Raw genomic sequence first — 72,089 nt, 5'->3', positions numbered from 1 at the left:
AAATCTGGTGTTGATTGGCTTTCAGTTCACTTTTGGAGCCTGAGCTTTGAAAAGTTCCTTCTTTATTGCAACTTCCAGATTTCTCCAAAGGTTCAAGGGGAAATTCAAAAATGGAGTTCTGGGAATTCACCCCTTCTCCATTTGTCCAATATTTGTGTTGGATCCAGACCCTCTACTGGAGGAAGACATAAATTATGCATGGAGGCGTCTTATGCATGGAAAATACAGTATACTATTTATCCCAGTGCAGAATGCCTAATGCGTTTTGCCCTGTATGCCTTCTTCAAGGGCTATATAACATTTTTAAAAAATTACAATTGCACCATTATAACTTACTGGGCACACACCATATAAATAAATTCAATTGTTCATAATTCTACAGCACATCCATAATTTTTTTACGGTATTCTATTTTTAATGTATTCTTATTCTTAGACCAGAGCACAGAGTGCTGTCCTCTGAAGAGGCTGGCCACAGAGACGGGCGAAACGTTAGGAAGAACAACCTTCAGAACACGGCCAAAGAGCCCGAAAAACCCACAACAACCATTAGATCCCAGCCGTGAAAGACTTCATGAATATATTCTTATCTTAATTAATAATATTCTTGTCTAGAGTATTGCATCAATACATTAACATTAGGCTAGGTGGACATTAAAAGAATATTTCATTAAATCTGTAGTCATCAATATAATTTATACATTTGTTGCTTTCATTTCAGCTTTTTTGCAGACCAGCAGTTAAAATAACAGCATGGCCTCGAATAACAGCTGTGCTTGAAAACATGTATATGCACATCTTTTTTTTCCCTTCGTACTACAATTTATTTAATGAAGCTGGTCACAGACCATATAAACAGAAAAAGAACCAATTAGAGTTCAATAAATACAGTATACCTAGGTAATATTTATAACTACGGATTAAATGAAATATTATTTTAATGTCCACTTATCCTGGCTTTAACGTATTGATGAAATTTAGAGATAAACCATTATTAACTGATGATGATGACAATGTGCTGTCAAGTCAATTCTGAGTTATGGTGACCCTTTTCCAGGCTTTTCCAGGTAGAGAATACTCAGAAGCAGTTTACCATTCCCTTCTTCCAGGGACGTCCTGGGACTGTGCAGCTGGCCCAAGGCCACCCAGGCTGGCTCTTCTTCCAGGAGGCCCAATAGGGAATCGAACTTCCAACCTCTGAGTCCACTGAGCTATCCAGCCAGCATTACTAACTGGCATGTGAAAACACCATCTCTCTTGCAACTAAGGCCACGGTCACACCGGGGAAAATGTTACCCACTTCAAATGAAACTTTCTATACTTTTGTTGTCATGCATCACAGGCACATGGTATGTATACCTGGATGAATGTCCTGATATATTTTAGCATTACTGATACATTTTCTTCCATTTGAATCATTATTTTCTCTCTTGTTTTATGCAAACCCTAAACTTTACTTTTAAAAAATTAAACAATACATTGATATGCCGGGTACTGTTTCCTGATGGGTGGAATTTTCTCTGTTGTGCAAGCACCTCTTAGAAGCAATGCATTGCTCTCAATGGACCCAGCACCTCCACCCAGGGCTGTCTATGTTGCTTGCCAGATACCAGGTGCTGTGATACAATACCTACTAATGCCTTTAGAGCATAAGCTTACTAATGCATTGACACTACGGCTATGGAATTTAATATATATATATAGAAGAGCAGCTGCTGTAATGGTGGCAGCACCCCGGTGAATTTGCTTTGAAAAAGTATTGATTGGATCATACACACATGCTGTACCACTAAGGTATATATCAAAATGCCAGCCAGCCAGCCAGCCAGCCAGCCAGCCAGCCAGCAAACCAACCAACCAACCAACCAACCAACCAACCAACCAACCAACCAACCAACCAACCAACCAACCAACCAACCAACCAGACAGACAGACAGACAGACAGACAGACAGACAGACAGACAGACAGACAGACAGACAGACAGCAGAATCTTCCAGCAAGTGGGAATTGAACCATAGGCACACCGCTGACCAGAAAAAAAAACAACGAATCACTAATGACTGTGGATCATGCAATGGCAAAATTATCTTACAATCTAACTTGGGCATAAGTAGGGAACAATTCCTCCATGTGATCACACCCTCAGTTGCTTCAAACCGCTGTGCATCATCTGGGCACCCTGCCTCAATGCAAGGGTTCCTTTGGGTTCCTTTGCTTCAGATCACTTCAGAAATGAATAAAAGCCCCCTGCAATTCAGTCTGGAATCCAAATAAATTCTGGATCCGAAGTACATGCTATCACATATCATTTAAAGAAAGCATTTTGCTAGCTTTAAATTGGGGTCTCCTGGGGCCTTGTAAAAATTCAATGGCTTGGTATGCTTTCTGAGGGAGTTGCATGTTACCCAGTCCTGATATAAAATCTCTCTCTCTCTCTCTTTCCTTCTCTCCCCCCCCCCCCTTCTCTGTTTCTCTCAATCTCTCTCTGCATCTCTCTGACCAAAATCTGTATTCTAACTGTATCCAAGCCATACAATGTTGGAAAGCTTTTTTAAAAAGAAAAAATAAAATAAATCAGTAGTTGGCCAATCTAATTGTGACTGAGGGCAGGTTTGAGAAAAAATAAACACATAAAAAACAAATACTGCTCTGTACTGACTGTGTTTGCTTTTATAGCTGATTCCCCAAGGATGGGCAAACACTTTAAACATGATTGCTATTTTTATTTCTCCATTTTATGTGGATTTAGGATTGCAAGCTATGACTTAATTCTTCTAAGGCGATAGTCCTTAATTTCAGACCAGCCTTTGAGGAGAATATTCAACCTTCCAGCTTTCTAATCTTTTCTAAAGTTTAGCTTTAATTCCTCCTGCTAAAGACAAGCCAGTTTTGTTCTCATTCTTCAGTCAAGTTAATCCAGTGAGGAAGTAATAAATATCTCCAAGCACACATTTCATAGCCTAACGGAAAGCTGGCAAAAAAAATAAAGCAGAAGAAGAAAGGAGAGGAAGAGATGAAAATGGGGAAATCCACTCTATTGTTCAATGCTTTGCTATTAACCAAGGAGAAGGAAGAAAAAAAGGTATGTTTATTATCTGGAAGAAAAAGTAATTCAATGAATAGAAAGCTTGGGTTGAATTAAGCATCTTCTGAAGGCTGGTGACACCAAGTTCTTGAAAGTAGTGAAAGCACTTGTAGGATAGTGAAGGCACTCAATCCTGAAAACTTGTTAAGCACCTTGGACAGCTTCTACAAAATCCCAACTAAAACTCAGAGGCGATTTCTTGCTACAGAAAATCAGAGTACTGTATTTTTCCATGTATATAACTATACTTTTGGCTAAAATCTTTAGACTAAAAATTGAGGGTCATCTTATACACAGAATAAGGTGAGGAGAGAACAAAAACAAGTGGAGGGGAAAGCAGGGATCAAAGCGATCCTGCAGCGCTTTGAACCCTTTCCCCCTACACTTGCTAAGCCCCACTTAGATTTCTTAAATTTGGATTAGAAAATTGTGGGGTATCTTATACATGGGGACCTCTTATACACAGAAAAATACAGTAATCTGCCTCTGCTGTCTTCATGAATGGCTGGGGTTATATTTCCCTGAGGGCCCATGAAACATGCAGGGGTGTTGTTGAGGAAGGTGGGGGTAACTTTCCAAACCAGAATTCCATTTCCCAAGCATATCTGAGGAATCTGAGGGAGAACCTATACCTATGGCTAAGAAGATGATTCTACACAGCCAATTTTGAAACCAGAGAGGGCTTAGGATATGCAAAACACTCAAGGAATCAATAGGGTCATGCAGGGTTATCTTTTAATAATGGTTTTAGAACTGCAGAGCAAGAAAGGACCCTATGGATCATTTGAGTCCAGCCCTTGTCAAGAAGGCCCAGTGGGGAATCAAACTCTCATCATCTGGCTTTGCAGCCAGATGTCTAAACCATTGAGCTATCCAGCAGTTCTTCTCCCTCACTGCTAAAATAATAGGGCCAAAACCAGTTGAGATTGAGACCTTGTTTTCCCTAATATAGCTCAGATAAATCTATTCATTTATGTCATGGAAAATACCCTTCTCTGTTGTGGCACCAAGAAAATTTTAAAAATTAAAAATAAATTCCCATTGTATCATACAGGGTTTTACTAAGGCATGCTTCCACTGCTGAGACATTATGTCTATTGTTTCTTTTCCCCAGGTATTTTTTGTAACCTTTCCAAACCCTAAACTTGTCAACTATTCCTAGTGATTTCACCTATCTTGATGACGTATATTATTGGAGAATTTGGTTAGTTATTTTTGTAGTTAGGAAAGTATGTGGTATAAAGAACAGCTGCACAAATAAAATGTGAGAGAATAGCTTAATTCTCAGTAGGTCATCCTTTTTCACAGTGACTACCACTTTACGTTAAAAATCTTGAAGCATTTTAAGTGTGTATGGGGATCTCTTTACATACAGTTCCTGTCTATAGTTACAGTCAGGAGAAAAATAGGAAAAGTAGAGTCTCTGCATATGCTTCCTGCATGCTTGGAGGTCAAGAAAGGAGAGGGAGAGGGAGAGAGAGAGAGAGAGAGAGAGAGAGAGAGAGAGAGTAAAAAAAGAGGAAGCAAATCTAACAGGAAGAGGGGATTGGCAAGCCAGAGGCAGGAAAAAGAGGAGGAGAATCCCTTTAGGTCCTAAACCCCAGTGCTTCCATTGATATCCAGTGTTAAAAAACATGCATGAGAATCACAATTTGTCTTACTTTGTTTTATTTTATCATTTGGACTATTGTGCTTCTAAGAAAATACAATATTGCCAATAAAATTGATAAGGTGGTTTTTTTCACTATAGAAATGAATGAATGAATACTAATAAAGAATTTTTGCAAGTCTGCAAATCATGGGGGGGGGGTTGCTGAGCTTGATTAAACACTAGTTTTCATAAGCAACTCCAGCACACACAAAAATACAATGATTGTGTTTCATAACTGTCACCGAAATGTCTTTTTTTTCTGACTCATTCTGGATTTTCAGTAATAGTATGGCTCCTACATTCCTTGTTCTTGTTCCAGTTTCATTAATGGTTGGATCCCATCATTGCTCTTCTGTCTTTGGATTTGGCAGCTCTAAACAAGGGTTCTTTAGCAGACAAGGTCTTCTTCCTGCACTTTTTTACCCATTTATTTTTTCCATTAGTTTAGCAATCAGGCATAACGGTCCGTATTGCTCATTTCTTGTTACACAATTAACTGTTCTAGTTTTCTGCATTTTGTATATTTTACAGCTTCTTGGCCTTTATTCCTTATAAACCTTCATTGTTCTCCCTCTGAATTCAAGAAATTCTTAGCACTCTGTAGGAAACCCACTTTTCAAATGCTACTATCATTTCTTATAGCAATGAGTCTTAAAGTCCATGGTTCCGCGATATACGGTAGAACTGAGAATGCATAGCACTGTGCAATGCACAGTCTCAAAGGCAATTTAAAGGTTTTAAATATTTTTTTTTCATCTTAAGGAAGCTGCTCTAATCTATCTCTATAGTGACTTTAATTGTATGGCTACATTCATTCAACCAAATTCTTCCTTCAAATTCTAAGGTGCTTGTAGACTAAACTATTTTGGTTTGTTCGGGGTCAGCATAAGAATATCTTCAGCACCAATGTCTATTCCTTTGTTAGCAAATATTCCTGATAAATAGCTAGTGGCTGAAATCTTGTTACATAGTTACAAAAGTGGAAGGCAAATGGTGTGGCATTTGCTCACTTCCAGCAGACAATTAAAGAGTCACTTCTGCAATTCTTGAAGGGGGGACGCTTAAGAGTCCCCCTGGAGACTCTTTAATTTCCAGCTGTAATGTTAAACCATTTGGCTTCTGGCTGCAAACTAAAGTGAAAGGATTTCAGCCACTGTATGTTTACTTTTATCTTTCTAGGATTATACTTTTGGAATGTGCACGCTGCAGTCCCAAAACTTGTCTATCCTCAAAGGTATTATCTTTTTCTTTTCTTTTCGTAATTTTACTGCACAAGTTCAGGCTACTGAGTTTCAACTGGGGGAAAAAGAAAACCCATACTAGCAATGAAAATCACCAGATATGTCAGGAAATGGAGTGAAAAAGACTGAAAAATCAATGGCAGTTTTGAAATGAGCTCTTAAAAGCAGAACCTTCCTAATCACACAGTTTGTCTCTGACAAAGAAGGAGAGGAGGGCTTGCTCTTGAATCCTTAACCCACAGGACATGGCAGACTTGGTAAACAAAATGTTAGCAAAACCTGATAATATATACGCAAAGTATTAGTGATTGTTAAAATCAATGTGCAATTATTCTGTTGAACAACGGTATTGGTGTGCTCAATAAATGATGAGAGTGCTAACTGTATATCCTCATGTGCTCTTCTTCCTCCTTCCATCCGTGTCAAACTACGACCTTCAAAATCTAGGATGTGACTCATATAAGAAAAGCATGACTACCCGTCCGATTTTTTCAGTAGCTGTGTTTCTCCCACTAAAGAGCTAGGCCTGGCTTAGATACAAGTACAGCTGAGAAAAGCTTTCATGCTTTTCACCTTTCGGCTACAATATAGTGATTTCAGGGTAACTGAGACCCGCAATCTCTTCCCCAAATGTTACTTTTCTTCAGAGAGTTTACGTTTGCTTAGTCATTTATTTTTCTTCTGCTGCTGTTTCCAGCCTATTTTTTTTTTCTGTGTTACTCCATTTCAACTGTTCCCAGCCAGTGGCCTCACTAGACCAGATCGAGAGTCATATATTATTAATCCCTGTGTTAATCAGACACATTTGCCCCATCTTTGATGTCCTTTTTTTTAAAATCACCCGTTGAGAAAACAAACTCCTTAATGGATGGGGCAACATGGCATCAGTAGGTGAAGCCAAAAGTGGCTCAGTAGGATGATTCAAGCCATGAGATTGGTCTGGTGTGAGGCATAGACTACTGAAGCTGTAGAGATCTGTATGGCTTTCTGATGGGTCTGGGGAATAGAGAGTGTGTACTGGGGGGGGGGGCATGCAGGGTCATAAGATTGGCACCAAAGAACACAATCTTAACTAGCCAAGATGGTTGAGAGCTAGCTGAGGAAACTCTTCAGAATTTAGGTCCTGACCCTGGACTAAATGTGGGCCATTTGGATCTGGTGTAACTCATTGTGTGACCCACTCCCTTTCTCCAACAATCTTTTCTTTTTTTGGCTCCTTTGCTGGCTTACCTCAGTCAGTAGAACAGTAGTTCCAGCTGAGTTGGAAGACCTGAGATCAACCTTCACAATGGGATCATGCCAACAAGAGGCTTGTAGCTGAGCTGGCACAAGAGGCCTTTACCCATTCCAAGTGCAATCCCTTTGAAATACTGGTTCAGTCGAAAAGGGGTAGGACTGAAAAAGAGCATAGCTGGGAGTAAGAGATTCGAATCAGAAAGAGCAGGAGAACTGAAGAGCTGTTGTTGCCACTTAAACTGCAAAGGCCCTTGCCAACTTGTCCTAGGTATAATTCCTATATGTTTGTGTTGGAGAGATGAATCCACTTAGTGAGTTCATACATTGCATACAACTGAATCAATATTTTCTTTTAGGATTCCGAAGATTCCACACAAGGAGCTGATACTTCTTTGTATCAGGCACCCAACCCAGTTGAGAAAGAGATCTTGGATTTTTATCTGAATTTGAATTCAAAAAGGATACTAGAACTTTGCATTTTTACAAGCAACTTCTGTATCGGCCCTGTTGTCTAGGTCTTGGGTGCACAGATTGTAGCATTTGTTGTTGTTATAATTACTCATGTTGTCTGTTATATAATTGTGAAAAATAAAAGACTCATTTTATGAAACTGTGTTTCCAAGGTTCATCAACAGATATCTATGTAAGCAAATAGCTGCAGAGAAGCTTGTGACAGCTGGCGTATCTTTGAGTTTGCACTGACTTAAAAATCTCAAAGAGACATGGTGGCACTGCAATTAAACCACAGAAGCCTCTGTCCTGCAAGGTCAGAAGACCAAGCAGTTGTCAGATCAAATCCACACGATGGAGTGAGCTCCTGTTGCTTGTCCCAGCTCCTGCTGACTTAGCAGTTTGAAAGCATGTAAATGCAAGTAGATAAATAGGCACCACCTTGGTGGGAAGGTAACAGCGTTCCGTGTCTAGTCATGCTGGCCATGTCACCACAGAAACTGTCTATGGACATAACTCTTGGTCTATGGCTTGGAAACGGAGATGAGCACCGCATCCTAGAGTTGGACACAACTGGACTAAATGTCAAGGGCAACCTTTACCTTTAATAGAAATCTCAAAGCATCTAATTACACACACACACACACACACACACACACACACACACACACACACACACACACACACACACACACACACACACACACACACACACACACACACACACACACACACACACACACACACACACACACACACAAAACTGGCAAGCCAAAACTGGCAAGTACAGTTTTAGAACTGTACTTCAACATCCAACATATCTCTTCGTTCCTGATGTCAACTTTGCCACTGTCTCCTTCTTATGTGAACTCCATTTTGCCGGGTTGACCCAAAAGGTGGCGAGTGCATTTTTCTGTTGCAAATCAGCCTACGCTTTATCCCCATGGGGATTACTGTTGTGTTTTTCTCATTTCATCAGATTATATTTGACTCCCTACGCCTTGCCTAATACATCAACACGGAAAGGTCACCTAAACTTCTCCTAGACTAAACAATGTTCCACAGATTAAAGAGACATCTGTTCCAGGATTTTTGTACTTTAGTTTCGATCACATTTATGTTTTTTTCTTTTCCATGAAAGCAACCTGCCTTGACAGAGTCTTAAAGAAAGTAACTTAGAATTAATTCTAAACATCAAATATTCAACAGACTTGGGGAGCATAGCAAAGATTGCACTGGGGATTTAATATAGGAGGAACTTGTGACATTGTGTATAATCTAGTGTCTGTAAGTGGATAGGGTACAGGCTCATGTTGCAATCAAACGATTGTAAATATATTCAATACCGATAAGTTAAAAAGTCTCAGTCTTTGCCACCTGTCTCCCAATTTGGGTTCACATTAGATGGTTGCCCATTTTTCTGTTCAACACCTCCAGAGCTGGAGTATTGACCACCTCCCAAGTCATTGGTTTCATTGTTCTACTGTTCCAACAGTTAAGACATTTTCCCTCATTTTCAGCCTAAATCTGGCTTCTTGTAGCTTGAGGCCATTATTACATGTCCTACACTCTGGGCCGTTCTCGATCCTGCTCCTCCTCTGTGTGCCAAATTTTTTGTTTCCACTGAAATAATTTTCCATGTTTGTTTGAAAAGATGAATTGGTATCTGGCATTTGTCTTGAGATGCATCAGGAGCTAGGAATATCTGTTGAGATGAACTTTAGAACAACCCAATAAAGTGAACTGGGGAGTAATGAGAGTCAACGGAGAAGTGGGAGGTGGGGATCAAGGAGTGAACCAGGCATCAGACCTTGATGCAAGTGAATGCCTTATGTTTGATCCTCTTTGGGTTCCCATTTTTCCAGTTCAAGACTCAATCCAGACCACTTTCATATTGTATGGTTTTTTTTTATTCCTTCTATATTTTTGCATATATTTTTTTCCAAATGGTACGTATTTTGTATATTCATTTTTCTGATAAGATGGCTGGATCACTCAGTGGTTTAGGTATCTGGCTGCGGAGCCACAGATGGGGAGTTGGATTCTCCCCTGTGCCTCCTGTAAGTAGAGCCAGCCTGTGTAGCCTTGGGCAAGCTGCATGATCCCAGGGCGTACCCAGAAGATGAAAATAGAAAACCACTTCCAAGTGTAATGTACCTGGAAAACTCTGAAAAGAGTCACCTTATATCAGAATTGACTTGATGGTACACACACACTTTTCAGATGTACACAATTTCAGCTGCATTTTCTCTTGCCCAGGTCCCATTTGGGGGCATTTTTCAAAAAGACATACCTTATTCACGCTTGGAGTCTATATTTGTTGTTATTCACAAAAACACATTGTAAAATCAGAAACATTTGGATTTATGGTTGTTGTTGTGGGTTTTTTTGGGCTCTTCGGCTGTGTTCTGAAGGTTGTTCTTCCTGGTGTTTCACCAGTCTCTGTGGCCGGCATCTTCAGAGGAACAGGAGTAGGAGCTCTGTCCATGTTCTGGATGCTTTGAATGATTTCTTTCTGCAAATTACAGCGCTCTTGGTCAGAAAACATAGCTCCCTTTGTCCTTATTAAGACAGTTCAAAATGATGGGGATGGTGAATTTAACAAGTACAGTAGGACTCTCACACCTTTGGGAACACTATCAGCTGATCTGCTTATCCGCTACCTGAAAATACTAAATAAAATACCTCAAAAAGTCATATTTAAATGTATTTCCAGGGTGTTTTTACCAAAATTGACCAGTAGAGGGAACAAGAGACCATGCAATGTATAACATTTGAAACATATTTTTTTTGCATCCACTGGGGAGGGAGGGCTTGGAACCACATGGATACTGCAGTCCAGTTGTACTCTTTACATTCTTTAGCAAGCATTCTTTACATTATCACAAGGGGCACCAACTGACATGGTTATGTCATCATAAGCTGAATCGGTGTACAGGACATAATTGTATATCGGCATCCTTCAGTCTCAAGAGCCTATGGTAATGTGCTCTGAGCAGGGGTCTTGGAAGAGCAACAGTGGCTGAGAAGGCCAATTCGAGAGTGACCATCCCTTCCACACTGAAGACGAATGCAATCTGTCCCCTGTCCAGCTCCCTGATTTGGCTGCTTTCAGGACTGCCTCTTTTCCTCAGCCTGCTGGACAAGGGCCTCTTCAAGTTGGGAGAGGCCATGATGCACCGCCTGCCTCCAGGCTGAACGCTCAGAGGTCAGGGTTTTCCATCTGTTGAGGTCCATTCCTAAGGCCTTCAGATCCCGCTTGCAGATCTCCTTGTATTGCAGTTGTGGTCTCCCTCTGGGGCGCTTTCTCTGCACTAATTCTCCATACAGGAGATCTTTTGTAATCTGACCGTCAGCCATTCTCATGACATGCCCAAGCCAATGCAGATGTTGGAAATAATTATTTTAAGTTAATTAAAAATTTCCTATTCCCCACCCCCTTTCAGGTTCTCAGGCTTCCTAGGGCTGTCTTCTGCTGTGGGGAAGCAAAAAATTCTGTCACATCACCACTGCCAGGATCTGAACCTGAGACAAGTGTATAGGAAGCTTCCCATTAACTTAGATTAAATCTTTCTGGAGCCTGATCCAGTTGCCCATGGTGTAATGTTACACAACCGGGACTTTGTCTTTCACAAAAGGCCTCAGTCCTGATTGTTGCTGACAGAGAATTACTGAAGTACTAAAGTGCTGAAGAACTACTGTAGAGCCTCATAGCAAGCGGTTAAACTGCAGTACTGCAACTACAACTCTGCTTACAACCAGAGTTTGATTCCAACTGGCTTCAGGTTCACTCAGCCTTCCATCCTTCCAAGGGCAGTAAATTGAATACCAAGCTCACAGGATCGGGGTGGGGGCAATGTGTAGCCAATATAATTAAATTGAAAACTACCCAGAGAGTGCTTTAAGCTCTCTGGCGTGATATATAAACAGCACAATGTCCTTTGCTTTGCTTTTTGAAGTACTAAAGGAGGAGGAGAGGTTAATATGAGACCATGGTGAAGCACTGTAGTTCTGTTTAGATCTTTAGATATTAACTTGCTTGCAAATGTTTGGCTTGCACAAAGTCTATGTACATTCGTATGTAAGTGTATAGTTCAGTATATTCTCTTTTCCACAATTCTGCTTCACATATAAGGGAACCTCCTCACCTGTAAGTGTACTCACATATTTACCTGCCAGTGGAATTCTTGAACAGGTGGAAGTTAGTGGTCTTTATTGCTGTCCTACTATGCCTTTGCATCAAAATGAATGTGTAAACTGGGGTAGTGCCCATTGGGCATATTAACCACGGTTTACAGCTTCCTCAAGCATCACATTAACCTCCCAGTCAGGATTAAGTAGCCCTGGGAGATAATCAGAGGGAGTGTTATAAGTCCTGGGTGATCCTCGCAGGCAAAGAAGGAGAGATTGTAACATTCTTCTCTGAACTCGTAAAGACTGGTAGAGAGTTTAATGCACTCTTTACTTGCTCCTTGGGTCTGTGAGGATGAGGTTTTGTACAAAAAGAAAAAAGGCAACAAACAACTCCAGAAAGAAACAGAGCAATAGAACAGTAAAGCAAAGCAGAGTGGGAAGATTGCTACTTTGTTGGGTGGTTGTTTCCCAATTACTGTACAAGCATCGGATGGTTTTTTTTGTGTCTTCTAAACTATTAACTAATCCTTCTGTGGTTGCCCTCTTCCTCTAAAAGACCTTGACAAAGTTCTTTCTCTCATTCAAACAAAAAGTAAGGAATCTCACAAGGCACACAATGCCCTGCTGGAGTTATCTTGTGGTGCCAAGACAGACAAAATTCATGAAAATGAGGGATTGAGTGACTATTCTGAGAGAGGCATCTCTCATTCTACTGACGATGCTCTACTCTCATTTACATTACACTAGCTGTGCCTATTCTAGGTAAGAAGAATGAACCCACACCAGGAACTGAGATGCAACAGTGAGATTCCCACTGGCGTAACGATGCACATTAGCAAACAGAACAGCTGACAGTTCCACCTGGATCAAAGAGAGGGGAATCTTACCTGTCCCCCAAACAACGATCATCAACAAGGCCCCCTCAAGCTTAATTTCAGTGAAGGTGGTAGGAGAGATGATTGCTTCTCTCTTACACTGCCATAGTGCCTTTAATGAGAGAATGTTCATGGTCTCCCTGCTCTAATTATGGGAACTTCAATTAGCAAAGAATGCTGCAATTAGAGACTTTCAAGCATTTCCAGCGCAGCATTACCCTTACTCCTCAGTTGCTCAAGCAGCTTTGAATCAAGTGAAGATCAAACTTGAGGTTCTATTTCATTCAGCTGAACATGGCAGCCTCACTCTATATTCCTGCCCCCTCCCCCTCCATCAGCACTCACAACCTAAGGATCATGGGAAATATTATTTCCTTTCCAATGTGGAGCTGCAGAACAAACAGCAGGATTTGGTGCAGGATATGAATGAGTTCTTTCTCAACAATTCTACCTATCTCCCTTCTCTATGGTGTAAGTAACTCACTGAGGCAAAATTGTTGTTATTGTGACATGCTATCAAGTCGCCTCTGACTTATGGTGACCCTACAAATGAACAACCTCCAGAATGTGCTCTCATTAACAGCCCTGCTCAGCTCTTCTAAACTCAAGATTCTGGCTTCCTTTATGCCCTTTATACACCTTTCAAAAGAAAAAAAATCTAGTGCTTACTATCTAATTTTGGATAGGTACAGGTAGACGAGTTATATTCCCCAGCAGGGAATGCATTTCCTCGAATTCAGTTAACTTTTCTCCAGCTACAATTTAAATTTACATACCCACCGTTATTTACAGCTATTATTAGTTTAGTGCTCTAAATGTCTTCCAATTTAATTTCTGCCTTTTGTTAGTGCATTTAGCTACACCAAAATACAAATCAAAAAGGCACGGTGGCTTCTATTGTATAAAATAGATGTTCTAATAATTTTACGCCCCTCCAAAAAAATCCTATTAATGTAAAGCTATGCCTTACAATGTTTATGTGAAGAATTTACTGTACTTTCCATATCCCTGCATTAAAGCGTACAGTTATATCTTCCTGACGGGTAATTTGCATATCAGTTCCTTATGTTGGGAGATGTGTCTTGCATAAAAGTTCTGTTCAGGCATCTCTGTATCAGGTAGGTATGGAAGTGGTGGAGCTGGGGCATAGCAGCAGTCTCAGCTAAGCCAGGAGTTGGAAGCGGGTAGGGGGCAGACTCTGGGTGTGGTGGATGTTTGGAAAATCAGTCAAGTTTATGATTTGGACAATTCAGGTTCTATGGGTTGGACAAACCCGAATTGACCTGAATCAATGAACTAGTGATTTTTGGCAAACTTCCTGGTTCATTGTTAGGTTCATGCCCATCTCTAGTTTCAATTTTATGAGAGCTATCCATGGTGCTGAATCTTCCACCCAGCATGGGTTTTGCATCTCTGCAAGCTGCTGTAAAACCATTGTCGTCGTCGTCGTCATCGTCGTCATCATCATCATCATCATCATCATCATCATCATCTTAAAACTGCAGAGCTGGAAGGCACCCTATGGATCATGAAGTCCAGCCCCTGTCAAGGAGGCACAGTGAGGAATTGAACTCCCAACCTCTGGCTCCATAGCCAGATACCTAAACCACTGAAATTTCTCATTAATTCACTGGCCCTATAAAAGCAGACTTGCCAGATTTCACTGTGGCTTTCCACATGGACCAGAAAGCCACTGTGTTTTCTCAGGTTCTGGCTTGCAGGAAAAGTCTACCCAGGTAGACCAGCTTCCCTGCAATCCCAGACTATTGTTTTAATATGCTAAAAATGGCAATGGAAGGGGACAAGGCTAACATAGTTATGAGCCTCGTGGCGCAGTGGTTAAAACGCTGTACTGCAGCTAAAACTGTGCTCACGACCTGGGGTTCAAATCCCAGGTAGCCGGCTCAAGGTTGACTCAGCCTTCCATCCTTCCGAGGTCGGTAAAATGAGTACCCAGCTTGCTGGGGGGGCAATGTGTAGCCTGTATAATTAAAAATTGTAAACCGCCCAGAGAGTGCTTGTAGCGCTATGGGGCGGTATATAAGTCCAATAAATAAATAAATAAATAAATAAATAAATAAATAAATAAATAAATAAATAGTCACCTCAATGCATGTGGACACCACATGCTTACATAATGAATGAATAGGACTCACATTGCTTGAACAAGAAGCACTTGCTACACCTCCCATTTACAAATGGAAGATCTACCCATTCGCCAGGCTGAATGGGCTGGTCCAATTGAGGGCCTGAAGCTACTTTACTAAGAATGTGGCCTCCTGTAGTTCATTGTTTCAGCACATTGAATTAATGCACACAAATGCAGAGTTCCCGATAGTAAGAAATTTGTCAACTCTACTACCAAGGATTATCAGTGTTTGTCTGGTGTCTTCCCCAATGGATTTTGACACACTTTGGATTCAGTCACAAGTAGCAATAGAGTATAAATGGCCCTTCCATTCTGATTGAAAGCATTTACCAAAACCAGAATTTTATTCCTTCTCAGATGTACAGAAGATAATCCATTCCATGTGTTCCCATGGAGGGGAGCTCAAGGCACCACAGAGATATGCAAGCACAGAGCGGCCCCTTCCACGCACGTGAAACTGTAGGACTTTTTCAAAAAGCTGTACCCATTGTGATTTGTACATTTTTAAGAGCTGGCTGTTTTAGTTTGTTTCCATATGTATAATAAAATGCAATTTTGAAGAGACCCTTGTCCTGAAACCAGCAAAGTCAGGGAGCAGGCCAGGGGACAGATTATATTTGTTTTCAGTGTGAAATGGATGGTCACTCTCGAATTGGCCTTCTCAAGCCACACTAGATGTGGTTCCAAATCCTTTATTCAGAGCATGTTACCATAGTCTCTCGAGACTGACGGATGCCTAATCTAAAAATAAAATGAAAGCTAAACTATCCATTAAAGTATAAACTGCTGAATAGTTCAGTGGCTTAGGTAGTTTGGAGTTTGATTCCCCAATGTGCCTCCTTGACAGGGGCTGGATTCAATTTTGCAATTCTAAGATAAGATATCTTGTGGTCCCTTACAGACTAGTATTTTTACATCCATGTGAGCTTACACAGATTACCATCTACTATCTCAGAAACAAAAGGTACAATGTCTGATCCTGCCCACATTAAAAATCTAAAATTTAGTCTGTAAGGTGCCACTGCGCTTTTGTCCTTTTCTTTTTTACTGGTTACTTTTATGTTTTGTTTTGACCTACAAGCCACAATATTTAGCCACAAAATTCAGAGAGAAAGAGGCATTTTTGCATAGATTGCAAATGTTATGCACTAAAAATCCCAGAATCCCCCACTAACATGGCCAGTGGCAATGCCGGGTTGAAGAAGATGGGATTCATCATCCAACAAACAATAACATTTGCCACTTCAGGGGGAGGGGAAGGAATGGTGAATGAATGGGGGTCTCTGCTTATATTTATATGTTCCACATGAAGAGCAATTGAATCTCTATCTTAGAGAATTATTTGTTCCTCCTGAAGCAATAATATGTAAAGGCACTGAAGCAAGCACCAACAATATATAATTTTTCCCCCAAATGAATGTTCTAAATCAACCATACCTGCTCGGAAGTTTAAAGATAAAAGAAACTCCTGTCTGAAATATGACTTCTGTATCTTTGGCAGAAGGAGAGATAGGTATATACTGTCCTTGGTGATAACAGATGATAAGAAAAGACAGATCTGCTCTCTGTATTGTTCATTAGAGCTTTTTCAGAGGCTGTTTTCCTTAACAGGAAAAGTGTGTCGTCCTCACAATGAAACAGTCCCCTAGCTTGCATACAGAGTGATTGGAAAGGGGGAGAAAAATACAAAATACATTGGCATGAAATGCAGCTGCCTCTGACTTCCATTGTTTTAAATGTGTTAGTGCATGGCTCTTATGATCACAGCTTGGGAAAATATCATTTTTACACTGTAACTCCAAGAAAGCCAAGCCAAGCAAAGTGTGCTGCTTAAATACCACCCCATGGTGCTTAAAGGACTCGCTGGACAATTTACAGTTTAGTTTTGCAGGCTACACATTGCCCCCTCCAGCGAGCTGGGTACTCAGTTTATTGGTTGGTTGGTTGGTTGGTTGGTTGGTTGGTTGGTTGGTTGGTTGGTTGGTTGGTTGGTTGGTTGGTTGGTTGGTTGGTTGGTTGGTTGGTTGATTGGTTGGTTGGTTGGTTGGTTGGTTGGTTGGTTGGTTGGTTGGTTGGTTGGTTGGTTGGTTGGTTGGTTGGTTGGATGGATGGATGGATGGATGGATGGATGGATGGATGGATGGATGGATGGATGGATGGATGGATGGATGGATGGATGGATGGATGGATGGATGGATGGATGGATGGATGGATGGATGGATGGATGGATGGATGGATGGATGGATGGTTGGTTGGTTGGTTGGTTGGTTGGTTGGTTGGTTGGTTGGTTGGTTGGTTGGTTAATTTGATTTGATTTGATTTGATTTATACCCCGCACCGTCTAGCAACCAGGCCACTCCAGGTGGCTACTGACCATAGAAGGATGGAAGGTCGAGTCAACTTTGAGCCAGCCTGGAGACCATCAGAATTGAATTCAGGTCATGAGCACAGTCTTGACTGCATGACTGCACATTAACCACCACTCCACGAGGCCCCTGAGGAATCTCCGAGCCAGCATTTTCCTCAAACTCTTGCCTCTTGATATGCATGGAAACCATACTTGTTGGGTAATAACCTGCTCAGTGTTCGGATCCAAGGACAGGTATCGCTCTACATGCAATGCTTTATTTTTGTCCTAGACATCAATGCCAGGCTTCAGGCACACCATAGTGTGAGACTGAAGGTGAGAGGAATACCCCACTCAGAGACAACAAGGATAAGTCAAGACCCCAGCCAGCACTGGCATTCCTCACCACTGGTTATGCTGGTTAGGACTGATGGGAGCTACGGAGAGAGCTCAGCAAGGGATAGAAATAGAATAACTGAGTGAAGAGATACAGGGAGGAGGTTCAGGAGGAAAAGGAAGGAAAGGAGAGGGAAAAGAAGGTGGAGTTTGAGGCAGGAATGGGGGAGGTAAAAAGGAACGAAGCGCAGTTGCCGCCAGGCTGGGAATGGGTGTGGATGGAGGACCCCTATGACAGGATGATGGGAGAGGTTGAGAGTGCCTAAAGTGGTGGTGGATTATAGAAGAAGAAGGGAGATTCGACCCAGACCCTCTTATTGGGGAGAAGCTGAGGCGAGAGAGTGGAGGGGGAGGCTGAGAGAGGAGAAAGAGAGAGTAAAGAGAGAAGGAAAAGAAAGACTAGAATGGAGAATAAGAGAGATGAGGAGGAAGAGATACAGGGAGGTCCCCAGGAGAATCAAGGCCCTGAGAGGTGTTTCATTTTGCTTTGGCTCATCAGGATTTGGTCTATGGTTTGTTTCATGCCCAGTGGTCCCCGCATTATTCACACAGCCCATTTTGCAACCAGTGTACAGAACCCTTGTGAGTTTGCCCTCCACCCTGTTCTTCCTCAATACGTTTGTGGGCCACGTGTGTATGAGAGAGAAATCACACCACTGAATGCTGCAAGAGACACTGTACAAAGTTAATAAAATTACATAAGGTATCTACATTCTTACATCAGTGTGGACTGTCACACACACAATTAGACACTGTATAATTAATAATCCATATACCTGCTGGAAAAGTGAACATTGAGTGCATTTCAGCCTTCTCATTTCTGTTCCCTCCTTCTCTCAAGCTTTTGCATAAAACCACTGGCCACTTCTGTGCTTTATTGGAGCAATTATTTTTACTTGACCCTCACCTCCATTTCCCATCCCTCTGATTTCTCCATATATCTGAAGGTAGAACTTAAACACCCTCAAGCCGGCGGAGTCACAACGCAAACAATGGTTCGGGAATCTGGCAACGTGCCCTTTGAATGGGAGGCCGGGTCAACATTGGCTTTCCCCTCTTTACGTCTTAATCCTTTTACATAATTAGCAGACATGCCACTCAATTAGACTCAATTTTCACATCCCATTTAAAGGTCACTACCTTTTTACAGTCATCCTTAATATGGAATATTAGAAAGAAAAAAACCACACACGCACACTCACACACAGAGAGAGTTCTTTCCTGGCTCTTGCATTTTGAGCAGCATATGCATAGATGAAGTGAAACAAGTTCATCCCTAGAGGTCTAATGAGATGTAGGTCTGTAGAGAGGCTGGGGCTGTAGGGAGCTACATCTTCCCAGAGGGCAAGAGGAGAAAGAAAGGAAGATGTTGCAAGGGGACAGAAGGAGAGCTGTGACCAATATTTTTTGCCAGTTAGGGAAAGTAGCACTATATCTCACCCTGATACACTCTCCTCCCTCCCCCCCCCCGCCAAAAAAAATAAGAAAGGGTCTAATAGATCCTCACAAAAGCAAGGGGAAGTCTTTGCCATTAAAAAAAATCAGAAGTGAACAAGGGTGGAATGTGCTGCTCTTTATTGTCACAATACGCACCAGTAGATTCAAATCTGGATTTTTGGTGACCTCTAAGTTGTAGCAGGGATGTGGCGGCGCTGTGGGTTAAACCGCAGAAGCCTCTGTGCTGCAAGGTCAGAAGACCAGCAGTCGTAAGATCGAATCCACATGATGGAGTGAGCTCCTGTCTCTTGTCCCAGCTCCCACCAACCTAGCAGTTTTAAAGCATGCAAATGCAAGTAGACAAATAGGTACCACCTTGGTGGGAAGGTAAACAGCATTCCGTGCCTAGGTTGCACTGGCCACGTGACCATGGACACTGTCTATGGACAAATGCTGGCTCTACGGCTTGGAAATGGGGATGAGCACCGCACCCTAGAGTCGGACACGACTGGACTAAATGTCAAGAGGAACCTTTAACTTTACCTAAATTGTGGCATTTTGATGCACTGCCTGAATTGCCCCACCCTAGTTATAACCAAGCACAGAAATGAGGTTCAGTCAATTGAGTCAGACTGAAGTCAGCGTATGAACAGGAAGTTTAGTGTAGATCAAGTTACAGCATCAGATTTGAATAAGTAATTTATGACAAAGTTCATCAAACTGAGGTAAACCATAGGTGGTTCTGGAAGCCACTTTACGTGGTGAAGGCAGGGTCTAAGTGAGACTTTGTGAGCTCCAGATAATCCGTAGCAACATATTAGCTCTATTGAGCATCCAGGTCTTCCATAAATGCATGAGGAAGGGGAGATGTGCTCACATACCCTGCATCCTAATTTCTGGTTACTTTCTTTCTTATTTATTTATTTATTTATTTATTTATTTATTTATTTATTTATTTATTTATTTATTTCTATCCTGTCTATCTGGTCGGTTAAGACCACTCTTTCTTAATTAGGACAGCTTGTGTTCTATATATGTGGAAGCTGTCCACAGAATTAGGACTGTAGTAAAACCTATATTCCTGACGTTGTGAAGAGCCTAAATGGTTAACGTCAACTCTCCTATTTAAAAAGACACCCATATTTGACGGGTGACTGGAAATTATGAAGGAGAATGCAGGGCTAACATACTTTGTTATTGATATATTTAAATTTATTTGAACCATTTTTACCTCAGCTTTCACTTTTAAAAACTCAAGTGACACCATTAAAGCACAATCTTTAAAGCTAAAAAACCTCAAAACATGCCTGAAGGGAAAGCTCTTTGCTACCTTGTGAAAAGATAGTAAAGATGGAGCTAGTTTGGCATCCAGTAGAAGGGAGTTCCAAAGACGGGGATCAGTCACAGAGAAGGCCCTCTCCTATGTCCCCACCAAACGCACTTGAGAAGGTGGCGGGACTGAAAGACCTCCCCCGATGTTCTTAACACCCAAGCAAGACTCATAATCGTAGACATGGGCTTTGAGATAGCACGGGCCCAAGCCGTTAGGGCTTTAACCCACATGGAATCTGAATGCCTAGATAAAGAATCAATTTCAGCAGAAGATCGGAGCAGCTTTCCTCAACCTAAGTATCTTGCAACTCCCGTCAGCCCTACCTTAGGAATGTAATCATGGGATTGTTTTACGATATATTTTGATAGTTATAATGATGATTTTATATGATTATATGATTATGATTATATTTTATAATATTTTATAACTGTTTGGAAGCCACCCCAAATAGAGTATGTCTAGAGGGGCAGGGTAGAAGTCAAGTAATAAATAAATAAAATAAAATAAAATAAGGAACTGATGCCTCAAACAGCTGGAAGCCACTATGTTGAAGAAAGCTGGACTGATTCCAGCATCCTGAAAGCTTCTTTTGCCCTCCCATTTTCTGTGATTTCTATCCGTTGAATACAGAAGTAAGTACTCTTTAGGCTTGTGTGTGTGTGTGTGTGTGTGTGTGTGTGTGTGTGTGTGTGTGAGAGAGAGAGAGAGAGAGAGAGAGAGAGAGAATATCAATTTTCTTCCCATTTCAGAGGGAAAGAAGGGAAGGACCTGATTTTGAAACCAGTTAAAGGTAAAGGTTCCCCTTGACAATTTTTGTCCAGTGGTGTTCGACTCTAGGAGGCGGTGCTCATCCCCGTTTCCAAGCCATAGAGCCAGCGTTTTGTCCGAAGACAATATTCCGTGGTCACGTTGCCAGTGCAACTTAGACACGGAACGCTGTTACCTTCCCACCAAGGTGGTCCCTATTTATCTACTCGCATTTGCATGCTTTCGAACCACTAGGTTGGCGGGAGCTGGGACAAGCGACGGGCACTCACTCCGTTGTGTGGATTCGATCTTACGACTGCTGGTCTTCTGATCCTGCAGCACAGGCTTCTGCGGTTTAGCCCGCAGCGCCACCACATCCCTGAAACCAGTTAGGTTCTCTGAAACACAGGTGTAAGCCATGTGCATAATTTTTACTCCAAATCCCAGAATTCTGCATTCTGGGAGTTCCACTAGCCAGCGACACCTCAGTGGTACTCACCTGGAAGGCATTGTGGTCCAGGACAAGCTAAGCTCGAGTCGGGAGGTCCTCAACAACCTCTGGGAGCAGCTTCCTTTTCTAGCCGGAAACTCAAGCGGAGCTCAGCCACCCCTGAGTCATGAGGCCTTCCCGCGCGGCCTTCATCCAGGTGAGCAGAGTTTAGGTATCCATCTTCCAGATGGCACCCCAAGAGGGGAGAATCGTGGGAAATGGACCCCCCAAAAGAAACAAAAGAAAACAAAAAGCACAACACAACAAAACCAGGAATGTAGACAGCAAGGAGCTGCTGGCTCTGATTTTGGAAGAGGTTGTGAAACCACTCTGGATTTTGGTCCAAACTTTACAAAAGCTATCCAAGGTGTTGAACCTTCTCCCAGGAAAGATTCAGCACCTTAGATTAGGGGTTCCCAAACCCCAGTCCACGACCCGCACTGGTCCTTGGCCTAGGCAGGAGCGGGCCGTGGACACAGATCTCCTGCCCCCCCCGTGAGCACCCCACATAAACACGTGCCCCATGAATGCACGGGGGCGCACCATGCTCCCACGTGCATGGACCATGCCCCCCACCAGTCCACGGTTGGGAAAAGGTTGGGGACCACTGCCTTAGAAAACCTCTATAAAAAGCCTACTAAAAGCTGGAGCGGATTCACAGCCCCACTTTCTTCCGAAACTGGAAACACCAATGACCACTGATTCACAGCATCAGTTGAAAGATACATTTACAGGAAAGAAAGCCCTAAACCTGCCTTGCTAATGGGTGCTATATTTCAAATTGCTTGTCTCCTTTCACAGTGTAGGAGGTGATTCAATTCTTGCCGTTTAACTTTTGTCTACACAGAGGAAATCACACTCCTCAAAGGGCTGGCAAGGGTGTCACGGTAGGGAGGCACACACAAGCAACCAGTGCAGAAAGTGGCATTTTAAAACACGAGGCTCTCTGCCACGTACCACTGTGGCGGTAAAGATTGCAAAGATGGTATTTCCTCCCCCTATCATGCTAGCAATTGCCAATTACCGCAAACAGTAAAGTGTTCTTTTAAAACAAATATTGCACTCCGAGAGCCGTAAAACAGGCAAAGTAAGTGATCAATTCCATCAGAAATTGGCTCAGCATTAACTACAAATGAATTATTTCGGATACACATGGCGTTTGCATGTTCCTGAAAAAAAGAGAGAAAGAAATCCAGTTTTGATTTATAGGAAGGAAAAAAATCCCTCTTTTCTCCTTGCAATGAAATTTATTTGTAAGCCATTTCTTTGCTTATTTATTTATTTTATTTATTTATTAGATTTTTATCCTGCCCTTCTAGACATATGTCTACTCAGGGCGGCTCACAATAAAACTATTTATAAAAACAATTAAAACAACAATTTACATTGACAATATTAGTATTAATCGAGATGGAAAATATGAAACAAAAGATTGAGTAGAACGTCAAAGTCAAGTATTGACAGGAGGGAGTATTGAGAAATCCTGCAGGAAAACTTACTGAATTTCCCAAAAAGATAATGGACTTTTTTTGTTTTGTTTTGTTTTGTTCCTCAAGGACAGGTTAAGATGCAGAAGATTATTGTAATTCCGGGGCAGGATGGTATTCCTGCCCAACACAGGATTGACCTGAAAAGGGCAGAAGGTTACAAGGAAAATTGTAGAGAGGTTTCTCAGCATATTGAGACTTAGAAGCCCCAGAGAACAAGAAATTTGGTGAATGATCACCACATGCTTGCTTTACAGTGGACCCTTGACTTACAGACGGCTTGACTTACAGACTTTTTGAGTTACAGACTTCTCTGGCCGCAAAATTTAGGTTTGACTTGCAGCCTGAGAATTGACTTACAGACCAGAAAAAAACCAAAATGGAACAAAAACGGCCTGTTACGGGATTAATCGGTTTTCAATGTACTGTAGGTCAATGGAGACTTGACCTACAGATTTTTTGACTTGAGAACCGCCTTCCAATATGGATTAAGTTCTCAAGTCAAGACCCCACTGTATTTCAATATCTCGAAAAGGTTAGAGAGCATAGCTGCACTCAAGGGCCATTTCTGGGAATGCAGTGGTTTTTAGTCCGAACTAGCCCCTGTAGCCAGTCTCTTCCTCTGTGTTTCTATTCTAATTTCATGTACAAATTTCCAGAGTTTCCCTCGATACTAACCAGTACTACACCACTCCAAAACTGTCAGGACAGCAGTCCTGATCAATAATCATTTTCTCTGTTTAATTAATTAAGTTCTATTGTGCGGGTTTGTTTGTTGTTGCTGATGATATGCATTATTTAATTAGCAATACTTCAAAACTGTCCTTGTAAAACATCCTATGGTACCTGGACAATGTCCAAGCACCATAAACATTGTAAGTCAGACTGTCATACAGGGTGGAGCCATAGGCACAGCCCTTCTAGAATTGCCTCCTGGAAATTCCAGCGTTTGGCTTGAGAGGGGGGGCACTCCTGTATGCATGTGACTGACTTGGCACTGGGAAGAAATTTAAAATGATTTGGAAAGGTAAGATGAGAAGCCGAGGATGCTTCCTGCAAACAATCTATTAAGAGCTGTGTGTTTTTTTCCCAGCAGAGCCCACAAACGAGGTAAAATTAAGGTATTGTAATAAGCAAACATTGTATTATGAATTGGACAGGCACCATGCTGTGCCAAGGGAGAGTAAATGAATGGAATGAAAGGAAATATCAATAAAATGCAGGGGAAGACAAATGAGAAGGGTTGGTTTTTAGCCTGGGAATTTGTGAATTACAGAGCTAACCAAGCTTACAGCAGTAACCCCTCTGCCTGGATGAAGATAAGTGCCACAAATCACTGCTGGCAATAGGAAAACCAACAGACAATGTGCTGAGACCACCACCGACTTTTCCTGCATCACCTGATTGATTTCAGCCTTTCGTTGATATTCCAGTGTCTTTTCCCCAGCTCTATCCATCATCTTCAACATGTCTTTCACCTGCTAGCAAAATCAGTGCAGAACTGAGATTAAACATAGGGTTATAAACTATCACTTGGGGACAAGCTATGCTTCTAGACTGGAGTTCTGGGAAGAGATGCTGTGAACATATTACACCGGCCTTTTCTCACTTCCAGCAGCTTCTTGTACTTTCCAAGTCAGTTTCAGTGATCCTGAAAGCTTGGCATGACTGAGTAAATTCAATTCTTCAAGAAGGCCTCCAGTTTATGAATGTGGGGTATTCTGATTCTGTACTCGTGATCTAAAATGCCAGGAAATGGCCCGATGTCGATTGCACAGTATTGTGCCTGTACTGCCAGCAGAGTAAAGGATGCCAAACTTTACATAGCAAAGGGCAGCCTGAATGCTGATGACACCAATGGCAGCAGTCAAGATGGTTTACAGGATCCCGTTTCGTCCTTTTGTCCTTTCACAAAGTGACACCAAGCAGGGGGAAAGCCCAGAAACAAACACTTTTTTTTCCCATCAACTAACCGGTTCTCACCCAAACACAAAGGCTATTTTTCAAAAATTTCTCTAGGCAGCTATTGCTTCGAGCCACAAAATAATCAAAGTGCCTATAAGAAATGCATCTTTCACATTGTATGCACTTAAGTACATGTCTGTACAACTGGAAGGTATTATTATTAATCCCCAAGGATTTTCCAGGAATCCAGAGTGCTTCTGCCCCATGCAACCCAGTACACGACATATGCAACCAACTGGGGAAGAAGTCTCAGCCATTTTCCTTCAGAGCTGATGCTTTTTTATGCTCAAGAGGGAGGCAGAACTCATCCAGAATTTGAAAGAAGGCTACAGAAAAAGGGGATACAGGTGGCACTGTGGCTTAAGCCACAGAGCCACTGAGCTGTTGATTCAAAGGTCGGCAGTTTGAATACGTGCGACAGGGTGATCTCCCATTGCTTGTCCCAGCTCCTGCCAACCTAGTAGTTCAAAAACATGCAAATGCAAGTAGAGATATAGGTACCACCTTGGTGCGAAGGTAACAGCATTCCATGTCTAGTCATGCTGGCCACATGACCACGGAAAATGTCTATGGACAAATGGCAGCTCTTGGGTTTACAAATGGGGATGAGCACTGGCCCTTAGAGTCAGACACGACTGGACTTAATTGTAAAGGTGAACCATTGCTTTCAAAACAAAAGTGTGGGTACTTGTTGTAAAGCGCCTCATTTTAAATCACTCTCAGGAGTGTGCAGTGTGGGTTTTTCTTTGCAAACTCATGCATATTGCAGATTGACTTGACCCTTTGGAAAGGAAGGGTAATGGCTTAAATTAGTACATCAGATCGGCCGAGTCTTTTGCATTGGAAAAAAAAAAGTTAAATCAAGTTTAGTTGCCCCCACCATTCCATGTTTGCTCTCAAGGTTGGTGATCAAACGTCTTGGAATTCTTCAACAGCAGGCGCCATTTTGGTTCACCTTTGGCAAATGGCAGAGTGAGTTCAGGAAGCAACACAAAGGTCAATAAATTTAAAAAAGGCTGTGAGCCAAGGGAGTTGCATTTAATTAAAATCTCTTACTTTCTTGTATAAGAACCTCCCATGTTCAACCTCCGATGATTCTGCTTAAGCATACAAGTTGGCAGTTTGGTAAAACTGCCCATTCTTTTGTTCACAATACACAAATCTCCTTTATATGATATGTTTCAAAAAGGGAAGTATAATATAGTTAGAAATGCAGCACCTTCAGTCTCCACTGGCAAAAGTTCCATGTCTGTTCTTTCAGGCAAGAGTCTAAAAGTTCTGACATGAGTGCAGGTGAGGGAATGAATATCAAGAAACTTTTCAATTTTTCTCATGCTTGTGTGAGAGGGTGTAGAACTCAATATTCTTCTCTAGACTGGTAAGAATGGCAGGTTTTGTGACACTCTTGGTAAATATCTCACACTAACAACAATGTATTGTACAATACTGCCCACTGGAAAATTCTGTAAATGTCATGCCATTTCATTTCAGAATTTGAAGCAGTAAATGGGTTGTTTGTTTCTTAACAAACACCTGGACATTCTGTGCTCTCCCACTCTGTGTTTGCATGCTTTGTTTCTCAGAGATTGGAGAGCAGAGACCTTGTGGTTGGGCAGAGCTCTGTGTTGTTCTCATCTAGAGGTGAAGAATCTTGTGTAGTTTCAAAATTCCCAGATAAAGTTCCTTGTCATGCTGAAACAACTGAAATCAAGAACAAGGAATTCAGTGAATAGCCTTTTCATCCTAAAATCAGAGACAAAGGAATAAAGAAGAGAATGAGAGATGCTCGGGGGATACAATACCACAAAAGTCACACTTTTCAATTTCTCCGGTGTTGTTTCGGTATCATTCATGCTTTAGAGGGAAAGGAAGAAGTTGTTAAGGGTAATTTATTCATGGGAAAGGAGAGGCATTAGGCACACAGCCGACCCAGTGGGAGACACAGAGGCAGCATCTTTTCAGCATCCTAACGAGGCATTTGGAGAAATGGCAAAGGAACCTAAAATGTTCCATAAGTCTTATTCTGCTTTCCAGATTAAAGCTCAGAGGTCATGGGGAAAGTGGACTGTAACACAACTGACAGCCATATAAAGTGTTTCCTGCACTTTTATTTTTAATACACTGCCTCACTAACTCAGAGGTCTTGTCTGATGTTCGTCTCACAGGTCTCTGAGGAAATATTGCATTCATTCTTTTTTATTTCAGATTAAGGAGAAGGGAGGTGTAAGAATTCAGAAGAATGCTAAGAAGGGAGGAAAGACTTAGAAAGTAAGTTGCAAGAGAAAGAACTGAAGGAGTGGAGTATGTTTAGCCTAGAAACCAGACAACTTTCAGATGAATCATGCATGGTACGTTCGGGATGAAGAGTAATTTCTCAAAGCTCACATGTTGAATTAATTATTTCATGGGGAGGAGAGACTCAGTCCCCCCATTGGTGCCAACCCTGCATTTGTACAGCCCATAAAAGAGTTCAAGAACACCCCTCTGTCCTCAAAGCAAGCATCAACTCACAATAATTCACAATATGGAGTAGGAAATGGATTTTCACTATAGGACTATTGTTTTAATTTCCGATGCAAGCAAAGTGATGCTCAAGGTGTTGCAACAAAGGCTTTTACCTCATTTGGACTGAGAAATGTCTGGTGCTCAAGATGGATTAGGAAAAGGCAGAGGCACTAGAGATCATGCTGCTAATATATTCTGGCTACAGGAGTGCACCAAAGAGTTTCAGAAGAAGATTAGTCTATGTTTTATAGTAAAAGGTAAGGGTCCCCCTTGACAATTATCCAGTTGTGTCTGACTCTAGGGGGCAGTGCTCATCTCCGTTTCCAAGCATAGAGCCAGCGTTTGTCTATAGACAGTTTCTGTGGTCATGTGACTAAACACGGAACACCGTTACCTTCTCACCATGGTGGTACCTATTTATCTACTTGCATTTTTACATGCTTTCGAACTGCTAGGTTGGCAGGAGCTGGGACAAGCAACGGGAGCTCACTCCGTCATGTGGATTCGATCTTACAACAGTTGATCTTCTGACCCTGCAACACAGAGGCTTCTGTGGTTTAATCTGCAGCGCCACCACATCCCTGTTTTATAGAGTACAGCAAAGTCTTTGATTGTGTAGATAATGAGAAACTATGGGTTGTTCTGAAAGAAACTGATGTGCCTCGGCACTTGATTGTCCTTAATAATTGTCCTACTGCATAACTTCTATTGTGGACAAGAAGCTATGGTTAGAACAGAATATGGAGAGATAGAATAGTCTCCTATAGGCAAAGGTGTTGGACATTTTATCCCCTTACGTGTTCAACCTGCATGCAGAATATATCATACAGAAAGCAGGACTAGATTCAGATGAAAGAGGAATGAAAACTGGTGGAAGAAACATCAATAATTTAAGACATACAGATGACGTCGCCTGTAAGCCGTGTTTACTTGAAGTAACTTTTAGTGTAAGTGAAAGAAGAAAGTGCCAAAACAGAACTGCAGATGAACATGAAGAAGACCAAAATCATAATTACAGAAGAACTTTTGTTGTTTAGTCGTTAAGTCGTGTCCGACTCTTTGTGACCCCATGGACCAGAGCACGCCAGGCCCTCCTGTCTTCCACTACCTCCTGGAGTTGGGCCAAATTCATGTTGCTCGCTTCGATGACCCTGTCCGTCCATCTCATCCTCGGTCGTCCCCTTCTCCTCTTGCCTTCACACTTTCCCAACATCAGGGACTTTTCCAGGGATTCTTCTCTTCTCATGAGATGGCCAAAGGATTGGAGCCTCAGCTTCAGGATCGGTCCTTCCAGGGAGCACTCAGGGTTGATTTCCTTCAGAACGGATAAGTTTGTTCTCCTTGCAGTCCAGGGGACTCTCAAGAGTCTCCTCCAGCACCACAAGAAGAACTACACTACTTTAATGTTGGCATTCTATCCTTTCGATAAAAGCTAATAACCCATCTCTAAAGGCAGGCTTTTAACAATTATAACTGAATCCCTGAACTCTATTTCAGCAGAAATGTTAATCTTTTTTTATGTTTTCATGTTTTAATCTTTTAATTGTATTTTAAATCATATATTGTTTAATTTATCTTTTAATATTTAACTCATTGTGTTTTTAAATTGTGTGAATTTTAATGTTGTGAGCTGTTTTGGGTCCCTTGTCAGGAGAAATGCAACATATAAATAAAACTAATAAATAAACGAAGACCTTGAAATGGTTAGAGATTTTATATACCTTGGTTCAACCATCAATCCAAATGGAGAGTGCAGCCAAGAAATCAGAAGAAGACTGAGACTCAGAAAGGCAACTTTGAAGGAATCAGAAAAGATCATCCATATGTAAGGATGTGTCACTGGAGAGCAAGACCAAGATCATCCAGACTCTTGTATTTCCAATCATTGTGTATGGGTGTAAAAGCTGGACATGAAGGAAGATGACAGGAAAAATAATAAGTGATTTGGAATGTGGTGCTGGAGGACAACTCTGAAGATACTATGGACTGTCAGGAAGACAGACAAGTGGGTCCTGAAGTATCTGTGGAGACGGAAATGTTGAAGCTGTCCTATTTTGGGCGCATCAATCCAGAGGGCAGGATTCTCTGGAAAGGATCGTAATGATGGGAGAGGATGAAGGCAGGAGGAAAACAGGAAGACCAAATATGAGGTGGCAGAATTTCTCAACCTAGCAGTCTCTCTCTCTAAAGCTTCATCGTGTCAATTACCTTTTTAATATTACTGATTTCTTACAATGTTCTTCTATTTCAGAGCTGTTTGGAATCAACAATGAAAGGATATCCACCACACAGAACAACCTGACGTTATATGATTGAATAATACGGTTTCCATTCAAAGTAAATGCGATTGTAACAAGTGACTAATGGAGCAAACATTATTTCAGCAAATGAATTTCAAAATGACGCTACTCATCATAGCCCAAGCAAATAGTGTTTAAAACATTTTCTCTCACGTTCATTTTGTAAAATTACGTTCTGGGGTTGGAGAAAGACATCTCACGGAATACACAATGAGGCTACGGAAGAAATTTCGGAACTTCTTGCCTCTTATCTGTTGAAGATAGTAGATGTCAGTGGGGGACTCTTAACTAGCTCTGACTTGGCTTTTAAGGAGCTCTTATCTTGTTGCAGACTTTGGATGGCAAAGGAGGGAGGGGTGAAAGAGCGAGGGTAGGGAAAGAGAGGAGTCTAGGAAAAAGCCACAACTCTCCTGCAATTACCTACCCTGTAGCGCTGAATCTCACTCCTGTTCTGCCCCTCTCTGTGGCTGAGAATGTTCCCCTGTTTTGAACTTAAAATTAAAAAGAACCTACTCACCCCTCTTCTAAAGCATCAGTTACTTCTTTAAATGCAGCTTTTGTGATAGCCGCAGTATAGGGCCTGATCCATGCACTATTTTTTTCAGTAGTGGTCTCAGAAACACAGCGAGAACCCATCTGGAGTCCATTATATATGGAACTGTGTCAAAAGGAATGTGGGGGAATCAAACAAATGCTCTCCATGGTTAATGCCATAAGCACCATGTACAAATGTTCACACCCCACTACCTAGACATAGGCCATATCAGGAAAGACCGTAATCATGGAAAGGGTCTTCAGGATAGGGTTAAATTGAATATGTGAGGCAAAGGGGTAGGCTGGCTTCACAGCCTCCATCATCGCTCTTTTAATATGGAGGTTGATTGACTAGAAAAGTTCTGATGGCTCCTGCAGATTCATCTCCCTGTGTTATGTTGCTGCCATGTGCTGTCAAGTCATAACCAACTCATAGCAACCCTAACAGGGTTTTCTAGGTCAGTGAGATATTTAGGCAGTGGTTTTAGCAGCTCTGCTCCCCCAGGTATTTTCCATGGCTGAACGGAGATTCCAGTCCTGTTGTCCAAAGTCCTAGTCCATCGGCCTCTCCACTACACTGGGGACTGCCATGTGATATAGAGCCCTACAAAATCAGGAGTTTCACTCACATCGCCAGGAGAAGTGTGTGAAAGACACTGTTCTCTAGGTTTTCACTCTCCACTTGAAAGTGGAACTAGCAGGCTTTCCACTATATGGGCTAATCCTTCACCATCACCATTGTCACCATCGTCGTCATCATCATCATGGGCTATCTGGTCAATTCTGACTTACAGTGACCCTTTTCAGACTTTCCCAGGTAGAGAGTACTCAGAAGTGGCTTATTGCACTGTGACGTTTGCCCTTTTGTGGCCCCTGTTTGTCTCCCCAAAACTCAAGAGGGCAACCCCCCCCCCAAAAAAACACACATTTTCACACACTGCCACCAGTTGATTTCTTTATCAATGTGCTTAGGAAAGACAAAGGTCCATTCATCACTGTCTTTTGAATAAAACAGGTTTATTGATTACAGATGTTTCTATAATAATTCATAAGTATCTTCTTCAGGTTCATCAAGCATCAATAACTACACTGCACTCCCAAGCCAACTACACCAGAGCACAGAGTGCTCTCCTCTGAAGATGCCAGCCACAGAGACTGACGTTAGGAAGAACAACCTTCAGAACACGGCCAAAGAGCCCGAAAAGCCCACAACAACCATCAATAACTATCTTCTATATTATCTTACAGGTTACTATTCACTCCTCAGACTAATCACTCCTCACATTCCCAAACTCTCTCTCTCTCTCTCTCTCTCTCCCTTCAAACTCAGATGCAGACTGTAAAACTCTTCCCAGGCTTCACCTTTTTAAAATCTCTAGTGGCTCCACCTCTCAACCACATCAGCATAAAACGTGAATAATGCATGACTTATTTAACATAATAAAGGTGAACGCCACATACACCTTGGGATTTTGCAGCTGGCCCAAGACTATGCACAGACTGGCTCTACTCACCGAAGGCATCGTAGGGAATTGAACTCCCTATCTCTGGCTCCACAGCCAGAGACCTAAACCACTGAGCTAGAATGCCTGAATGGGACTAAGGAGTGCTTTCTAAGGGGTATATGGTGAACCGGTGGATTCGTACCTGTCATTTGAAACAGAAGAATCTAATAACATGTATATCTGGTAGGACCATATCTGTTATATGATTCCGCTTACATGTGTGAGAATTCAAGGCCTTGATAAAAGGTACAAGATTCCCTGCAGGCTACCAGGATGAATGTCGCTCCACAACAGTTTCACATCGAGGGTTCCTAGACATGCAAGCTCCCAGGCACATAAGATCAGAGACAGTCTTGTGTACTGGTTAGAATGTGACACTGGGACTTGAGACAGGCAGGTTCAAATCCCCATATATTCTTGAGATTCTTAGCTGCCTAGAGTGGACCGTTGGTCCAGATAGGCGGGATAAAAATCAAATGAATAAATAAATAAATTCACTGTGTGCCCTTGATCAGGTTCCTGCCAGTCTAACAGGGCTGTCTTGAGGATGGAATAAGTAAAGGTAGCTATCTCTGCTGTTTTGGATTCACTGGAGCAAAAGTGCAATATATATTAAAAGTGTAATATAAATGAGTGTATTACATTCATTTGTTGTTGTTGTTTAGTCGTTAAGTGTCTTTGTGACCCCATGGACCAGAGCACGCCAGGCCCTCCTATCTTCCACTGCCTCCCGGAGTTGGGTCAAATTCATGTTGGTCGCTTCGATGACCCTGTCCAACTCTCTCGTCCTCTGTCGTCTCCTTCTCCTCTTGCCCTCACACTTTCCACTTGCCCTCACAACATCAGGGTCTTTCCAAAGGAGTCTTCTCTTCTCATGAGATGGCCAAAGTATTGGAGCCTAAACAACAACAAAACAGCTCATAAGAACCACATACATTTGGAATCTCAAAATGAAGGTCAAGTGAAGTTGCCACCCTGCATTTTACTCTCACCTTGGTCCTTTCTGAACTCTCTTCAATAGGCAGCTCATTTGGGCCGAGTCTCTCCATCCCTCTCTATTTTACAGTATCTTCTTTATGCATCATTATTCAATAGAGTAGAAAATACAGAAGTGGAGAGAAATGGTCAATATATTGTTAAAAAAAAAGATATACTTTTGTAGAGGTTGCCAGTGGTTCTGCATTAGCTATAGCCATATGGACAAGGCTCAGAGCTTCATCAAAGAAGGATGCAAGGGAAAATAAAAGTAGCCAGAAAGTAAGGGTAAAGATTGGCTTTCAACTGAGAAAATAGATATTTAAAAGCAGATTTTTCCCCCCGATAGCTGCCTTACTGTGTCTGAACAGATCCACCATCCAAAGGCTGCTGAAATTGGCCTGAACCTCAGCCCACTTGGGGGAAGAGGAGCAAAAGTGCTGCTTCGCATCGACATAAAAAAGGCTTTCTTTTGCTGCTCGGAGTGCGCGTGCGTGTGTTTGATGTAGGATTAGGTGTAGTTAATTAAGCTCGTTAAAGCGGATGAATATGAGATGAAGAGGAGAATATAAGAATGCAAATGGAGAACAAGTTGCACACAAGGGGGTTATTTCCGTTCCAGATTATCAATTTTAAGGTAGTTTGGACTTTTATTACTCTGAACAAAGAGCGCTTTTCGATTGCAAATCCTTTTAGAAATGGTTTTGGGGCTGTGATGAGCCTTGTAAGCCCTCTCATTAGTTACTCACATGAAGCTCCTCACTGGCTCCAAGGCACTCTTATGTAGACAGTGTGGATTAGGCGTCTTATTTATTTATTTATTTATTTATTTATTTATTTTCTTTCTTTCTTTCTTTCTTTCTTTCTTTCTTTCTTTCTTTCTTTCTTTCTTGCTTGCTTGCTTGCTTGCTTGCTTGCTTGCTTGCTTGCTTACTTACTTACTTACTTACTTACTTACTTACTTACTTACTTACTTACTTACTTAACGCAGACATCTAGTGACTTACCCCTACCCGGGGCAGTTTCCAACAGAAGGAGAAGCATAAACATCACAAAACAGCCATTGCCGACCCACCTCACGGTGATAGAAAAAGGCAACTCACAGAAAGCACAAGATGGCGGCCAGGGACAACCGCAAATCTAGGAAATAAGTAAATCAGAAAAATTAACAAAGGAGGAATGTCCCGAAATAGTTCTCTGAACCACAAGGTTCTTTGTATTCGCGAAGGCTTTCACGGCCAGGATCTAATGGTTGTTCTGGGTTTTTCAGGCTCTTTGGCCGTCTTCTGAAGGTTGTTCTTCCTGACGTTTTGCCAGTCTCTGTGGCCGGCATCTTTAGAGGCATCTTTGCAACTCTGAAGTGCTGTCCTCTGAAGATGCAGCCACAGAGACTGGTGTAACCTTAGGAAGAACAAGCTTCAGAACACGGCCAAAGAGGCCGAAAAACTCACAAGAACCAACAAGGTTCTTGCTCAATATATGCTTTCTGAATGTCAGGAGGGTAGGGGTCTGGTGCACCTCTGCAGATAAAACATTCCACAGAGAGGTGCCTACCATTGAGATGGCCTTGTTCCTAGTTAAAGGCTTCCTGGCCTCCCTCAGGGAAGCCACCCACAGAACCAAATCCTGGGAAATGAGGGTGGTGTGGGTGGTAAAGGTAGATGAGCACAGATAAGTGGAAGCTTTCCCCTAACTAGATATGAGAGTTCTTAATTGGCTAGCCCTAGTTCCTGATAGGCTAAACATGAGTGGCATTTCAAATTATCCTCTGGACTGTGTTGTGGTTGGCCGTGTCTAAACTGAGAGGAGATGTATTCTTCCGCTCAGGTTTGCTGGACTCAGGTTACTGGGACTGAGTCTGGGAACTTTGAGGGTTGGGGTTTCTAGGCCAACAGAGCCGTGTCTTAATCTTCCAGAATTTCAACTGGCCAGGTTCCCATTCTAGCCCAATCCTCTACATTCAGCTGTTGCAGGTAACCACCATGATGCCAGGCTAAAAAAAAAAAAAAAACCATCCATTTTGCCTGCCTAGATAGCACTGTCTGTGACTTCAATATGGCTTTAATGTACTATAAAGAACACTTTCATTTTTAATGAAGAATCAACTATATTACAAATAACACAGAAAATTAGCCCCTCTACTTAGATGTGATCTGCTCAGCATTTCATGTGTCGTACAGTGGTACCTCGCTAGACGATGACCTCACAAAACAACGAATCTGCATGATGAGGTTTTGCGATCGCTATAGCGATTCGCAAAACAGTGATTCCAATGGGCGATTTTTGCTGGACGATGTTTGGGTCCCTGCTTCGCAAACCGATTTTCACAAGACGATGATTTTGCCACTGATTGGGGCTTCGCAAAATGGGTCTTTTCGGGACTGATGCTTCGCAGGGCAGCCATTTTAACAGCTGATCGGCGCTTCGCAAAAATGGCTTCCCTATGGGTGATCTTCGCAGAACGATGACGATTTTTCCCCACTGGAACACATTAAACAGGTTTCAATGCATTCCAATGGTTAAACGGTTTTCGTAAGACGATGTTTCGCTAAACAGCAATTTCTATGGAATGGATTATCATCGTCATGCGGGGCACCACTGTATTAATAATAAGTGAATTTTCACTTATAGCAACCTTTTTCAGAGTTTTCCAGGTAGAGAATATAAAGAAGTAGTTTACCATTCCTTTCTTCTGGGGGGAGCCCTATTACTGTGCAACTTGTCCAAGGCCACACAGGCTGGCTCTACTCATTGGAGGCCCAGTGGGGAATTGAACTCCCAACCTCTAGCTCCACAGCCAGGTACCTAAACTACTGAGCTATCCAGCCAATTTTCACATGTCATATTCCCCTATAATTCAAAGATGTGGAGAAACTGATTCAAATTTCCCATTTTTCTACTTTTTTTGCAAACAGCAGAAAACATTCCTTCTGGCCAAGAAGTATGCAGTTAAAGCCACACAAAAAAGCAGCATTATTTTCAGACGCATAGGTTTACGGTCCTTATAAAACACACCATTTGCTCAGGGTCAAAACCTGTGACTCTTACCTTACTTCCCCTGCATTCAAAAACCAAGATTTGTCATAGAATTATAAAGATGATCCTGTTCCAGTCAAACATGGTGGTTTTTCTTCCTTTTTCTTCTCTTTACAATTAAGGAGTAAATGGATGTCACGCAGGATTCATGTTCATTTGCCTGCCACGTCTTATCAGCTTGGCATAACTTCTAACGAGGTCTGTGTGCCTAATATGGATAAATCGCAAAGTCTCAACCGAATCAGGCTGATTGGGAGGGGCTTGTACGAGGTCCAGATTAAAAGGAAATGAGCAGATTAAATTCTGGGGCAGAGTCAAGCAAACCTATAATCTGGTTTGGATCCGGAGCATAAATAAATCAGATGGCAGACTAATCCTTTCCACGAACCAGTTTTGTTTTGCTTTGTTTAAGCACAACGCAAATGTTTGTCGGATGCAGACCACTGTGGCCATCCATCTGTAATTTGGCGGGTTTATTCTCCTTTTTAGAGTCTATCATCTCTCCAAATTACGTGTACTTGAACCTGCAATGAAAAAAAAAATATAGCCATTTTGGTTCTCCAGTGCATCAGCTTTGCAAATTTACAAATCCATTCAGATGCGGGTTATAAATTGAACGGAATGAGGCACAAATTGCTCCAGAACAAATCAGGATATGTTCCAAAGCCCTGCATTGACCTCCAAATCAGATTGAGTGGAAAGACCTATTCATAGCCCTAAAGCTAATCTACCAAGCCAGATGATGGGTAGAGACAAATACGTCCACACAGGGTTGATGGCAAGACTTTGGCTTCAAGTCCCAAGTCTGAATTGGAGGCTTTGGTCCCAAGTCCCAAGCCACAAGCCCGAGTCCCTATTACTGTAAAAACAAACTTTCTCCCATCCTCAGAAAAAGAGGAAGGGGTAAATGGGTTCCAAGTCATGAGTCACGTCTGAGTCACTAAAACAAACAAACAAACCCAAGTTGAGTTGCCTGTGTGACTTAAGTCCAACTTCACAGTGAGTTCCACAATTCAAGTCCCCATCCTTGTCTTGCCTAAGTACAGGGTTTTTTTTTTGGGGGGGGGAGTTACATTATTCCGAATATTGCTTGATCAGAAAGGGTGAAAAGGCATGTTCTTTTATGGATCAGACTACTCCATGATCCCTAAGGTGATAGGTTCATGAGCGTGCCTGGTAACTGGAGCATCTGCACTATAGAGTTACACCAGTTTGGTGCCACCTTTAATTTCCGTACCTCCATCATACAGAACCATGAGATTACTTGTCCGATGGGGTACTTTCCTACAGAAGCTGAAAGGAACAAAAATTGATTTGTTTGAAATGTGATACTGGAGGAATGCTTTTTGACACCCTGGACAGACAGAAAGACGAGCATGTGGGTCCATATCAAATCAAGCCTGAACTATCTCTGGAGGGAAACATGCTGAAACTGAAGCTGACCTAGGTTGGCTGCATCATGGGAGAAAGTAGGATTCTCTGGAGAAGACAATAATGCAAGGAGAGGTGGATGACAGCAGAAAAAGAGGAGGACCAAATATGAGATGGACTGACTAAGAAAAACTACAGGGTTAGTAGTCTACAAGAACTGAGCAGGGCTATTGAGGACAGCATATTTTGGAGATTGCACGTTCATAGGTCTGCCGTAAGTCAGAAGTGACTTGACGGGACATAACAACAGAAGAGAACAGAGGTATTAGATGATTCTCCTAGTTGGACTCTATAAGCGGTCACAAGGGATTTAGGGCTGTTAAGGTCCACGTTGAGTGTTCATAAATGGAACTGGCTTGTCCTGCTAGTATGGCTGATATGGACCAGGACTGTATCATTGCTATCTTGAAGCACAACTCAGACTGATGCTCAGGGAAGGTGTTAATGGTCTCCTGGCTTAGAACAGAAAGCTCTGTAAGGCTTTCGCTATGCCTGAGGGCTTCCTCGAAAACTGAACTCCTCAACCCTCTTTCCAAACAATGTTTATTCATATGTGCTCGACAGGGAGTCTGCCAGTATTGCTACATTGTCTGGGAACTGGTTATGACTGAAGTGCGAAGACATGACATCGACTTTGTGACCTTCCATGACCTCTAGCCCGGCTACATTTCCAGTGCCTGGCTATAGCCATTGATGCCTAATGACAGTCACCAATGCATGCTACAATAGCTATTCACTAAATTCTCCTAAAATGGCAAGGAATACTTGTGGAAATAACTGGAACTCCTCCCATTATGTCCTATATCCGTGGCAGTGAACAAATGACTTGCTTTCATTCTGCACCAATGGGGTGATGAGAGCTTAATTCTTAAAAACTCTGGGGTTCTGCCCCTATGTGTTCAATCACATTAGTGCATGGGGTCCATGCAGGAAGTTGAGCTCAAAGGCTCTAGGTCTTGACGATGCCAATGGTTATGTCATCATATATACTTTTCTAACCATCTGGGTCTTTGTCACCCAGTCAGACCTTAATCGCCGCCCTTATGATGTAATTGACCACCACCTCTTGTCTATTAATGGTCTTCTTCACACAGGACCAATGCATCCTAATGTTGTGCCCCGCCCCAACACACCCTCCCTGTCAACAGTTTTGAACTTCCCCCATGGACACAACTCATCTGAAGAAGTATGTTTGGGCACAACAGAGCTCGGGAAATATAAAAACAGGTTAATCTTAAAGATGCTACAAGACTTCTGGTTTCTCTTTTGCTACAACAGTCTAACACCAGAGATGAGCACAACCCACTTGTTCAGCAGTTGTGACCAAACAGGTGTTTGGCAGTTTCCAGCCCCCTCTCCTCCAGTGGGTGCCCACTTGGAGGCAGCATCTGGAGGAGTTGGGGCAGGGAAGCCAGACCATTGCCTCTAAGTGGGCACCCACTAGAGAAGGCAGAACTGGGAAGTACTGAACTGGCACAAAATGTCAAACCAGTGCTTTGAGTCCATCTCTAACTAGTAAACCTACCAGCTAGATTGCTGTGTTAGGGCTGAATTAGAGCTGCCACTTCTCTTTTTTTTCCTTCTTCTTTCTGAGAGGCTCTCATCTTTAACACATGTGTGGCAGTCAGTGAGAACCTCTGCTCTCATGATGGTTACAGCTGTGTCTGTTAATTTTGGCCAATGGAGTGGGAGAAGAAATTTGTTTACAGTGGTGCCTCGCTAGGCGATGATAATCTGTTCCACTGAAATCGCTGTTTAGCGAAATCATTGTCTAGCGAAAAGCATTTCCCTATTGGAATGCATTGAAACCTGTTTAATGTGTTCCAATGGGGAAGAATCATTGTTGCCTAGTGAAGATCAGCCATAGGAAAGCCGCTTTGCAAACTGCTGATCAGCTGTTTAAATCACCGTCTTATGAAGATTAGGTCCCGAAAACACCCGTTTTACGAGCACGGAGGGAGCAGTCAAAATCGTTGTCTAGTGAAAATTGGTTTGCGAAGCATGGACCAAACATTGTCCAGTGAAATTCCCCCATAGGAATCACTGTTTTGCGAATCGCGAAAAGTCAATGTCTAGCGAAAAAACTGTCATGTGGGTTAACTGTCTAGCGAGGCACCACTGTATTTTAGAATTCATCAACATTTGCACATTTCTTCATATTGGGGATGGGTGGAGGTTTAAAGAATCCTGATGCGGAAGGAAGTGCCATTGCCAGCTTTTCACACCCAAAGCCAGTAATGCCTTCTCATATCAGACCAGACCAATCCAACTCTTTGTTCGAGAGGCAGGGATTTAACACATAAAACTTGAGATAATCTTGCTTCTTTTAACTAACTCTTTTGGAACAAAAGTTCCCAGCTTCGTGTAATTGGAATGTAATTTTTTTAATGGAAAATAATATTATTAGACCAAAGACGCTGTTTCCTCTAATTTAATTTCAGAAACATCGCTGTCACCTCCATTTTGTCAAGGAGCGAAACGTATAAAATTGGCAAGGTCTGTTTTTAATCAGTTCAAGTTGGGAATTGATGTCACAATGTACCAGGTTCATCCGTCCATTATTGAGCAAACTGCATGATTATTAATTTTTATCTCCATTTGGACTTATCCTCAAGGCACCTGAAATTGAGGCACTCAGATCCTTAGAAAAATCTTTTTACATTTTAAAGAGGAAGCTCCAAATAGCTCATTGTTCATGAGATTTTTATTTCTAGTGACAGATTATTTCCTGTGATAGAATGCCAGGAGATTTTCAGCTCTAAAGCACTGGAAGTTTGCTGTAACAAAGCACTCGGATAAGCACAACATAGAATACTGGTAAACCTTCAGTGCTTATAAGTAAGGAATAGATTGCACTGGGACGGAGATGGCCATTAAAAAACCATCAAAAAGGAAGTGACTGAATGAGCACATTTGATTTCTATTTTTGGAGTTTTGGGGGAAAGAGATCTTCAGAGCACCTCCCCAAAGATGGGAAGCTGAAAACTATTGCCATGGAAAACACCCAACTTCTATTGGCCAAAAAAATGGAAGGTGATTTTTTTTAATCCCCCAGAGGCCTTTGGAATGGTTTTTAGGCTGCAAAAATGCCTTGTGGAGAGCCAGTCACCAAAGCCCCACCATTGTTTGATCAAAGGCTCAGCTGCCCTAAGGAAAACCAAGAGGTTGCTAGGCCAGGCGGAAAAGATTGTAGCAAAAGGTATGAATCCTTGCATTTACAAAAGGGCAAGGCACTTCATGACACTCTTCACAACAGAGAAAAAAAAGAGAATAAAAATGGTTATCATTTTTTATTTACCTTGCAACATAAGCAGCGACATGCAAGTCATGCAAACAACAGCTGAAGGCAAACAATGTAAATTGTGCAAATCAATCAAGCCTTTTGCTTTGTTACCTAGAACTCTAAAAAATAAGAATGAGAGACAGAGACACAAATCTTTGCTTCTTTTGTGTTCCCAGATGGTAGCTAGGAAATGTGAAATATTTCTCCTTGCGCTGTGAGAGGGAAGGATGTACTTTGATTATATTAATTAAATAATAATTGATTGTTGTGGGTTTTTCAGGTTGTTTGGCCGTGTTTTGAGACTTTCAACAAAATCAACAAAGCCTGGCTCCTGGCACTGAAAAATACAGCCTGCAGAAAGGTCAATGAACTCTACCCGGCCACAAGGACTGGCGATCACTGCACACAAAAGACTATCCAATGCCGCCCATCAATCACAGTGACAGATCATTTCCCCCCCTTATCACAACAAAACACCCATAACAAAAAACACCCTGATCACAGGAAACAATCAATGTCCAGAAAAGAACAAAAACCTGACCCCCTAACACAAATACTCAACAATCCCACAGACTAAACCAGAACACAGACAGAGTTCTAACCACTGTCCTCTGAAGATGCCGGCCACAGAGACTGGTGAAACGTTAGGAAGAAAAACCTCCAGAACACGGCCAAACAACCCAAAAAAACCCACAACAACCATCCAATCCTGGCCATGAAAGCCTTCATGAACATATTAAATGATAATTGTCTGCTGCTCAAATCAGTTCTGATATGATGACCTTTTCCAGGGTTCTTTTTAGCTAGAGAATACTCAGAAGTGGTTTGCAATTCCCTTCTTCTGGGGGTATTTTAGGGCTTTTAGGGGGTATTTTAGGCAGTTTTCTGAGGCCATGCAGGTTGTATCTTCTGGGATGCACAGTAAGGAATCGGACTTCCAACCTCTGGCTCCACAGCCAGAAAGCCAACTCACTGAGCTATCCATCCAGTGAGTTGATGATAACAAGGCAATTTTTTGCACAAATTGTGTATATCTTACGAAAATGGCATTACTTCTGCAGCTTTACACAACTTATTGGAAAGTACAATCACAGGTGCCTTGTTTGGTGGAATGTTAAGACTCAGAAGTACCAGATGAGTAGTTTTGATCTTTCTAAACATTCAACCAGTCCTCAGGTCTTCCTCATTTTCTGTGCTTTGCTTCTCTGAGGAAAGAGCGCTAGCTTTACACAGCCAGCTGCAGAGACATAGTGCTTCAGGTTGAAGAAATCTTGAAGAAGGAACTAAGCACTTCTTGTCTTGGTCTGCTGGCAAGGAATCTCATGGGAATTCGAAAATTCCTCATCAGGGTCTATCACAGTGTTGAAACAGTCTCAATTAACTGGTAGAGTACTCTTTGCTTTCTTGTTCAAAGCCTCAGAGGAGCTGTTCATATATTTTAAAGAAAACAAACACATGGGGTATTTCTCTGTTTGTCACGTGCATGCCTTTCCTCTGAAGGAAAATATATACTCCTTTTGCATGGAGAGAGTTTTTGAAAATTATGGAGCCCTTAGCAAGAAAAAAAAGGCAGTGACAGATTTTACTTCCTTGGGCTCCATGATGGTGACAGCAGCCATGAAATCAAAAGATGCCTGCTTCTTGGGTGGAAAGCAATGACAAACCTAGAAAGCATCTTAGAAAGCAGAGACCTCACCTTGCCAACAAAAGTCCGAATAGTCAAAGCTATGGTTTTTCCGGTAGTGATGTATGGAAGTGAGAGCTGGACCATAAAGAAGGCTGACTGCTGAAGAATTGATGATTTTGAATTGTGGTGCTGGAGGAGGCTCTTGAGAGTCCCCTGGACTGTAAGGAGAACAAACTTATCCGTTCTGAAAGAAATCGACCCTGATTGCCCACTGGAAGGACAGATTCTGAAGCTGAGGCTCCAATACTTTGGCCATCTCATGAGAAGAGAAGACTCCCTGAAAAAAACCCTGATGTTGGGAAAGTGTGAAGGCTGGAGGAGAAGGGAACGACAGAGAACAAGATGGATGGACAGTGTCATCGAAGCTACCAACTTGACTTTGACCCAACTCCAGGAGGCCGTGGAAGACAGGAGGGCCTGGCATGCTCTGGTCCATGGGGTGATGAAGAGTCGGACACGACTTAACAACTAAACAACAAGCAAGAAAAAAAATGCTATTCCTTTTCTTGCTCTCACCTGGTAGTAAGGAAATTTAGGGGGGCTGAAAATTCTTTGAGAAAATTCTTTTCAAACTGAAATGGACTAGAACAACAATGAACGATTTGGGTATTGTTTGTATCTCTGCTCCTGAGCCCCTGTCTTGTGTGGGAGCATTTTTGCCTCACCTTGTGTTAGAAAAAGCACAAAAGCCGGGAGCAGTCATGTCTCACGTATGTGTTGGCCTGAATGAAACCAGCTCTTCTATTTTCTGCAGTCAGCTTTTAAGAGAAGTGGGAAAAATCCGATTGTGCTAGTAGAAATTGTCTATCATAATGCTGGATTTTGGCTTTTATCTTCTTCACAATGTCAGGCAGACAACAAATGCATCAGTTTTCAGAGAAAGCTAGGAAAGGAGATGAGGATGTTGATTTGCTGAATATTTTTTGCTTCACAAAACTTTCTCCAGTCAGTCTTATATTCAGCTATCAGCATCTAAGATCTCTGCTTCACCTGCTTCTTCAGATTTCTCATCTTCCTGGGCTTCTAAAACAGAATGTTTGTGCCAGGATTCAGACAGAAGTAACTACCCTTTGACAGATTGGTTTATAGGCATCCTGCATTTGAATCCCTTGTGAACATTTTGCAAACCAGGCAGTAAACATTTTCGACACTTGAAAAAATTCTTAACAAATGAGATTAATTGTTGCTCAGTTATCATTATCATCATCACCACCACCATCATTACTAGAGATGGACATGAACCAGCAATATGGTGGTTTATTGTGGTTTGCGGTTCATTGAAGTCCATGTACCACACACCACAAACTTCCTGAACTTTTTTTGGGAAAAGCATGAGCCACGAATCAGAGTAGACATGTTCTAGATGGGTGGTATATAAAATTAATTAATTAATTTTCATTCACAGGTTTGGCAGCCAGAGAATACCTTGAAGCCAATGCAATGAGGGCTCTACATTGGAGAAACCAAACAGCCACTAAACACAGGACAGGAAGGGCAATGGCTCAGGACCACAGTCAGCAGTGTTCCTTCATTTGAAGGACAAAGGACACTCATTTGATGACCGAAATGTACTCATATTTGGACCTGAGGAGATAGGTGGTTTGAGAGAGGGGTCAGGGAGGCCATCCATGTGCATATAGAAAATCCCTCACTCAGCAGGGGTGGAGGCCTTAGATACAATCTGTCTCCTATTTATCATGCTGCCCTTTCATCCCTCCTAGAAAGTTTAGGGACACACACAGACAAAATATCACTGTTAACAACTGTCAAGGATCCATGACAATGGGTGGAGAAGGACTGCAGAAGTGGGATTATCCCTCAGCCCCAATCCTTTGTGCATTTAAGGAGCCTATTCAGACCAGGGGGAAGTGAAACGAAAGTGGAGGATATATCAGGGATCTCCTACCAACTCCCCTAAGACTGAAAATGCCGCTTGGATGAGTCGAGAAACATTTCAACCTAACAAGAAAGAAGTCCAGTTGCCATGACTCAACTTCCAGATAACCCCACCCGGATGACTGAGAATCTTCACAGATATATAGCCCTTTCAGCTGCATGCCTGATTGTCTGACCTGCCAATCCAGTAGTCTCTAGGTCCCTCCCATGGTTACCTAGTACTTCTGATTGACAGGAGCAGGCTTTCGGGGTGAGGTGAGAGAAAATGGGCAAATGAACCAAACAACTAAACAAAAAAAATCACTTACATGTTTTTGTTTTTGTTTGTTGCTTTTGACGAACCTGAACCAACCTGAACCAACAAACCAGTGATTTTTGACAATTTTTTTGCTTTCTAATAATCACTGCCACCATCGCCATCATTCCAGCCTTCAAAACAGGGATGGGGACGTGAGTCATGGGACACACTGTCCAATCAGACTTAAGTCACACCGATGACTTGACCTAGACTCAACTTGGGTTTGTTTTTGTTTTTTCAATGAGATTTGACTCATGACTTAGGATGCACCCAACCTTCTTTTTTCTTGGGGTAAAATAGCTTGTTTTTAATAGAGATCTGAACTTGGAACTTGGGACTTGGGACCAAAGACTCGGACTTGGGACTTGATACCAAAGACTTGAGATTTGGGACCAAAGACTCAGACTTGGGACTTGGGACCAAAGACTTGAGATTTGGGACCAAAGACTCAGACTTGGGACTTGGGACCAAAGACTCAGACTTGGGACTTGATACCAAAGACTTGAGATTTGGGACCAAAGACTCAGACTTGGGACTTGATACCAAAGACTTGAGATCTGGGACCAAAGACTCAGACTTGGGACTTGGGACCAAAGACTCAGACTTGGGACTTGATACCAAAGACTTGGGACTTGGGACCAAAGACTCAGACTTGGGACTTGATACCAAAGACTTGAGATTTGGGACCAAAGACTCAGACTTGCGACTTGATACCAAAGACTTGAGATTTGGGACCAAAGACTCAGACTTAGGGCTTGGGACCAAAGACTCGGACTTGGGACTTGATACCAAAGACTCAGACTTGGGACTTGGGACCAAAGACTCAGACTTGGGACTTGGAACCAAAGACTCAGACTTGGGACTTGGAAACAAAGACTTGGGACTTGGGACCAAAGACTCGGACTTGGGACGTAGGACCAAAGATCTGCCAACATCCCTCCTTCAAAATAATCATGCAGTCTTCAAAATTCAACATCCTTTTGAGATTCTCTTAAAAAATCAGACCCTCCAGTTTCTGTCTACTCTAGAAATGAATGAGATTGGAAATTGTTTGCTGTGGGGTCATTCATGTCACACACCCCCACCCTCCCAAGCCTGAAATGCTTCCCATCTTAGAGAAACAACCATTCAGCTCTCTTTTCCTTGCATAAACAAATGCAGGTCTTCCAAAAAAAATTTAAAAATGGAATTACAATGAAAGAGATAGCTTAGGCATTTGATTGCGGAGATAAAGGTTGAGAGTTCAGTTCCCCACTCGGCCTCTTGGTCAGGAGCCAAACTCCGTGATCGATACGGTCCCTTCCCGCTCTGCAGTTCTAAGAAAGAAAGAAAGATACAGCCCAGTTCTGGCATGTGATTTGTTCATTAAGCTATGGAAAGTAAAATCTAGTGTAATAAAAGAGTTTAAAAGACACTGCTTCTTCCTGCTGTTACCCTGAAAGAGCGACGCACTAAAAGCATTTAAGAGGAAGTACGCTAACCAGAATCTGTTTTCTCTCCTGCTGGAACAGGACAGATCTCTGTAGCATTCAAATTATTTCAGGTCTAAATTGGTAGCTAAGTGAGCACATGCTGTTTATGTGTATTCGGGGGGATAGTATGAAAGATCCATGCATTCATTCTGAATGCCATCCTATACATGTCTGCCAAGAAGCAAGTCCCACTTGAATCCACCGAAACTTTGTTTTGGATCAACTCGAAAAGATCTGCAGCCAAGCAAAGGAAATCGTTTCCTTGTGTGATTCAGGAATAACATGCAAGGAGGGGACTTTGGGGTGGATCGAAAAGAAAGAAAAGATTCATTTGGTTTCAGTTTTCTTTGGTAGGTTCTGATAGACAGCCTCTGAAATCCAGTCCATTTTAATTTTCTGAAAGAGGTGGTCCCAGAAAGGAGATTTTTATTGCATTTATTCTATCGAATTTCTTTCATTGGCCCTTGTATGTAAAATTAGCTCACATCTGACCCCTGTCAACCTGCTCTTTCCTTTTCCTCTCCTCTCTGCCTCACCATTGCCACCACACACCTCAAGGCCCTGCCAGTCCTGGTCCTTCTCCTCCTCCTTTTGCTTCATTGTTGGATGTCTTTCAGGGAGAAAAATGGGAAAAATTGAAGTACCAGTCTAACTTCCTTTCCACCATCTTGTTAACCCTGTATTAATGAAGGCAGTTGCTGGCATGGCATGAGTATTAAGAAAAAAAAAATCAGAGCAAATCAGGCTGCCAATACACTTCAGGTTTGAGGTCAAGGAGTTGACAATGACTTAGAAAGTGCTAAATGGCTTGGAAACTGGATATTTGAAGGAGCTCTTCTTCCTAAATAGATCTGCCTGATCGCTATGATCTCCTGGGGTGGTCCTCTTCTGTGTCCCACCATTAAGAACTGTTTGTTAGGTGGAGACGTAGGGAGGGCTTTGTCATCTGTAGCAACCCAACTGTGCACTGCCCTCCCCTTGGAGACTTGACTGGCATCACATCAAGACATATTCAATAGAGTCTTTAGAGGATCTTGACCTGCAGTTGCTTCAATAGTTTGACTTTATCTGCTTTGAACCGTTTAATTTTATTTTTTTTTAAACTGTTTTATCTAGATCTGTAAGCTGTCCTAATATATTGTGGGCTGTAAATATGTTGATATTTTGGTGTCGTGGATAAAGTGATGGACGTTCTTGAACTGATACAACTGAAACTGGTACAACCAACACTTAAATATCTCACTTAACCTTGAAAGCCCTATTAGAGTCTCTGTTTGTCGGTTCTTGACTTGACAACAAGAACACACAGCGTGGAGAAGTGTGAATGGGGAAAGTATAGGAACTAACTTCATCTCTAAGATGGTGGATCTCAACCAGTGTCTACCTCCTGCCTCCATATCACTTCTTCCTTGTGTGATGTGTCTTCATTCTGACAGTTTGGTTAAATAAACACATTCAGTATATTAAATAATAATGGCAATATTAGCATTTTTCTTCTGTCTTTAACACAAATAGTGTAACTGCTATGGAAGCAAAATGCTGGAGGTTAAGAAATCATCACGGTCAGGATCTGTTGACACTGTGTGGCTTAGCTCAAAACACAGCAGATAAAGTCTATAGTGATTTTGTGACTTTAGGGAATTTGCCTGTAAATGTTTCACCATTTGTATTATGCTTATGGGCACAGATAATAGGATTTTGGCCAATAAATAATTCACATGTTTTGTGAGTTTGATGGGTTTTCTCTGAGACATAAAACACACACCAAAGAACGTGTACATTTTAAAATCCAAGTGCCCAAAATGTTTGTGGTTAAAGAAAAATAATACTCACCAAGATGTTTAAGCAATAAGGGAAGATGTGTTAGGTGGAATCATAGAATAGTGAAGTTCGAAGGGGCCTATAAGGCCATCAAGTCCAACCCCCTCCTCAAGGCAGGTATCCAAATCAAAGGATATCTACCAGGTGGTTGTCTAAATTTCTCTTGAATGCCTCCAGTGTTGGAGCAACTCATCACTTCTTGAGGCAATTGGTTCCATTCTTAACCATTTGCATCCTGGCTGTGGATCTGAAACAGTTCTGGAGGAAGACCCAGTTGCTGTGGTGGCTTTGGCCACAGAATGTTGCACCAGCTAACCATCTCCAGAAAAGATTACCTTTCAAGTTCTTTCAACTTGATGTTCTTTCAACAGAACATTCTGGTGGTCATGATAACTCAGAAAACATACTTGAAAAACATGAAGGATGCCTGGCAGTGGCTTAGAACTAGTAAAGAAAATCCCCCCCCCCTTATTTCATTCTCACCAGTGGAAACATAAAGGGTTTCCCAAGACATTCCCAAGATCACGTGCCTGTCCCATTTTTCAGAATTTTGGTGAAAAATTTGCAGAAATGTTTTTATGATGCCCAAAAACAAGCACACAAAGAAGAAGAATTCTAAATGCATAATATTGGCTGACATTCTTTTTAAGTTGCTATAATGTAACATTACATTTGTGGAAGTGTTTCACAACATGCACATTATGCATATTATGCCCAGGCAGCCAGCACTGAGCAATCAGTGTCATAGTTGTGCAATCAAGCACACAACTTGCAGTTGTGCAATCAATCACGGGGCATGCTATTATGCAACCTCTTCCTTTTAGAACTGCAGAGCTGGAAAGGACCCTGTGGATCGTCGAGTCCAGCCCCTGTTAGGGAGGCACAGTGGGGAATTGAACTCCCAACCTCTGGTTTAGCACAGTGGGGAATTGAACTCCCAACCTCTGGTTAGATACCTAAACCACTATGACTGTTACACCACATACTTGTGGAAGTGCTTCATGGATACGACTTCTGCCATGCAGTGATTTTCCCCCCTGTCACTTCCACTCCTTTTATGAGCCTGTTTTGAGTATCAAGCTCATCACGAGAGGCCTTTCTCTCCATCCCACCACCCTCCCAAGAGTGCCTGGTGAGGACACGGGAGAGGGCCTTCTCTATGGCTTCTCCCAGACTTTGGAACCCCTTCCCGCAGGAGGCCAGGCTGGCCCCAGCTTTGTTGTCCTTCCACAAGCAGGTGAAAATCTTTCCCTTCAAGTACAATGGTGCCTCACTAGACGATGATCATCTGTTCCACTGAAATCGCTGTTTAGCGAAATCATTGTCTAGCAAAAAGCATTTCCCCATTGGAATGCATTGAAACCTGTATAATGCATTCCAATGGGGAAGAATCGTCGTTGTCTAGTGAAGATCGGCCATAGGAAAGCCGCTTTGCAAACCACTGGTCAGCTGTTTAAATTGATGTCTTGTGAATCTTAGGTCCCAAAAACACCCGTTTTGCGAGCGTGGAGGGAGCTGTCAAAATTGTCGCCCAGTAAAAATCAGTTTGCGAAGCAGGGACCAAACATTGTCTAGCGAAATTCCCCCATAGGAATCACTGTTTTGCGAATCGCTATAGCGATTGCAAAAAATCAATGTCTAGAAAAAAACCTGTCATGCGGGGTAACTGTCTAGAGAGGCACCACTGTAAGCTGAATGACTTGCTGCCTGATTGAGGTTCTTAAATGGACTACTTTGAAAGTGTTTTGATGTTGCTTCCTTCCATTTACCATCTTTTAGTGTGGTATTTGTCCGTTTTTAGTATTTGTATACTTATCTCTCTCTTTTTAAGCTTTAAATACCCTCTTTTAATGATAAGCTGCCTTGGGTCCTTCTTAAAGAGAAAGGTAAGTTAACAAAATTTAAACAGAAGAAATAAATAAATTGAATAAGAATGAAATCTCTCCCAGGAGTTGACAGTTTTTCTCACCAGGTGTTTCGGTATGTCACAACACCCATTTTTTTCAAGAACAACAGAATGTGACAATACTTGCTACATTCTTACTAGACTTTTAGTCCCCAGTTTTCTGTCTTCTGATACTTTGGGACTAGAACCTGCATTATTCCCAGAGCACAAAGCCAACAGTCAAATAGCCTGGGGATGATGGGTGTTGTGTTCCAGTGTATCTGGACAGAACCAGGTTGAGGACAGCTGGCTGAAAAACCAAAAAAAGTTGCAAAATTAAAGTTGTTGAGAATTGAGTTTTGGTCAATATCGGGCATAGATTCTGGGAACAGTAGTAAACACAGAGACCTGATCAGGAATAGACATTTTCCAACAGAATTGCCAGTATGTATAGGACCTAGATGATAACACTCTGGTGGCAGAAAGGGAGGAGGAATGAAAGAATTTGATGATGAGGGTCAAAGGGGAGAGTGCCAAAACGGTCTGAAGCTCAACATCAAAACAACTAAGATCATGGCCACTGCTCCCATCACTTTCTTGGGCTCCGTGATCACTGCAGATGGAGACAACCTGCTTCTTGGGAGGAAAGCAATGACAAACCTTGGCAGCAGAGACATCACCTTGCAGATGAAAGTCTGCATAGTCAAAACTATGGTTTTTCCAGTAGTGATGTATGGAAGTGAGAGCTGGACCATAAAGAAGGCTGACCACTGAAAAATTGATGCTTTTGAATTGTGGTGCTGGAGGAGGCTCTTGAAAGTCCCCTGGACTGCAAGGAGATCAAACCTATCCATTCTGAAGGAAATCAACCCTGAGTACTCCCTGGAAGGACAGATCCTGAAGCTGAGGCTCCAATACTTTGGCCATCTCATGAGAAGAGGAATTATCTGGACAGTGTCATCAAAGCTACCAACATGAATTTGACCCAACTCCGGGAGGCAGTGGAAGACAGGAAGTCCTGGAGTGCTGTGGTCCATGGGATCATGAAGAACTGGACACAACTTAACAACTAAACAACAACAATAGGACCTAGAACCTCGGTGGAACAACAATGGTGTGGCTGAGTACACATTTCATAAATGGAGAAAATAGTTACTTTTATGGACTGCACTACCCAGAGTGCCAGAGGACCTGCTGGTTAGGGGATTCTGAGAACTGTAGTCTTAAAAGAAAGCTTAATTTTTCTAATCTCTAAAATCTTGTCCTGTACACAGAAAATCATGCTGGCAATCAGCAGATACTGTGTCTACCCTGGCTGCTCCCCAGCAGTTCTCTTCTCTTCAAGCTAGTTTCTTTCTTTTGTGCTTTATAGACCCTGGTGTTCTTCTTTCATTTGGACATAACGGTTCCATTTCCAGCATGGTGCCAGAATCGATGAAGCTGGAGATCAATATGTTGTAGCCGGCCAAAAGGACAGAATTGCCGAGGTTTCAGTAGCAGTGGATTTGACATGTTGGAAAGCATTTAAATGACATTTTCCCAGAGAGCAGGTAAGACCCTCCAACCAGCCCCCAAAAAACCTTTTGCAGGCCATTAAGTTTCACACCCCATCCCCCCCAACCCATATGCTAACTCAAGTGTGCAGGGCATGTAGTGACATTTAAACATCTGAGCAATTAGATGGACGTGTAAAATAATATTATAACCTTTCTGGCCTCGATGGCGGTAGGAGTAAAAACAGAAAATCTGCACATTATAGCAACAGAATTTGTCACTGGTCGGTGACCTCTTCAATTAAAAAGGCAATTTATTTTGCAAGTGTTAGATCCAGACACTTCATATTTATTTAAAGATGCTATTAAAATGTCTAGCCTCATTACCCAGAAGTCAGCTTTCGGATCTCACCTGCAGAGCTGTGAAGATGGCTCCGTTTTATGGCTGCAAATATTTCCACCACATCAAAAAGTGACTTTCTGTGACAAGTTATATACCTCCAAAAAGTATGTGTGTGTCAATGTTGATGAAGCCAGGGGCAGCTCAGATTTCTCATATGTATAGTTCTATCAGCTCCCAACATTAGTACGTTGTGTTTTCCTTTCACAGGGCAGGCAAAGAGTGGTATCATTGGACTACAACCCCTATGAGTCCTAGTCATCAGAGGGAAGAAAAATCATGATCAAGAATGCTGGCAGTTGTAACTGAAGAACATTGGATGGCCTACACTCTATCTACTGCCAATCTAAAAGCACTGAGACTTTTTCAAACTGCTGCATGTATTCTTGAAAGAGGAGGAAAATTATAGAATGCTAGAATCATGAAGGGGCCTCAAAGGCCATCAAGACCAACCCCCTGGTCAAGGCAGGAATCTGAATCAAAGCAGCTTTGGCAGATAGTTGTCCAATTTTCTCTTGAATGTCTCCAGTGTTGGAGGACTCACCACCTGCTGAGGTCATTGGTTCTGTTGTTGTACTGCTCTAACAGTTAACAAGTTTTTCCTGATCTCCAGCCTAAATCTGGCTTCCTCTAGCTAGAGCTCATTATTACCATGAAGGAGGAGGAGGAGGAGGAAGAAGAAGAAGAAGGGGAAAAACTGCCATGGCTGTGGGATGAGTTGACAAAATTAATTTTGTTCCCAAATAAAATTGCACTGCCTGAAGAATTATTCCTTTTCCCCCATTACAAGCATTAACAACCTCACTCATTTCTAAGATATATGGTTATTGTTCCCTACTTAAATGCTAGCAGAGCAACATTGTAAACACTTTTGTCTACATTTTCCTTGTCACATCAAACAACTCAGTCTCTTATTCCAGTGCAAGAGGGATGGGGACAAACTGCTGAACCACTGTTTCATGCTGGTTCATCTCCAGCAAAGCACCTCAGAAGGATAACATTGAAGTGCTGAAGTGCTGTAAACAGATCATCACCACTGAGCTGTATGAAATCTTTTGTCCTTGCTGGAGCGAAGGTGGAGTACCACAGGACATGAAGGATGCAAACATCGTCACATTGTATAAGAACAAAGGAGACAGGGGTGACTGCAATAACTACCATGGCATCTCTCTTCTCAGCGTTGTAGGAAAGCTGCTTGCCCGTGTTGTGCTGAAAAGGCTCCAGGTGTTTGCAGACAGAGTCTATCCAGAATCACAGTGTGGATTCCAAGCTAATAGATCCACCACTGATATGGTATTCTCCCTCAGATAGTTGCAGGAGAAATGCAGGGAACAACAATAGCCACTCTTTGTGGCCTTCATAGATCTCGCAAAGGCCTTTGACTTGGTTACCAGGGACGGCCTTTTTAAAATACTTCCCAAGATTGGATGCTCACCTTAACTCCTTAACATTATCAGGTCCTTTTAGGAGGAAATGAAGGGCACTGTAGTTTTTGATGGCTCAATATCAGATCCCTTTGACATCTGAAGCAGTGAAACAGGGCTGTATCCTGATGCCGATCCCATTTGGGATCTTTTTTGCTGTCATGCTGAAGCAGGCCTTTGGAACTGCATCAAAAGGTATCTATCTCTGGACTAGATCAGATGGAAAGCTCTTTAATCTCTCGAGATTGAGAGCAAAGACCACAGTCCAGCCAAAATGCATGCGGGACTTCCTCTTCACAGATGATGCAGCCATTGTTGCCCACTCTGTGAAGACCTCCAACAACTCATGAATCATTTTAGCAAGGTCTACCAAGACTTTGGACTAACAATCAGCCTGAAAAAAACACAAGTCATGGGCCAGGGCATGGACTCACCTCCCTCTATTACCATCTCCACGCAAGAATTGGAGGTTGTTCATGACTTTGTGTACCTTGGATATCTGACACTCTCTCCCTAGATGTCAAGCTGGATAAATACATTGACAAAGCAGCTACTATGTTCTCTAGACTCACAAAGAGAGTATGGCTTAATAAGAAGCTGACGGCATTTACCAAAATCCAGGTCGATAGAGCCTGTGTCCTGAGCACACTGCTGTACTGCAGTGAGTCCTGGACCCTTTGTGCACGGCAGGAGAGGAAGCTGAACACCTTCCATATGCGTTGTCTCCGACTGATTTTTGGTATCACCTGGGAGGACAAAGTTCCAAACAGTAGTCCTAGAACGAGCTGGATTTTTTAGCCTGTATACATTACTGAAACAGTGACGTCTGCGTTGGCTTGGGCATGTTGTGAGAATGGCTGATGGTCGGATTCCAAAAGATCTCCTGTATGGAGAATTAGTGCAAGAAAAGCACCCCAGAGGGAGACCACAGCTGCAATACAAGGACATCTGCAAGCGGGATCTGAAGGCCTTAGGAATGGACCTTAACAGATGGGAAACCTTGACCTCTGAGCATTCAGCCTGGAGGCAGGCGGTGCATCACGGCCTCTCCCAATTTGAAGAGACACTTGTTCAGCAGGCCGAGGCAAAGAGGCAGTCCCTAAACCAGCAGGGAGCTGGACAGGGGACAGATTGGATTTGTCTTCAGCCACACTAGACACTGTTTCAAGTCTTTCATACAGAGCACGTTACCATAGTCTCTTGAGACTGAAGGATACCTAAATGGGACAGAGCCAGGACTCACAGGGTCCAAGTCCCATAATTTTTTTAATAGTAGTGATTCTTACTTCTACCTCCAGTTTCCTTATTTCTTCTGAGTTTAGTTCCTCGCATTAACTGGAGGGAACAAAATGATTTTCAGAAGAACAGAATATTGTTTCAAGCTATCCGTGTTGTAATGCAAAGGATTTGAGGGTGGCTTCCACTTTAAAGACCATTAAGATCCATTAGCTTTACAAAAGACCTGATCCTCAATGACTGATGTAGCCTGATCCAGCTGCCTGAATCCTTGGACTATTGAAAGTGGTGACTGTGGAGATTGCCATGATGAACAGCTATGCCTCCAAGTTTACCTGTACACCACTGTGTACCTTTCACTGATTATTACTGGAAATTCAGGTATGGCTGCTCTTCTTCTCAAATTTGGGAGGCGTTTATCCTACCAAACTGCAGACAAATAGGCACAGGGATATTTCTACTACATGTCTTTTGTTTATGAGAAGTGATATGTTTATCTCATGGTGGAACTGGACAAAATTTGCAGGGATAGCTACTCCCCTTCAAGCCTGACAGGTTTCAGAGGGGAAAAAATACAAAGAGATTCATATAAATCAATATTTACTACATAAGGGAGACAAGCAAAGAAAGAGAAAGAGAGGAGGTGTTTATTGCAGTTTAAAGCTTTTAACATAGTGACAACGGTCCTGATCCCAAGGAGAATAGTTCCACTGAATCATCGAGATTTACGTAATTGTTCATTTCACTGTTCAACAATTGATTCAATGGATTGGGTGCAGCTGGAAGTACCAACTGGATTTTGGTCCCAGTGCCACATTGATAGCAGCTTGACAATCTCACCATTCCAGATTCCTCTTCCTGACTGTTTCGGTCTCCAGTGGCCCGATTTCACAAGCTGGAAGCAACACCCTTGAAGCTATATTACATGTGACATACAGAAAGTCAAACAAGGAGAGAGCCACCTCTGTGTGTCAACCATCTCCAGATAATTGCTTTTTCAGCATGGAGAGCAATGGGAACAAATCTAGCCTGAAGAGTAAACAGCCTTATCAGTGTCTGTAAGCGGATACCACGAAGTTGCCTACGAGTTGGGTGTTCCATAGGCTAATCTACCCTTGGCTCTTGAGAACTATACAAGGAATAATAAACAGGGGAAGTACAAAATAATCCACAGCTCAACTAGAACAGAGATATGAAAGAGACGGAGAACAGAATCCTGAGCTGTGTCTGAAGCACCAAACCAAGGATGAGCTATGGGAATCCTATGAGTCTCTCAAAGGAGTAGTAGCAGGTAATGGCAGAATCAAAGGAACAAACTCATGCAGGATTGGAAGGGATCTTAAGAATCATCTGGTCCAAAAACTGCTATTATAGAGGTCCACAGCTAAAGCATCACTGAGAGATGGTCATCCAGCTAAGGAGAGTTCACCACCTGTTCACCTACCGAACAGCACTTAGAGCCAATAGGTGTAGTGGTGTCTGGAAGTGAGAGCTGGACCATAAAGAAAACTGACCGTGGAAGAATTGATGCTTTTGAATTGTGGTGCTGGAGGAGGCTCTTGAGAGTCCCCTGGACTGCAAGGAGAACAAACCCTTCCATTCTGAAGGAAATCAACCCTGAGTGTTCACTGGAAAAAAGATCCTGAAGCTAGGCTCCAATACTTTGGCCATCTCAAGAGAAGAGAAGATTCCCTGGAAAAGACCCTGGTGTTGGGAAAGTGTGAAGGCAAGAGAAGAAGGGGGATGACAGAGGACAAGATGGTTGGACAGTGTCATCAAAGCGACCAACAGGAATTTGACCCAACTCCAGGAAGCAGTGGAAGACAGGAGGGCCTGGCGTGCTCTGGTCCATGGGGTCATGAAGAATTGGACATGACTAAACAACTAAGCAAACAAACAAAGGTCTAATGAGGCTCTACTTTCTCATAATTTGAATTTATTGTTTCCTCTACTCTGGAACTGCCTTAAAAAAGGTCTTTCCACCTTCCACATAATTGTCATTCAGACAACTTGCGTCACGCCACTCGACCTTCTCGTCTTCTCTTCTCCAGGTGACACATGTCCAATTCTCTCAACTATTCCTCACCAAACATGAAAGTTTGCTATCTTTTTAGCCCCTTTCAAGAAACCAGGGATGGACAGGAAGTAGTTCACGATCAACTAACAGATCACCCAACGTTTGGTAATACAAAAACTGTAAGGGTTTCCATCTCTGTACCTTGAACCATACCGCCGCCATCAAAAGCTTTCTTCACTTTTGCTATCAGGGTGAGAACCATGTCTACCCATGAAATAGATTGCCTACAGACTATTTTTGCAGCTTTGGAGATAAACAATGTTAGAAGCCGCAGCAGCTGTGGTAATACAAAATACACCAAAACAGGAGATCTTGATAATGTCATATTCTGTAGTCTGTCTCCTTATACTGAGGTTGCTAGTTTCGGGAGAGTTTGCTGCAGTTTTGCTTGACATTAATAGCAGGGTTAAACTAGGCTGAAATACATGCACCAGGAAGGAAGAAACAAAGTATAAGAGAACACATTTGGCCGTTTACCAGAGAGCAATGCCATTCCCAATAGATTTTCCAGTCCAATGACTCCTTCCGCAATTGTGTTAAAGAAAGTGATGCCAGCATCTGATTACCTCACCTTGAATCCCTGGAGGGATATTGACAGGTAGTAAATGTTCCTCTGTTGCTTTTTATTTCCAAGTTTTGCGACAAAAGTTGCTGAGCTTCGCTTTCCTGAAGTTTCAGGGAGGACAAATTGTATTCGTTTTTATTTATTTTCTTTAAGATATTTTTACCCCACCTTTCTCCTCTAAAGAGACCCGAGGTGGGTGATATCTTTGAAAGATATTATTTAAAGCTGAAGACCATGAGTATACAATGGTAGTTAACATTATTAAAAGACAATAGTAAAGGTTCCCCTTGACAATTTGTCCAGTCGTGTCTGACTCTAGGGCGTGGTGCTCATCCCCATTTCCAAGCCGTAGAGCCAGCATTTGTCCGAAGACAGTTTCTATGGTCACGTGGCCAGCACGACTAGACACGGAATGCCGTGACTTTCCCATCGTGGTGGTCCCTATTTATCTACTCGTCTTTTTACATGCTTTCGAACTGCTAGGTTGGCAGGAGCTGGGACGAGCGAGGGGCGCTCCCTCCATTGCGTGGATTCGATCTTACGACTGCTGGTCTTCTGACCTTGCAGCACAGAGGCTTCTGTGCTTTAACCTGCAGCACCACCACGTCCCTTAAAAGACAATATTTGAAGCTAAAACAAGAAGTATGCAAATATTAAAAAAAAACAAATACCACTTTGAGACATGGAGAACACAAGGAATACTTAAAAAAACAGTCAAAGCAGTAAAGCATAACAATCCATCTAAAAATCGCAGTCAAGTAGCCAGTGCCTGAAGGAAGGCTTGCCTGAAGAGAAAGACCTTTACATGCTTGTTGAAGGACACCAAGCTCTGCAGGCCTTAGTTTCTAGCAGAGGAAGTAAGTACTCCTCAGAAGGAGGACTTAGGGTAGCCCATGACCTTCAGCTGCCTGAGGCAGGGGGAAAAACACCAGTGCTACTGTTACCTCCTTAACCAATGCTGCTCCCTTGGCGACTTGCCCCCATGCCTTCCCCCCCCACCTCAACCTCACTTGCTTTCTCCTTCCCTCCCAACCCCACTGGCCTGCCTACTTGTCTCCCTTCTTTTCTGCTGCTGTTCCACACCATTAACTGCCTCCCCCAAGACATAACTGCAGCTGTAAAAGAGTCTGTGGTGGTTACTTAAACATCACCGAAAGGAAGAATGCGCTCTGATTTGCACTAGACTCCATCTGCTAAATTTTTAGGTACAAAGATCAGCTCAGACGCCATTGTGTTGATGTAAACTGGGTCCAAAATCCTGTTGGTGTTCACACATGGTTTGCATAACTTTGCCATAGCTCGATGCGGGTAACGGACAAGGTGCTGGGATGCGTCTTCTTGGGCCATGCATCTAACCGTACAAATGAGATATGCCCGCTGCTTCACCAATTATGTGAACCTTCAGTGAAGGCCAATATCATTCTAATAAATGCATCGCGCCTGAAAGAGGAAGACATCCGAAACAAAAATGTTGAAACCGAAGCTGTCCTATTCTGGGCACATCATGAGAGGACAGGATTCTCTGGGGAAGACAATAATGCCAGAAAAACTGGAAGGCAGCAGGGAAAGAGGAAGACCGAATATGAGATGTATTGACTGCCTAAAGGAAGCCACAGGCTTGACGTTTGCAAGAGCTGATCAGGTCTGTTGAGGACAGGACAGTTTGGATAGCACTCATTCATAGTGTTGCCATGTGTCAGAAGCAGCTTGTCGGCACACAATAACAAAAACTGGTTGTTTATAACTAGTTACTTGCAGCTAAGACCTTCCACCTTTTCTGATACCGGTCGCTTCCAAAGAGAACTGAAATGTTGGCCTTCCTGATGAAGGGCAGAAGAATCAAACGACGTGCATCCACAGGAAAACAAAGCTGACCTGATTCGGCAGTGAGTGAAAAACTCCTTCTTAACACCATTCTCCGAGAGCATTTCTCTCCAATTACAGTCTTTGCCTCCTCGTCCTCCTTCCTTCCCAAAGATGAGCCACGATGATCCTTGACAGCTTCAAATAATACCTGTAGCACAGATAGTGCATTTCCCACAACTTAATTGGATCTTTTATCAACTTATGATTGCTTTCCCTTTCTTACAATGACCCTGACACAAAGGAATAGTTTAACTCTCGTCTTGTTCCTTAAAGTCTCGAATCAAGGCGGGCCACCTTTTTCACACCATCGTTAAGTACTGTCCTCGATAAAATAAAATAAAATATGCCATAATGATACCAAGATCTGCAACCTAATGACTGAAGTCTATTATCTCCACTAAATGATATAATCCCTCTACATCCTCTGCACAGCACTTCTCTCCCTCTTGGAAAGAGCTTCTTCGCCCTGATTATTGGAGGGGTTTTTCGATTTGATTTGATGAGTTCCTGTTTCAGCTCTTATGTCTTTCACGTCTGGGGTATAAACGCAGTTTTACATTTTTTGGGGGGGGGCTTTGGGAGTTCAGTGAATGATGAGCAGAGTTGTCGTTTGGGAAGTGAATCACCATCTTTTCCCAACACACCCAACCAATTCCACTAACCGGACACCCACATGATGCTTGAGAGTATCCACGGTAAGATTTATGTGCATATATAACAAGCATGCTATCGAGGAGGGAGCTGGCTCAGTGAATTAGCTGTCTGGCGGTGGAGCCAGAGGTTGGGAGTTTAATGTCTTGTCAGAGAGTGAAATGGTGTGGCTAAAAAAAATCTCTAACTACACCATGGAAAATGTTCAGGGACCGAAAGAGCAGAATTAGCTTCAAGTCTCCCGTAGTTAGACCACCTCTTATTGCTTGTTCTCCTCAACTGGGACTTACCGCTCTGGATAAAATCAAAACAAACAAAATTCTGTAGAAAGATAATGACTGGTTTACATGAGCAGAGCTTAACTGATTAACAAGCTTCATAACTGATTCACTACAAGGCGGGTTGAAAACAGACTGCGTAACTGCTGACTGATGACATAACTGACTCTAACAGCACACTGACATAAAACAACACCCGGAAAAGAACTCTTGAGTAAAGAAGCATGCCTCCCTTCAAAATCTAAGGAAGAGAGGGAACAATGGGTTGCTGACGGATTGTTTGACAGTCAGCCGGATAACCTCAGTGGTTTAGGCATCTGGCTGCAGAGCCATAGATTGAGAGTTTGATTCCCCCACTGAGCCTCTTTGACAGGAGCTGGACTTGATGGTCCATAGGGCCCTTTCCAGCTCTCCAGTTCTAAGTTTATTTATTTATTTATTTATTTATTTATTTATTTATTTATTTATTTATTTATTTATTTATATCCCGCCTATCTAGCCAACTCAGGACCACTCTAGTCGGCTAGAGTTGATGGTGGTGGCGGTGATGATGATGATTACTGCAGCCCAGAAAGGTCTCTCCCAGCGTGAAAACCTTAAAGGAAGTGTACAAAAGTTGCAATAATTCCAACATAATTCCTCACTGTGCTTCCAGGGAGAAAAGCCAGCCTCTGTGGTCTTGGGCCAGCTGCACAGTTCCATGACGGCTCCGGAAGAAGGGGATGTCAAACCTCTTTTCTGTATTCTTTACCAAGGAAACTCTAAAAAAGGGTCTCCATAAGTTAGAATTATCTTCAGAGAATCAAAGAAAAGTGAAGTTGGAAGGAGCCTACGAGACCACCAAGTCCAACCCCCTGCTCAATGCAGAAATACAATCAAAGCATATCTGCCAGGTGATTATCCAAATTTGTCTTGAATGCCTCCAGTGTTGGAGCACTCAACAACTCTCGAGGTAACTGGTTCCACTGTCGTACTGCTCTAACAGTTAGGAAGTTTTTCCTGATATTCATCTGAAATCTGGCTTCCTTTAACTTGAGCCCATTGTTGCACGACCTGCACACGGGGATGATCAAGAACAGATCTTGCTCCTCCTCCTCTGTATGACAGTCTTTCAAATATTTGAAAAGTGCTATCCTATCTCCCCTCAGTCTTCTTTTCACCAGGCTAAACATGCCCAATTCTTTCAGTCTTTCTTCATAAGGCTTGGTTTCCAATGCCCTGATCATCCTTGTCGCCCTCCTCTGAACTTGTTCTGATTTGTTAGCATCCTTCTTGAAGTGTGGTGTCCAGAACTGGACACAATACTTAAAGTGAGGCCTAACCAGTGCTGAATAGAGGAGGACTAGCATCTTATGGGATTTGGAAACTGTACTTCTATTACTGCAGCCTAAAATAGCAAGGGATGTGGTGGCGCTGCTGGTTAAACTGCAGAAGCCTCTGTGCTGCAAGGTCAGAAGATCTGCAGTCGTAAGATCAAATCCACACGACGGAGTGAGCTCCCATTGCTTGTCCCAGCTCCTGCCAACCTAGCAGTTTGAAAGCACATAAAAATGTGAGTAGATAAATAGGGACCACCACGGTGGGAAGGTCACAGTGTTCTGTGTGTAGTCGTGCTGGCCACGTGACCATAGAAACTGTCTATGGACAAACACTGGCTCTATGGCTTGGAAACGGGAATGAGCACCGCGCCGTAGAGTCCGACACGACTGGACTAAATGTCAAGGGGAACCTTTACCTTTACCTAAAATAGCATTTGCCTTTTTTGTAGACACACCACACTGTTGGCTCATATTTAGCTTGTGATATATGACAATTCCACGATCCTTCTTGCTCATAGTTTTGCTGAGCCAGGTATCCCATGTCTTGTTACTGTGCAATTGTTTTCTTTTTCCGAGATGCAGGACTTTGCACTTCTCCCTGTCGAATTTCATTCTGTTGCTTTCGGCCCAGTGTTCCATACTATCAAGGTCATTTTGAATTTTGTTTCTGTCTTACTAAGAAAGTAAGAATGAGAGTAGCTGGTCTCTTCAGGGCTGGATAGGAATTTTTTGACCTGCTTCCCTTATTGGCACATGCTGGGGAGCAGGTGAGTTTTTGCTCATCCCATACCTACTTCTGGACAGACTTAGGTATTGTTAGGATGACATGCCAGGTGGGTTGCAACTTCAGGTAGTGCAAAGTAAGAGCTTAGGTGAGATCCATTAGGTCAACCGAGGAGGGTGCTCAGCCTCCCATCTCCCTGGTTGGTGGAGCCAGGAGTTTATCTGAAGGGGGAAGAGAATTAAGGGGATGCACTTAGGGTCAGGAGGCTGGGTGGCTGAAGCATCGGAGCTGTTCCTGTATCTGGGCAGCTGAAGGCATGTATTGCAAAATTAGGAGGAAATTGGAAACAGAAGGGTACTTATATTGGAGTTGGCATATGAGTTCTGGAAGCGCTAATGAGGTCAAGTCATATGAAAATGCTAATTCAGCCAGTCTCTCCCTCACTAGAAAAGATGGTGGGGAAACATGGAGGATAGGAATAGCTTATATTTCATGTTTCTCCTTAACTACATATTCTATTCTTCAAGGAGTCCACTATGACTTGTGAACAGATTTATTTTCTTCTCCGTTTAACACCTTCTGTCTGTGATTCAGGGCAGTAGGTTTAACAATGAAGGGCAAGACTCCACCATGATTTCCCAGGATGCTTCTCTCCCCTCCATCAGCTGGGTTTTCCTGCTTCCCCCCATCAAAGTCCTCAGCCCGGGCCCTCTGACTTTTCCTTGTGAGATAACAGCACATGATAGCGTACCTGGAGGCTACACAACACAGCAACACTGTGAAGTGTGGTGCTAACAAGCAACACTCCAGAATCCCATTTTTCATGCTGGTGTTTTGACAAGTGCTGATTAAAAGTCGACTTGGGTTATCGAGATCCTTGGGCAAACTAAATAATATATACGTACAGGATATATACACTCGCAACTTTCAGAGGGATGCGTACAGAAATAAGAACAAAACTTTCGCACTGACAAGAGCACCAGAGAAAAACAAGGGATTCAGTGGAGCTTTATCGATCTCTTAAAAGATCTCTCTAGATTTTTGGGTGAAGGACAGGAGGATGTGGGCTTAGAAAAAGGATTATGGATATATCACTTCCAAAGTTTCATCTAAATATTTTGCTGGCCTCTTCGAAAATGATAATGTCACCATGGGATTTTACATCACGACATCTGTAAACCCTTTTATGGAAGCCTTGTGAGGTTTTCCCCTTATTCGAAAAAGATGGAATATTTTGAAGTTCTATGAGACTGTTTGTTTACTTAGGTATCTATGGATGAACCTTGCAAACACATTCTCACAAAGTGAGACTCTTCCTATTCACAGTTACAAAACAGACAACATACACAATTATAACAATGACAAAATGTTATGGTTTGAGCACCCAACGACTCTGCAACAGCACCAACACAGAACTTGCTTGTAAGATTGCAAAGTTTAAGTGTCCCTTTGAATTTAATTTCAGATAAAAATTTCAAGACGTCTTCCTCAATTGGGTTGGGTGTCCAATACTGTATCATCTCCATATGTGGAACCTTAAAAACTCTAGAATAAAATATTATTTCAGCTGTATATACATGAATTCATTGTGTGGATTTGCCCCTCTAACACAAACACACAGGAATTATACCTAGGTCAAATTGGCGAGGGCCTTAGCAGTCTAAGCGGCCATAACAGCTCTGGTCCCCTGCTCTTTCTGATTCAAAGCTCTTACTCACAGCCCTGCTCTCTCTTCTTTTTAGTTCAATCTATTGGGCTTAGCCAATTCTTCAGAAGGTTTACAAAGACACATAAGCAGTGTGTGTGAATTACTTATTTATTTAGTTATTGGTTCAAAATGGCCACATCCTTGAGTTGCTGAGAGCAAGGTAATTATGTGTGCACATTTGTGTTTATCTAAAAAGCATGAAAATAAAAAAGGAACAAATAAAATGTGGAAAACAAAGTGCTTTGGCTGGTGACCATCACCATCATGTGCTGTCAATTCAGTTCTGATTTCTGTGGACCCTTTTCAGGACTGGTGATGGAAGGTTTAAATTCAGTAAGGAGGGGGGAGCCTAAGGCTGGTGCGAAGCAGAAAAGTGAGTGCTACTTGGTTTTTTGCTTAATTGAACTGTATTGTTTTTCTTCAGCTCTCGGGGCAGAAACTCCCCAAAGACAAACCATTCTGCACCAGGCTAGTTTTGCAGAGCCTTACAGTAAAGCTGTCCTGTTTGGAACTGAGGCAAATATAGTGACAAAAATTTTAAAAAAGAGAAAGTGCTGCAACTATAAAGATAGCAGCAGGCATAAAAAGGGGGGACTGCAAAATTGGGGGCAATAGCTCAGGTCTGAATCCTAATGGTTCCGTGACATGCCCCACTCAAATCCCACACGAGAGACTCAAGATGACCATGACATAAATTTCACATGCAGGTGTCCCGTGGATTGGACTGAAATCTGCAGCTGCGTAAAGGAAAAGAAGAAAATTAAAGAAAGGCAAATAGCATTCTCTAATACAACGACGACTTTCCTTTGCCCTGCCAAGACATGAAATGACTACGGATCATAGGGACGAAGTGGATCTGAGAGATCTCCCTGGGGTTCAGTGATTGGGAAAGCTTGGTCCTCTCTTTCGCATTTGAGCTGTCAGTCTCCTACTCTGGGGCTCCTGGTTACCTTATGACACTGCTTTCATTTTCTCAGTGACCCTTGTCTGTGACAAGTCCCACCCCCACAACCGTTCAGCATTTTCAGCAACATTTGATACTCCAGAGAACCTTGATTCAATCTGATCTCCACTTTGGGCTTCCTTGCTTCTCTCTGGATCAGTTCGGAATTTGGACAAAAGGCCCCGATTTGGACGAATTCCAAATCTCAAGCACACACCCCCACTTCAGGTTTATTTATTTATTTATTTTATTTCTATCCCGCCTATCTGGACATATTAGCCCACTCTAGGCGGCTTACAATAAAAAAGAACAATATAATTTTAAAAACATTGCACCTAAACTAAGATAGAAATCAAAGAAAGATATAGGGAAGGAAAGATCGTCAGGAGTTTTCTCCTGACGATCAAAACACTAGCTTGATCCTCACATTCATTTTGGAAGGGTGAAAGAGTTAGGGAAGGGGATGACCTCACAGTGCAATATTCTACCTCACAGTGCAACGTTCTACTTGAAACTTGAATAAATAAACTAACAAGCAGCATCTTTCATCTGAAAGGGACTCATTTGGGGAGAGGGGGGTGCAAAATACATTGGAGTAGAGTGAAATTTGTTTCTCACCAGAAGAAATGGCAAATCAATTCCCCTCACTCCAAATTCTGAAATTCCCTCCTCCCACATTATTCCAATAGGTAGGAGATGCCACTGGAACCAACGACGTGGAGATTTAAAGGAATTTGGGCTTTATTTTGAGTTAGAGACAGCATACAAATTAATAGAATCATAAAATAATGAAGTTTGAAGGGGACTAATAAGCCCATCAAGTCCAATCCCTTGCTCAGTGGAAGAATCAAAATCAAAAGATATCTGCCAGGTAGCTGTCTAAACTTCTCTTGAATGCCTCCAGTGTTGGAGCGCTCACCACCTCTTGAGATAATGGGTTCCATTGTCGTACTGATCTAACAGTTAGGAAATTTTCCCTGATGTTCAACAGAAACCTGGTTTCCTGTAATGATCATGGGCATTGTTCCATGTCCTGTACTCTAGAATGATCGAGAACAGATCCTGATCTTCCTCTGTATGACTACCTATCAAGTATTTGAAAAGTGCTGTCCTATCTCCCCTCAGACTTTTCTCAAGGCTAAACATGGCCAATTCTTTTACCCCTTCCTCACTTGGTTTGGTTTCAGTCTTTCCTCATGGGGGCTTCGTTTCCAGCACCCTGAACATTTTTGTTGCCCTCTTCTGAACTTGTTCCAATTTGTCTGTATCCTTCTTGAAGTGCAGTGTCCAGAACTGGACACAGGACTCAAGATGAGGCCTTGTTGTTTTTTAGTCATCAAGTCATGTCCGACTCTTCGTGACCCCATGGACCAGAGCACACCAAGCCCTCCTGTCTTCCACTGCCTCCCAGAGTTGGGTCAAAGTCATGCTGGTAGCTTCGATGACACTGTCTAACCATCTTGTCCTCTGTTGTCCCCTTCTCCTCCTGCCCTCACACTTTCCCAACCTCAGGGACTTTTCCAGGGAGTCTTCTCTTCACATGAGATGGCCAAAGTGTTGGTGCCTCAGCTTCAGGATCCGTCCTTCCAGTAAGCACTCAGGGTTGATCTCCTTCAGAACTGATCGGTAATCATGGAGCCCAAGAAAATAAAATCTGTCACTGCTTCTTTATCTTCCCCTTCTATTTGCCAGGAGGTGATGGGACAGTGGCCATGATCTCGGGTTTTTTTGTTTTTTTTTGATGTTGAGCTTCAGACCATTTTTCGCGCTCTCTTCTTTCACCCTCATTAAGAGGTTCTTTAATTCATCCTCATTTACTGCCATCAGAGTGGTATCATCTGCATATCTGAATTGAGGTGAGCAGATCTATGAAATCCGTTCCAACAATTTGACTCTTTTTCCTTCTTATATGTGCATTCTGCATTTGTTCTGTGTTCCTTTTTTTTTTCAATACCCAAGAGGGGGAAAAATCAATGGGGAATGGACAGCAAGCCCAGAAATGTACACATTCTGCCCACAAATTGTGTCCCTTTCTGAGTAGGATCCAAGACACACAGAAGTATATACATCCATGGGGCTGGGGGTGGGCGGACGGAGGCATTCTCATCCTTCCCAGGCAGAAATTATTCTTAAAAGGTAAAGGTTCCCCTTGACAATTTTTGTCCAGTCGTGTTCGACTCTAGGGGGCAGTGCTCATCCCCGTTTCCAAGCCATAGAGCCAGCGTTTTTTCCAAAGACAATCTTCCGTGGTCACATGGCCACTGGGACTTAGACACGGAACACTGTTACCTTCCCACCGAGGTGGTCCCTATTGATCTACTTGCATTTGCATGCTTTCGAACCGCTAGGTTGGCGGGAGGTGGGACAAGCGACGGGAGCTCACTCCATCACGTGGATTCGATCTTACGACTGTTGGTCTTCTGACCCTGCATCACAGGCTTCTGCGGTTTAGCCTGCAGCGCCACCACGTTCTTAACCAGGAAGAATTACCTGAATGTCTGCTGGCAAAACTTCTTCTGTGGTTGAGGTTTGCCTGTGCAGTTACCTTAGGGGAATCGTAATAATAAAGCAGGGGGGAAATTACAAATATTATTCATTTCTCAGATGGAGAAGGAAATAAACCAACTGCACAGATAATTTTGAGAGATTGTTGTATTAAGTGGGGTGGAAGAAAATCAGGCTGAGATAGCTGTTTTTATTATGAGTCTTGCTTTTTTTTTTAAAAAAAAAAATTAAATTGCTTATCTTTCTCTGCGACCGCAGAGGAGGTCCAGTTAGGGAATAGGAGACAACATTGTTAGAAAGTACTAAGCAAGCTTTCTGTGAAAGAAGAATTGGAAACTTCCATCTTCCTTCGGCTTTTGTCTGCAGCTCCTGCATGCTAAGCAAAACACAGTGATCTGCATTCAAATGGTCCCTTCAGCTTCTAGGGCGCCTTCATGGCAAAGCAACAGGGGAACATTTTATGCCATCCTGTTGATGGCCCGCATTTTATTACATTATTTATTACATGATTAAATGCATTCCATTTCAAGGATCAAGTCAACTGAAGTGCCCCAGAGAACGGAGGGGGGGGGAAAACCAACACAGTTTTAAACTCTGTCCCCACAACACAAGGCAATAAGTACAATTTAGATCAACATTTAGGATGCGTCTTTTATTTCCACTTCTCCTTATTTCATTTACATGGCTGCCTCCCTCCCATGAGATTAATCCTACTTCCTTCCATTATCTCAGTCCACATCACGGAGCAAAGGCGATCTGAGGAAGATCTTTATTTATCTGTGTTTCTGAGCTGTCTTTCTGCAGGACTGCCCCACAAGCCTTACAGATGCATCAACGTTATCCTCATAATCATGACTATCAAATGTTCAAAAGAACCAAGAAGTATCAACCATTGAGACCCTTCCCTGGACCTGTTCCTGCAATCCACCCACCCCATTTCTATTTTTTTTCTTTATAAATCCTGGCTTTAAAAAAAACCTGTCCCCTTACATCCCATATAGACCATTATTCCTAACTTTTTACAAACAAGTACAGGTTCTCAAATTGTGGTGAAATTCCTCCCTTTGCCCTAGAAAGTAAAACTGGTCTCTTTTTTTGTGCCCCCACATTTTGGGTGTGTGGGGGAAGATGCTAGGACTGTATTTGGGTACCTGGAGAGATGTATGGAGGCCAAAATAGAGCCCATTTTTGTATTACATTTTCTGTACCAGAAGCCACATTCTTATAAAGAGATCTGAAATTCAGTTCCACTTAATGAACAATCCTGATGTCTTTCCCAGGATAGGGAGTTTGTAGATTCAGAGAATCAGAGGATAATGGAGTTGGAAGGGGTCTGATCAAGGAAAGATTCCAAATCAAAGCAGATCAGACAGATGGTGGCCCAGTTTTCTCTTGAATGTCTCCAGCATAGAAGCAATCTCCTCCTCCCATGCTCATTGGTTCCATCGTCATACGTCTCTAACAGTTAAGAAGTTTTTCCTAATATTCAGCCTAAATCTGACTTCCAGTAACTTGAGCCCATTGTTACATGTCCTGCACTCCGGGAGCACAGATCCTGCACTTCCTCTGTAGAACTGCCTTTTAAGTAGTTGAAAAGCACTATCCTATCTTCTCTCAGTCTTCTTTTCTCAAGTCTAAACATGCCGAATTCTTTTACCCCTTCCTCACTGGATTTGGTTTCCAGTCCTCTGATCCTGCTTGTTGCCCTCCTCTGAAACTTTCCTAGTTTGTGGGCTTCTTTCTTAAAGCGTGGTGTCCAGAATGAAGCACAGTAGTCAAGGTGTGGCCTAACCAGGGCTGAATAGAGGGTTGCTGGTACTTCATGGCATTTAGAGACCATAGTTTTTAAAAGGCATAAGCACTGTGTGTGTGTTTAGTCGTTTAGTCGTGTCCGACTCTTCGTGACCCCATGGACCAGAGCACGCCAGGCCCTCCTGTCTTCCACTGCCTCCCAGAGTTGTGTCAAATTCATGTTGGTTGCTTCGCAGACACTGTCCAGCCATCTCATCCTCGGTCGTCCCCTTCTCCTCTTGCCGTCACACCTTCCTAACATCAAGGTTTTTTCCAAGGACTCTTTTCTTCTCATGAGATGGCCAAAGTACTGGAGCCTCAGCTTCAGGATCTGTCCTTCCAGTGAGCACTCAGGGTTGATTTCCTTTAGAACTGATAAGTTTGTTCTCCTTGCAGTCCAGGGGATTCTCAAGAGCCTCCTCCAGCACCAGAATTCGAAGGCATCAATTCTTCGGCGGTCTGCTTTCTTTATGGTCCAGCTCTCACTTCCATACATCACAACAGGAAAAACCATAGCTTTGACTATTCAGACTTTTGTTGGCAATGTGATGTCTCTGCTTTTTAAGATGCTGTCAATATTTGTCATTGCTTTCCTCCCAAGAAGCAGGCGTCTTTTAATTTCGTGGCTGCTGTCTCCATGTGCAGTGATCATGGAGCCCAGGAAAATAAAATCTGTCACTGCCTCCATGTCTTCCCCTTCTATTTCCTAGGAGGTGATGGGACCAGTGGCCATGATCTTAGTTTTTTTGATGTTGAGTTTCAGACCGTTTTTTGCACTCTCCTCTTTCACTCTCATTACAAGGTTCTTTAATTCCTCCTCACTTTCTGCTATCAGAGTGGTATCATCTGCATATCTGAGGTTGTTGATATTTCTTCCGGCAATCTTAATTCCGGCTTGGGTTTCATCCAGTCCAGCCTTCCACATGGCATAAGCACTACCCATGTCATAGTCATGTTTTGCACTATGAATGAGAAATGTGTGGCTCTCCAAATATTATTGGAATGCCCCTTCCATAGTTCTCAGATAGCATAATCAAAGAATGACGGGAGCTGTTGTCATTGCCAAAGCAGAAGACATCTGAAAATATGGGGAGGACTCACCATTTTGGCAACTCATCCTGCTTCGTGAGTCATCAAAATTTGATGACTCACGAAGCATGAAGTTGCTCGCATGAATCAATGAATAATGAATTTATTTGTCAATCCCCCCCCCCCTTTGTATGGGGATAAATAAAAATGGGGAAATATTCGTCAAGCCATATTTGTCGGGACTTGAAATTTCACAAATATGGATGAACAAATATATGATGAACTGTCTATATTCATTGAAAAAACCAATCTGTTTTTATATTCATCCCCATTTCTAGTTGACAGTTATCTCTACAACACAAGACAGAGAACCGGTTACTTGATTTGTTCTGAAGACTAATAGACAAATGATGTAATTGGTTATAAGACTTAGGTAATGTATTTTATATGCAATAATAAAGAGATCAGTACATCTCTTGGTACTGTTAAGAGATCACTTCTTCCTATCATCACATCCAATATCCTTCAATCTGTGCAGGAAGCCCTCTCTGATTGTCCTTCTTAAGAGCTGGGAACTGTGATGGTTCCAACCCAGGATTTCTCTATGAAATTGCTTTCCGTTCAGTTTGTTCCACCACTGAAAAATCCTGATTCTCACTTTCACAATCCTGCTTAGCCATAAAGTGATGGTTTTCTGTGTCAAGAAAAATCCTGGCTTTTTCCCATAGCATTCGCAGCTGCGTAACCAAAAGTTTATTTTGACTGTTACTGGTTTAACTTCTTATAGATTTTCTTTTAAAATTGCTGCTCAGTCTGAGTTTTATTGATTGCTTCTCTGTGTCATTTAAATGCACAGTGTGTTTTGCTTAGCCCTGTTTACGTCTTTTCTGCATGTAACTTTAAGCCAGCTGAAAGGAAGAATAATCAGAGCTGGTGACCAACAAAGGCCAGAAGGTGTGGCTTCTAGGTGACTACTGGCTTCTGGATTCTTTTATTGATTGAACTTCAGGAAAATATACCAACCAACCAAAGAGGGCCCTGGATCAGCTTGTTAATTCACCAAGCTCAGCTTTCTATGGTACGCTCTCAGGGCTGAATAAATGCTTTTATAATTTTTTTAATGTTTTTTTTAATTCCTCGTTCACATCTGGAAAGATGAAGCAACTAAAAACCTCCATCTCTAATTTCCAGTCATGGAGTTCTACACTGAGTAAAATTACAGGGGAAATCGGATCACCGTATTCTGTTATCAACAGCAGAATTCTGAACCCATGCAACATTATAGAGATGAATAAATTCCATAAATTCCATCAAAGGATATTCAACTGAAACACACCATTGAGAAACAGCAATTGTAGTTTCAAGAGCTTGGCTCATACCTCCTCAGATTTTGTTTTGATATATTCATTTCTCTTTTTTTTTTTCAGGAATGTAGATGGGAGTGTGGGCATCTTTAGACCTCCAAATTCTTCTAGCGACCCCAACCAGCACCCTCAGAGCAGTGATGGGGAAGTCTAAAACATCTGGAATACCAAAAGTTCCCCATTTATGAGAACTACCTGGAACTTGTTGCAGAGTTTAGCTTTGCAGTAGACGTGTGAGGATTTACAGAACAGAATTAGCTTCAGGTTCCCCTAATCCACTCCTTTTTCACATCAGCTGGCACTTATAGTTTCAATAACTCACTTTGAGACATTAATAGTCAAAAGAATGTAACATATTGCTTTACTTACAGTTGAACAGACAACAGCAAGCTAAAAACATTACTGCTTTGATCAACAGACTTACTGACTGCTTCCAACAAACTCTTCAGGGGGAAAAAGATTGAATTCAGAGGCAGGAGGGAAATATTGTTTAGTATTGTTGGTGACTGACAGTCATCCCAGCCAAGAAAGATCCCTCCTAGCCATACGTGTTGGAGGCAGTATGCGAGGTTGGAAACACTCCAACAGTATTTGTGGCAGCTCATACAGTGGGAAAGGAGACACTTTGCCCTGAAAGTCTACAGACCATCTTGGAACCTGCTCAAGAAATTTCATTATTTCTTCTCTAATCATAGCCTTTATTGGGGTTTCTGAGACACATCCTTTGGGCTGCTGTACAAAGCAGCTTGCTAGAAATCAGATAGAATCTTACCCTCTTAAATGTGTCACTCAAGGAGAAACCCTCCAAATTATTTGTAAATTTCACATTAGTTGGAAGAGAAGTGACAATCTGAGGACATTTTTAAAAATTATTCTGCTATTAGCAAAGGTACCATTGGCAAAAACGCAGCTCTGCCAGGTTGTGTAACTCCCTCTAGGTTCATGTAGCTCCTAGCATTATATGTTTTCCACCACACTCTAAAGATTGTTCTATTTCATTAGGCTTCTGGAGACGGGAACAGAGTAATCATTACTGCCTTGGGTATTATTGCTGTGTTCTGAGGT

Source organism: Pogona vitticeps, chromosome 5 (assembly GCF_051106095.1).
Source record: "Pogona vitticeps strain Pit_001003342236 chromosome 5, PviZW2.1, whole genome shotgun sequence".
Taxonomy (NCBI): Eukaryota; Metazoa; Chordata; class Lepidosauria; order Squamata; family Agamidae; genus Pogona; species Pogona vitticeps.
The sequence above is the reverse complement of the archived record's forward strand: the minus strand, read 5'-3'. Positions refer to the sequence as shown.